General features: G+C 46.6%; 1 protein-coding gene and 1 pseudogene across 1 annotated transcript in view; one reads left to right on the top strand and one right to left on the bottom strand.

Moving 5' to 3' along the window:
- The window catches only part of LOC129542121 (melatonin receptor type 1B), a 25,015-nt gene extending 4,185 nt beyond the window's left edge, over positions 1-20,830 (bottom strand). The window contains exons 1-2 of the mRNA XM_088834567.1: positions 20,608-20,830; positions 3,772-4,657 (exon numbers count right to left, since the gene is read on the bottom strand). Coding sequence (XP_088690693.1) covers positions 3,772-4,657; positions 20,608-20,830 — 1,109 coding nt within the window. The remainder of the gene's footprint in view (positions 1-3,771; positions 4,658-20,607) is intronic.
- Positions 20,831-27,749: 6,919 nt separating this feature from the next.
- On the top strand, positions 27,750-71,415 carry LOC148772974 (elongation factor 1-alpha, oocyte form-like; annotated as a pseudogene).
- The last annotated feature ends 674 nt before the right edge of the window (positions 71,416-72,089 follow it).

Raw genomic sequence — 72,089 nt, 5'->3', positions numbered from 1 at the left:
TATCCCTCCATTCTCTCAGCTCCTGGATCATCACCAAAACCTGTGGGGAAAAAAAAAGGTCCCAGTTAGTGGACTGTCAGAGCTGAAACCTGGCAAGCCAGGTGACATCTGTGGGCCCAGCAAGCTGAAGCGAGCTTTTATTCCTTCAATCATATTTATTGAGCCTGAGCTGTGTCACACACTCAACCCAGAACGAAATGATACAGGATAAGAGGAGAAGGTGGGGAACATCCCATTGCCTTCACATCAGGAGTGACTAGCCAAGCCCTGTAGTTGGTGCCTGGGGGGAGGAGGCAGGGGGAGCAGAAAGCAAGCACATGCCAGGCCCGGTCAGCGCAGGCTCTGCTCAGAGCTGGGGAAAGTGTCTGCAGCCCTGGGAGAGGCCTTAGAGTTCCTGTGTGTCTCTGTCTGATGTCTGGACTGGGAGGCCTTCCCGGGCGGGACTCTCCACACTGGGCAGTTGAATCCCAACCTTTCAGTCACAAAACCTGGAACACCTACATTTTGAGCAGTCTGGTTAAAGGCCACCAGGGTCAGCAACAGATTCCCAGACCATTCCCAAGACCTGCACAGTCAAAATCTGTTTAACAACCTTCCAGGTCAAACCAACCAACCAACCAAAAAAAAACAAAAAACAAACCAAGAGCCCCAGGCTCCACACCTAGCTTTGAACTCAACAAGCTCTGTGAGCTTGGGAAATCACATCACCACTTAAAGTCTCTTCTTTACAAGCATGGATAATATCTTTTTAAGGAGTTTTAAGAATTAAACAAGATAACACATACCCAGCACTTGGAGCCCCCAAGTTTCCAGGTGACCCAGTGACTAGGCTCAGTGTGTTAGTTGCTCAGTCATGTCCGACTCTTTGTGACCCCATGGACTATAGCCCGCCAGACTCCTCTGTTCACGGGATTCTCCAGACAAGAATCCCGGAGTGGGTTTCCATGCCCTCCTCCAGCGGATCCTCCCGACCCAGAGATCAAACCCACATCTCCCGTGTCTCCTGCATTGGCAGCTGGTTCTTTACCACCAGCACCAACTGGGAAGCCCTCTAGCAGCAACAGTGACGACTAAATGTCCCTAAACATTAGAAATGTCAAATGTTTAAATATGCTTACCAAACGTTCAGGAATAAAGTCCCAATGCTGCTAAGTTTTGGGGGACAATCCCTGAGAATACACAGGCTGAGGAAGGCCCTGGGGAAGAGGTGCCCCCACGGCCACACACACCTTCCCATCCTGTTCCCTCCACCCGTCTTCACGGGCCACTGCTTCTCTCCTTCCAGGTTACCCTTCACTCTCCGCAGTTAGAACAATGATGAGGGAATGATGACCGAGTGCCAGTCACGTCCTCACTCTTGGGCTGTGTCATCCCAGAAACCCCTCACACAGCCCTGAGGGGGCAGGCGGTGGCACGGTCTCCGTTTACAGGGGAGCAACTGAGGAAAATGGAGGGTAGGGGTCTGCCAATCACACAAGCAAGTCACACAGCTTGAACAGGGTGGGACCAGGAAAGAAAGCTGGGCAGACTCTACTCCAGACGCCTGAGGGGTGTGTGTTTGTGCGCGTGCGCGCGCAGTATGTCTGTAGTGTGGTGTGAGTGGTGTCTACAGTGTATATAGGGGTGTGTGTGTGTGTAGTATGTCTGTAGTGTGGTCTGAGTGGTGTCTACACTGTATATGGGGTGTGTGTGTGTAGTATGTCTGTAGTGTGGTCTGAGTGGTGTCTACACTGTATATGGGGTGTGTGTGTGTAGTATGTCTGTAGTGTGGTCTGAGTGGTGTCTACACTGTATATGGGGTGTGTGTGTGTAGTATGTCTGTAGTGTGGTCTGAGTGGTGTCTACACTGTATATGGGGTGTGTGTGTGTAGTATGTCTGTAGTGTGGTCTGAGTGGCGTGTGCAGTGTATATAGGGCTGTGTGTATGTGTGTGTGGTATGTCTGCAGGGTGGTGTGAGTGGGGTGTACAGTGTATATAGGGGTGTGTGTATGGAGAAGGAAATGGCAACCCACTCCAGTGTTCTTGCCTGGAGAATCCCAGGGACAGGGGAGCCTGGTGGGCTGCCGTCTATGGGGTCACAGAAAGTCGGACACGACTGAAGTGACTTAGCAGCAGCAGCAGCAGTGTGTGGTATATCTTCAGGGTGGTGTGAGTGGGGTGTACAGTGTGTATAGGGGTGTGTGTGTGTGTGTGTGGTATGTCTGCAGGGTGGTGTGAGTGGGGTGTACAGTGTTTATAGGGGTGTGTGTGTGTGGTATATCTGCAGGGTGGTGTGAGTGGGGTGTACAGTGTTTATAGGGGTGTGTGTGTGTGGTATATCTGCAGGGTGGTGTCAGTGGGGTGTACAGTGTGTATAGAGGTGTGTGTGTGTGTGTGTGGTATGTCTGCAGGGTGGTGTGAGTGGGGTGTACAGTGTATACAGGGCTGTGTGTGTGTGTGTGGTATGTCTGCAGGGTGGTGTGAGTGGGGTGTACAGTGTGTATAGGGGTGTGTGTGTGTGGTATGTCTGTAGTGTGGTGTGAGTGATGTATACAGCGTATATAGGGGTGTGTGTGTGTGTGGTATATCTGCAGGGTGGTGTGAGTGGGGTGTACAGTGTGTATAGAGGTGTGTGTGTGTGTGTGGTATGTCTGCAGGGTGGTGTGAGTGGGGTGTACAGTGTGTATAGGGGTGTGTGTGTGGTATGTCTGCAGGGTGGTGTGAGTGGGGTGTACAGTGTGTATAGGGGTGTGTGTGTGTGGTATATCTGCAGGGTGGTGTGAGTGGGTGTACAGTGTGTATAGGGGTGTGTGTGTGTGGTATATCTGCAGGGTGGTGTGAGTGGGGTGTACAGGGTATATAGGGCTGTATGTGTGTGTGTGTGGTATGTCTGTAGTGTGGTGTGAGTGGTGTGTACAGGGTATATAGGGCTCTGTGTGTGTGTGTGTGGTATGTCTGTAGTGTGGTGTGAGTGGGGTGTACAGTGTATATAGGGCTGTATGTGTGTGGTATGTCTGTAGTGTGGTGTGAGTGGTGTGTACAGTGTATATAGGGGTGTGTGTGTGTGGTATATCTGCAGGGTGGTGTGAGTGGGTGTACAGTGTGTATAGGGGTGTGTGTGTGTAGTATGTCTGTAGTGTGGTGTACAGTGTGTATAGGGGTGTGTGTGTAGTATGTCTGTAGTGTGGTGTACAGTGTGTATAGGGGGGTGTGTGTGTGTGGTATGTCTGTAGTGTGGTGTGAGTGGGGTGTGCAGTGTATATAAGGGTGTGTGTGATGTGGTGTATGTGGGTCTGCGCACACACACACACGTGTGTGTAGGGAAGATCCTGGTGGGGGTGAGGTGCAGGACGCTGTCCTTTGAGCAGCGCCTGCAGAGTGGCCCCCGGTCCAGCCCTGCAGAGCTTCCCCTTCCGGCCTCGCTCACAGAGGAGCCCTGGACCCCTGCAGGCCCTCAGGGGAAGGTGCGAAAGCAGCAGGAAGCCCGAGCAGGAGGGCAGCGGTGGGGAGGAGGCCACCTCTTGCACCCCAGGCCTTTCTGCCTTCAGCTCCTTCCTCGCCCCTCCGGGACCAGGTCCCGGCGCACCCGGCCTGTGGGCGGGCCGGGCCCGATGTGCTCGCCGGGACGCAGCCTCCAGGACCTTCAGGGGTCCCTGACCGCCTGACCCCAGGGTGCTGAGGGGCTTCTCGTCCACAGGGTGAAGGGCCAGCAGCCGCGCGCTGTCCTCTGGCTGGCGGCTGACCTCCCCCGAGGAGCGGATTCTCTCCCATCATTTCCTGAGTGCGTCGACGGCCGGGCATCAGGTGGGAGATTATCTGCCTGCACAGGGGCACGGGCGCTATCAGCGGGGGTAGGCTGGCTGCCCGGGCCCTCAGCCTGGCTGCCCCTGGAAGAGTCCTGCAGGCAGCGCCGCGGGTTCCACAGGGCAGAGAGGATCTTCTTGTATTCCCTGCGGAAGTTCTGGTTCAGGAGCCCGTAGACGATGGCATTCAGGCATCTGTTGAAATAGGCCAGGAAGTAGCTAGAGACGAACAGCCCCTCTGGGACCCGGGGAGCCACTTCTTCGGGGTCAATGGCCACGGCGAGGCCGATGCAGTTCAGCGGCGCCCAGCAGATGGCGAAGATCACAAAGACCACGAACATGCTCAGAAAGCTCCGCATGCGCCCGGACCCCGGGCGCGGCCCGCTCTCCTCCTTGACCTTCCTGCGGGCACGCAGCACCAGCAGCCAGATGTGCAGGTAGCAGAAGCACACGACGGCCACGGGCAGCAGGAAGTGCACGAGCACCACGGCCGCCGTGTACCCGGCGCTGGCCGTCTGCGCGAAAGTGCACGAGTAGACGCGCGGGTCGTACTCCAGGGACCCCACGAAGAAGTTGGGCAGCAGCACCAGCAGGGTGAGCAGCCAGACGAGGCCGACGTAGAGCGCGGCGTGCCGGCGGCGGCAGAGGCGGTGGTAGGTCACGCTGCGGCAGACGTAGCAGTAGCGGTCGACGGCGATGGCGGTGATGTTGAAGACGGAGCCCACCACGCTCAGGCCCATCACGAAGGCGCTGGCCTTGCAGTGCGCCTCCCCCAGGGCCCAGCCATCGTGGAAGATGGCCACGAGGGTCAGCGGATAGGGGTACAAGGCTACGGCCAGGTCAGCGAACGCCAGACTCACCAAGAACAGGTTACCTGGAGCAGGAAACAGGCAGAGTCAGGATGAGACCCCCGATCTCCATCCTCTACAATATTATAGCCACTGACCCTCCCAGGGGGACTCTCTTAGGACACCGATGCACCACCGCCACTAGGCATCTGGGGGGACCCTGCAGAGGCTGAGGTGACCACCTCAGGGGTCCAAAGCACCTGGCCGATGGAAAGGACCCAAAGGCACAGCGATCAGAAATGCCAGGCTGTGGTCTGATCCCAAGGGGTTGGGAAAAGGGGACTCAGAGCCACTCAGCTGGGAGTGCCCCCAAGTCAGACCCTCAGGTAAAGCAGATTCTGTAACTCTAGCCACAGACAGATCCACAAAGTAGAGAAAGTCCTCCCTGTCCAGATACACATTGTCACCCCACCTCAGAGAAGACTCCTGGGGAAGCTGGAAGACTCACAAGCAGGCTTCTTAAAATGCCTATTTTAACCTCAGATGCTTGAGGTCACCTCACTCAGAAACAACTGAAAAGACATTTGTTAGTTTCCTGGGAGTTCTCAGGACCCAACTGTTCCTGAGTCCAGAGCTATGTTAGGATCTGAGAGAAAAGTGTTAGTCACTCAGTTGTGTCCGACTCTTTGCAACCCCACGGACTGTAGCCCTCCAGGCTCCTCTGTCCATGGAATTCTCCAGGCACGGATACTGGAGTGGGTTGCCAAGCCCTGTTCCAGGGGATTTTCCTGACCCAGAAATCAAACACAGGTCTCCTGCATTGCAGGCAGACTCTTTGCCATCTGAGCCACCAGAGAAGGGTCTGAGGGAAACAGGGTATAACTGAATAGAAAGGAGCTCATTTGGACATTTGGAAGTGCTTCCAGGCAGTGAGCTTCCCTGTCTCTTGAGATTTTCAAGTACAGGTTGGATGGTGGAGGAAAACCCTGCCTTAGGGTAAACTGTGAGATTCCTTCCTGTTCTACTATCTCAGGAATCTGTTTAGTTAATGGGAGAAAATCCCCCTCAAATTCTTTCACGCTGGTACTAGAGACAAGAAATGCACATCTCAGGACCTGCTTGGGGTGTGGGGGAATCTCCTGCTTTTTAATTTAATTCTCAGCCTTGTTCTCTGTCTCCACTGGTAGATTTCAGTTTCTGATTCCACTGTGCATATATGCATGCTAAGTCGCCTCAGTCATGTCCGACTCTGTGTGACCCCATGGACTGTAACCCACCAGGCTCCTCTGTCCATGGGATTCTCCAGGCACGAATACTGGAGTGGGTTGCCATGCCCTCAACCAGGGGTTCTTCCTGACTCGGGGATTGAACCAGTGTCTCTTATGTATCCCACACCGGCAGGCAGGTTCTTTACCTCTAGCACCACTTGAGAAGCCCTTCTGATTACTACTTAGACCTTACTTGGTCTCAGAGAGCGAGGGATTACCTCTTTCAAATTTGTTGCCAGATGACTCAGGAATGATTATAGTTGATTTACAATGTTGTATTAGTTTCAGGCATACAACATAGTGATTCAGTATTTTTATAGATTATACTCCATTTAAGGTTATTATGTGAGTTGGACTGTGAAGAAAGCTGAGCACTGAAGAATTGATGCTTTTGAACTGTGGTGTTGGAGAAGACTCTTGAGAGTCCCTTGGACTGCAAGGAGATCCAACCAGTCCATTCTAAAGGAGATCAGTCCTGGGTGTTCATTGGAAGGACTGATGCTAAAGCTGAAACTCCAATACTTTGGCCACCTCATGCGACGAGTTGACTCACTGGAAAAGACTCTGATGCTGGGAGGGATTGGGGGTAGGAGGAGAAGGGGACGACAGAGAATGAGATGGCTGGATGGCATCACTGACTTGATGGATATGAATTTGAGTGAACTCCGGGAGTTGGTGATGGACAGGGAGGCCTGGTATGCTGCAGTACATGGGGTCGCAAAGAGTTGGACACGACTGAGTGACTGAACTGAACTGAACTGATGGACAGTCTGTTGAATCTGAGAAAACATTTGCAAATGGTATGTCCTATAAGGGGTTAATATCCAAAATGCAAATAGCTCATAAAAAATATCAAAGAAAAAATAACGTCATCAAAAAATAAGCAGAAGACCTAAATAGATGTTTTTTCAAGGAAGACACACAGATGGCCAACAGGCTTATGAAAAGATGCTCAGCATCAGTAATCATCAGAGAAATACAAATCAAAACCACAGTGAGATATCACCTGACACTGATCAGAATGGCTATGACCCAAAAGAACACAAATAATAAATGTGGGTGAGGATGTAGCAAAAAGGGAATAGAACCTTAATACACTGTTGGTGGGAATGTAAATTGATGCCGCCATTGTGGAACACAGTATAGAGACTCCTCAAAAAAAAAAAAAAAAAAGAAAGAAATTAACTATTGTTCTGACATTTGGAAGAGGTCACTGGAAGCTGGAGTGACCTGGGGTAATCTCAGTGCTGTGACTTTTTAACTTGACCGAGTCAGTCCCTGAACTTCTTTTCTCTGTGAGTTGCTTTGTCGGATCCATTCTTTATTTTTGGAGCCCTTTTTCCCTCTCCTCAGACATACATGGCATGGCTATTTCTGTGAAGAAAATCCCTTCTTTCCAACGTGGGGATGCTGGCCTCCGCAGGGCCCACGGCCTCCTGACAGGGTGGCAAAGGAGCCTCCGGCTCTTGCAATCACAGGCGGACAAAGGCACGAGCGGCTGGGAGCAGGTGCGGCCCAGCCCACTGTTTCTCAGGAGGCAAGTCCAGCTCTGCGGTGTTAACGTGGCCCAGCCCAGAATAATGCCCCAGAGGCGGCAAACAGCTTGTAAACAGTGCGTAGAACACATTCAGCTCCACGTGGAAAGTGATTCAATTACTCTTCCCCATTACTCCGGCTGTTCCTAAAAGGCTGAAATCAACCAGTTCCTGCTGTAGATCCATCTGCCCAGACATCCTATCGTCTCCAGACTTTCTTGACAATATTCCAAATTAGAGGAATAAAATTCTTGCCATGTTTCCCATCTGTAAGAAGCCAGGTCCTGTCTAGATGAGAGTCAAGGGGAGGCTGAACTCTCCATCCCCATTTTCCGCAGACAGGTGAGAAATCAAGCAGGACACACAGTGCTGCTCATCACCCCAGGCACAGGCCTCTAATGACCATTTACCTCCCAAGCCTTGGCATTACTTATTTCCATCAGCCTCCATCAGACAGGGCATATTAGTGGAGACAGACCTTCACAACAGGGTTTTGTATTAATATGGATGGAACTCCTCCCAGTATTCATACACAAAGCACATCCCTCCACATACACAGCCTCCACAGTCCCCTCCCTCTCAGCCTACTTTCCCTTTTTCAGGAAATCTAGTCCTCAGTGGGGATGTGTTAACCCAGGAGAGAGCCAGCAGATGTTGAGCTATCTGGTCTTTATCAGAATTCTGCCCTGTGCCCACTCTATTTTCTAAGAAGAATCTGTTGGTTTTAAATTTTCTCTGCTGTTTGAGCTAAAAGCAGCAATGCAGAAATAGATAGTCATGGACTCATTTGCTCAACAAATACTGCTGAGTATTTACTGGGTACTGGCTGTGACTGTGGGCTTCCCGGTGGCTCAGCCACATGCTCTGACTATGCTGGGGCTGAGGGTAGTGTGGGAAGCAAGAACGATGCATCTTCTCTTACAAACCTCATGGCCTCATACAGGTGACAAGGAAATGAAAGTGAGATGTGATGGGACTCCCCTGGTGATCTAGTGGTCACCATGCAGAGCGGCCAGGTTTGATCCCGGTCAGGGAACTAGATTGTGCATGCTGTAAATAAAAAAATCCTGCATGCGGCAACTAATGACCCCACACGCCACGACAAAGGCCTGGCGTGCTGCAACTAAGGCCCGGCACAGCCACATAAATGAATGAAATACATTTTCTAGTGAGATGCTGCGAGTATTATGATGGGGAAGTTAACACTATCATCTCTGTAATCCTTTCCAACAAGGTTAAACTTCCCGCGCCTTGCAGTCTTCCTCCATGGTTCACTTACCCAAACGTGTGCTGTGTCCATTGAGCGCCTATCATGCTTGGGTAGGGCACAGTGATGGCTGAAAGACATGCCCCTGCCATTGAGATGCCCACAGTGCTGTTGGGGAAAGAGACACAGAAACTGCCTTTCTGTGTAGGGAGAGCTGGGCAGGAGACCAGCATGAGGGGGTGAGAACACTGGGGAAGAGTTGAGTTATCCTGGGGCTGAGAGCAGTGGGCAGTGGGGTGGGGATAGGGCTGGTCAAGCACGACCAGCCAAGGGATCAGCCAAAAATCACAAAGGCCCTTCTTTCAGGCCTGCCTCCATCCCAGGATGGCTATTTACCTCAAATGGGATTTTACATGGGAAAGGATTTAAGAAATAATAATAATCTTCAAACAAATGTGAGGTATTTTTATTAGTTATATTCAGGGATAGGCATTTGAAATAACTGAATTGGTAATTTATTAAAAATGAGACTTCTTCACAAATACTAAAGAAATGTCCTTTCATATTAACATAAGCTCCTACTTTGGCTTCCCTGGTGGCTCAGTGTTAAAGAACCCGCCTACCAGTGCAGGACACCCAGGTTTGATCCCTGGGCTGGGAAGACTCCCTCAAAGAGGGCATGGCAACCCACTCTAGTATTCTTGCCTGGGAAAATCCGATGGACAAAGGAGCCTGGCAGTCTACAGTCCATGGGGTCAAAAAAAAAAGTCAGACACAACTTAGCGACTGAACAACAAACAGAGCTCCTAATTAATCCCCAAATTCTTTGAGGGTGGACATTGTTTTCTTCCAAAATCACATTATTTATGAAAATGTGGGTAAATCATACAAGGGCTCAGTTGAAATCTAACATAATTTTAACTTACACTTAGCAAGCAAATAGCGTACGCAAAAATAAGATGAGATATTTTAACCACTTAGAATATATTTAAAAGCACAAGAATCAACTTAAATAAGTAACTAAAATGCTTATTGCTTTGCTGTGCTCAGTGGCACAGTCGTGTCTGACTCTGTGTGACCCCACGGACTGTAGCCCACCAGCCTCCTCTGTCCATGGAATTCTCCAGGCAAGAACACTGGAGTGGGTTGCCATTTCCTTCTTAAGGGGATCTTCCTAACCCAGGGATCAGGATCAAACCTGCGTCTTCTGCTTGGGAGGTGGATTCTTTACCACTCAGCCACCTGGGAAGTTCTATAAGATGCTTACCACAAAATCTTATACCATAACCATAAAAGCATTGCTTGGAAACTCTTATGGAAGCATTTTATTACTTTAATTACACTTCGTTCTAACAAGAAGGCTTCCCTGGTGGCTCGGATGGTAAAGAATCTGCCTACGATGTAGGAGACCCGGGTTCAACCCCTGAGTTGGAAAGATCCTCTGGAGAAGGGAATGGCAACCCACTCCAGTACTCTTGCCTGGAGAATCCCACGGACAGAGGAGTCTGGTGGGCTACGGTCCATGGGGTCACAAAGAGTCGGATGTGACAGAGCCACTAACACACAAAACAACAAGAAAACAATTGGCATGCACCTTACTGTTTATAACATGCGTTCACACTACCTGACTCAATTGTGTTTCACAGGAATCCTTTCAGGCTGATTGTGTGATGGATCAGCTGATTCCATTTTACAGATCAAGACATTAGCACCCAGAATATGTGAACAGAGAAAGAGGGGAGGAAAAAACAACAAGAAGAGACACAAGAGGAAATCAGGAGAAAGAAATGCCAAAGGGATTAAGGGTGTAGAGGTTTAGGTCATCACGAGCCTGAGAAAATGCAAAACAGTGCCCTCTCACCTGCCAGCTAGGAGACCAGCAGGGATGTGAGCGAGGGCGAGCCTGCTGAGTGCTGGAGGGAGGCCACCCTCCTGATGTGCTTTCCCTTCAAAAGAAGGAGAGGAATGAACTGGTGCTTGGAAAGGGCTATCCTTTGAGAGACTGCGGAAGATTTTTTTCTTTTTTAAATGAGAGAGGCTTCTATTCTATCTGACACATAATAAGCACACAGTAGTGTTTCTTTTTATTTACAATGATGCGCTGATTTACAGCGTTGTGTTGATTTCTGCTGTACAGCAAAGTGATTGAGTTATACATGTATACACTTACTTTTCTTATATTCCTCTTCATTATGGCTTAATCGTAGGATACTGAACATAGTTCTCTGCGCTATACAGGAAGGCCTTGTTGCTTATCCATTCTATATATAATAGTTTGCATCTGCTAAGCCTACATATAACAATCTTCAGTTCAGTTCAGTTCAGTCGCTCAGTCGTGTCTGACTCTTTGCGACCCCATGAATCACAGCACGCCAGGCCTCCCTGTCCATCACCAACTCCTGGAGTTCACTCAAACTCATGTCCATCGAATCGGTGATGCCATCCAGCCATCTCATTCTCCATTGTCCCCTTCTCCTCCTGCCCCCAATCCCTCCCAGCATCAGAGTCTTTTCCAGTGAGTCAACTCTTCCAATGAGGTGGCCAAAGTATTGGAGTTTCAGCTTTAGCATCAGTCCTTCCAATGAACACCCAGGACTGATCTCCTTTAGGATGGACTGGTTGGATCTCCTTGTAGCCCAAGGGTCTCTCAAGAGTCTTCTCCAACAGCTATTACCTATTATTGGGATTTTTATATTATTATCACCTGCATTATTATTATTTATATTATTATGTCATATTATCATAATATTACAAAGAACAAGAAAGAGGCTCATAATGTTGGACTAGGCTCCCTGGGAGATAAGATGTGAGAAGTCCTGTAGGAGGAGAACAGTGAAGTTAGGACATTGCTTCTAAAGTGTAAACTCCCTCAGAACCGGGATGGAACACCCTAATTTTTCCTCTTTTAGCCAAAAGTATCTTAAATTGTAAGACCTAACGGGGCATCAGGATTTTCTGAGTTTTGCAGCATATCACGCTAAATACAGACTCCGAACTTTGTGGGGAGGAAAAAAAGGCAGTCTAACATGAAAATGTTCACACTCAGGAATACTGAGAACTCAAATGGGGGAATTAACAAGGATTATGAGCTTTCTGGCTATTTGGCTAAAAGACATAATTAAGAGATTTAAAATGCTTCATTTTTGCTCAGTAAAGAGAAAATACTTAGAGCTAAAATGTGAGTTGGAAGGCTCAGGCAACATCAGAGAAGGAGTCTAATGCAGCGCACGTTGGTTTTCAGCTGATAAGAAGCCCTCCAAAGCCTGAAGGCTCAGCAGCTCAGAAGATGCTTGCCACCAAGGGATGTCTCCAGGAGTGCCTGGTGGTGGAAAAAGCCTGGCTGAGGTGGGGCCACTTACCTGGTAATGCCTGGAGGGCGGGGGCTGTGGGCCCATTAAACATTTCCTCTAGGCCCTTCAGAAGCTTTAGCTCAGGGTCAGCCTGTGACGTGTAAATAAATCACCATTTACCTCCTCAGTTCAGGATCTGCTCTAAGCTAACTGGGGATGCCAACAGGGCCAGGCTGAAATCCCCCCCAGGAAGTCTGCAGTGCAGTCCGTGGTTCTGGGTGAGAGATGATGCAGACCCTGCACACTGCTGGATGCCCAAGCGACGGAGTGGATTCCAGACAAGGACCTGGGTGTTCAGCAAATGCTCCGCGTCTTTCTGGGTAATCCCAACGTCAGATATTCCACATCCTTCTTACAAATCACAGGAATGCCCTAGGTATGGCCATACCTCTGCTCACTAACAACACCTGCCCAACAGCCTCTTGATCCACCTGCAGAACAAGAATCCATTGTCAAGCAGTGACTCCTGATCATCACCTGGGAAACTTATGGCCCCAGTGCCGGTGGGCCAAGAACCATGGATGCCATGGTGCCTTCCACTAGCTGACAGAGACTATCTCTGCATTACAGTAAGGACTCGTTTCTCTCAGCTCCTTTCTGTGTGGCTGACAGTCTGGATGGTGGAGGGTAATGACAGGAGGCTCAGTTTTATAGGTGGTTTACAGTGAGTAGCCTCAAGTCAGAAGGGGCAAGAGGCATATACACATTACGATATATAAAACAGAAAACTGGTAAGAACCTGCTGCAGAGCACGGGGGATACTACTCAGTACTCTAATGGCGTAGATAGGAAAGCATCTCAAAAAGAGTGAATGCATATATATGTATAATTGACTCACTTTGCTCTCCCCCTGAAACTAACACAACATTGTAAATTCAGTTGAGTTCAGTTCAGTCACTCAGTTGTGTCCGACTCTTTGCGACCCCATGAATCACAGAACACCAGGCCTCCCTGTCCATCACCAACTCCCGGAGTTCACTCAAACTCATGTCCATCAAGTTGGTGATGCCATCCAGCCATCCCATCCTCTGTCATCCCCTTCTGCTCCTGCCCCCAATCCCTCCCAGCATCAGAGTCTTTTCCAGTGAGTCAACTCTTCCAATGAGGTGGCCAAAGTATTGGAGTTTCAGCTTTAGCATCAGTCCTTCTAATGAACACCCAGGACTGATCTCCTTTAGGATGGACTGGTTGGATCTCCTTGCAGTCCAAGGGACTCTCAAGAGTCTTCTCCAACACCACAGTTTGAAAGCATCAATTCTTCGGCGATCAGCTTTCTTCACAGTCCAACTCTCACATCCATACATGACCACTGGAAAAACCATAGCCTTGACTAGACAGACCTTTGTTGGCAAAGTAATGTCTCTGCTTTTTAATATTCTATCTAGGTTGGTCATAACTTTCCTTCCAAGGAGTAAGCGTCTTTTAATTTCCTGGCTGCAATCAGCATCCACAGTGATTTTGGAGCCCCCCAAAATAAAGTCTGACACTGTTTCCACTGTTTCTCCATCTATTTCCCATGAAGTGATAGGACCAGATGTCATGATCTTAGTTTTCTGAATGTTGAGCTTTAAGCCAACTTTTTCACTCTCCTCTTTCATTTTCATCAAGAAGCTTTTTGGTTCCTCATCACTTTCTGCCATAAGGGTGGTGTCATCTGCATATCTGAGGTTTTTGATACTTCTCCCAGCAATCTTGATTCCAGCTTGTGCTTCTTCCAGCCCAGCGTTCCTCATGATGTACTCTGCATAGAAGTTAAATAAGCAGGGTGACAATAAACAGCCTTGACCCACTCCTTTTCCTATTTGGAACCAGTCGGTTGTTCCATGTCCAGTGCTAACTGTTGCTTCCTGACCTGCATACAGGTTTCTCAAGAGGCAGGTCAGGGGGTCTGGTATTCCCATCTGTTTCAGAATGTTCCACAGTTTATTGTGATCCACACAGTCAAAGACTTCGGCATAGTCAATAAAGCCAAATAGATGTTTTTCTGGAACTCTCTTGCTTTTTCCATGATTCAGCAGATGTTGGCAATTTGATCTCTGGTTCCTCTGCCTTTTCTAAAACCTGTTGAACATCTGGAAGTTCACAGTTCACGTATTGCTGAAGTCTGGCTTGGAGAATGTTGAGCATGACTTTACTAGCGTGTGAGATGAGTGCAATTGTGTGGTTGTTTGAGCATTCTTTGGCATTGGTTTCTTTGGGATTGGGATGAAAACTGCCCTTTTCTAGTCCTGTGGCCACTGCTGAGTTTTCCGAATTTGCTGGCATATTGAGTGCAGCACTTTCACAGCATCATCTTTCAGGATTTGTAATAGCTCAACTGGAATTCCATCAGCTCCACCAGCTTTGTTTGTAGTGATGCTTTCTAAGGCCCACTTGACTTCACATTCCAGGATGTCTGGCTCTAGGTGAGTGATCACACCATCGTGATTATCTTGGTCGTGAAGATCTTTTTTGTATAGTTCTTCTGTGCATTCTTGCCTCCTTTTCTTAATATCTTCTGCTTCTGTTAGGTCCATACAAACTTCTGTATTTTATTGTGTCCATCTTTGCATGAAATGTTCCCTTGGTATCTCTAATTTTCTTGAAGAGATCTCTAGTCTTTCCCTTTCTATTGTTTTCCTCTATTTCTTTGCATTGATCACTGAGGAAGGCTTTCTTATCTCTCCTTGCTATTCTTTGGAACTCTGTATTCAGATGCTTATATCTTTCCTTTTCTCCTTTGCTTTTTGCTTCTCTTCTTTTCACAGCTATTTTTAAGGCTTCCCTAGACAGCCATTTTGCTTTTTTGCATTTCTTTTCCATGGGCATAATCTTGACCCCTGTCTCCTGTACGATGTCATGAACTTCCATCCATAGTTCATCAGGCACTCTATCAGATCTAGTCCCTTAAATATATTTCTCCCTTCCACTGTAAGGAATTTGATTTAGGTCACATCTGAATGGTCTAGTGGTTTTCCTACTTTCTTCAATTTAAGTCTGAATTTGGCAATAAGGAGTTCATGATCTGAGCCACAGTCAGATCCTGGATTTGTTTTTGCTAACTGTATAGAGCTTCTCCATCTTTGGCTGCAAAGAATATAATCAATCTGATTTTGGTGTTGACCATCTGGTGATGTCCATGTGTAAAGTCTTCTCTTGTGTTGTTGGAAGAGGCTGTTTGCTATGACCAGTGCGTTTTCTAGTTAATTGTAAATTGACTATATTCAAATAGTTGGAGAAGACTCTTGAGAGTCCTTTGGACTGAAAGGAGATCAAACCAGTCCATTCCAAAATAAACCAGTCCTGAATATTCATTGGAAGGACTGATGTTGAAGCTGAAACTCCAATACTTCGGCCACCTGATGTGAAGAGCTGACTTTGGAGAAGACCCTGATGCTGGGAAAGATTGAAGGCGGGAGGAGAAGGAGACGACAGAGCATGAGATGTTTGCATGGCATCACCGATGCGATGGACATGGGTTTGAGCAAACTGTGGGAGATAGTGAAGGACAGAGAAGCCTGGAGTGTTGCAGTCCATGGGGGCACAAAGAGCCAGACACACCTTAGTGACTGAACAACAACAACATACACCAATAAAAATTTTAAAAACTCCCTAAGGAGCCACTGGGGTACAATTTTAGGGAGCCTGTTGGCCACACAGGAACAAAAGGGGTCAGTGCACTCTAGAGAAGGTGCCAGTCAGCTTTTGAGGACAAGAATGAGATGTACTCTGGGCTTTTAGTGCTCACGGCAATTCAGTTCCCTGAGATCCGTACTGATGGCGTGAGTGATGCTGAGTATACCTCACCTCATGAAGCAAAATTAATACCTTCTGTCTCACTGCTTTCTTGGTATTTTGTCCATTTCAATTTGTTTCAGCAGACCTAGATTAAGTTTCAGAAATGGAAAAAAAGTCTCTGCTCTCAATGATTTCACAGTCTGGTGGGGAGAGAAAAAACTCAGAGCAGTACTGCAAGGGACATGCTGTGTGGGCTGGGCGGGGTCGTGGGGGGAGACAGTAACCACACCTTTTATGATATTAACTATAAGGCCAACAACCGGCAGGAGGGCTGAGGAAGGGGGTTGAGCTAGTGTCTTGGGAGAAGACAGTCTACCTCTATGTTGGCAACTTTTTTTCCTAGTCAAATTTGATTTTGAGGTCTGCAAAAAGAAAGTGCAAGTGGCTCAGATGTGTCCAACTCTTTGCGACCCCATGGGCTATAGAGTCCATGGAATTCTCCAGGCCAGAATACTGCAGTAGATAGCATTTTCCTTCTCCAGGGGATCTTCCCAACCCAGGGATCAAACCAGGGTCTCCTGCATTGCAGGCAAATTCTTTACCATCTGAGCCACTTGGGAAGCCCAAGAATACTGGAGAGAGTAGCCTATCCCTTCTCTAGCAGATCTTCCTGACCCAGGAATTGAACCTGGGTCTCTTGCATTGCAGGCAGATTCTTTACCAACTGAGCGACCAGGGAAGCCCTTGAGGTCTGCAGCTGGTGTGCAATTCTTACAGCCTGAAGGAGCCTCCATTTTTGGCTGAGCCTTACAGCATATGGGATCTTCCCTGACCAGGGATCGAACCCGAGCTCAGGGTTTTACACCACTTACCACCAGGGTAATAAGGGATTTGAGGGAGATATTCTCTAATCAAAAAGAGGCAGGGGAGCTTCCGGAGATGAAGAAAGAGCATCAGAGAACACAGGCTGGGAAGGAGTGATAGCAGCTCCTGTCTCTGTGAGCCGGAGCAGAGAGCCGGGGCTGTGACCCTGGGGAGTCCTGCCAGCCCTGCAGGCTTGTGCCAGGGGCGCTGGGGCTGGGCCCCATCCTGTAGATGCAGGAAGTGGTCCCTGGACGCAGGGGTGCATCTGGCCTTGGTGACAGGGAGGGTGGAGGGGCGGGGAAGGCTGCCTGGGGACCACGGACATGGCTTGTTTAGGGGATAAGAGTGTGAATTGGGGCATGTAGAGATACTATGAGACCAAAATCAGGAGGACTTGGGGAACGAAGGAACCAGTGATGACTCTCAGGGATCGGGTATCTCGAAGTTGAAGAGAGGAAGGAGGTTCAAGAACTAGCATCAGATGAGCCGAGGGAATGGAAGGTCCCGGGAGGGAGCGGCCCCCAGCGGCACACAGCACAGGACATCTCCCAGGAAGGCAGACCCAGGGGGCTCAGGGAAATGGGGAGCAATAAGTGATTAATGGATATAAACCGTTACAGTCAGCCGTCTGCTGAAAAGGAGAAAGGGGTCATGAAGTTAGGACACACAAGACCAAGGAAAGATTACTTTTTCTTTTAATCAAAGGATCCCCAGTGTGTGGGGGTGGGGAGAGGGGCTAAAGGGAAAGAGACAGAAATTGAAAACACAGCAGAGAGAAGGAACATGATGGAGGAAGGTTCTGTAAAAGCGGTATAGGAAAAGAGAAAATACAGGGGCGGATGTTGGCGAGGCCTGGACAGGGGACGGACGGCAGGGGTGGGCACAGGGAGAAGTCCCCAGACACTCCAGGAGAGCCTGGGGTGCGGAGGGTCCCCAGGGAGCACACGCGGGGCAGCAGAGGCGCCGCCCGCGTCGCGCCATGCGTAAGGCTCCCAGAAACGCGGCAGGGAGCGAAACACACTCCTGGCCTTACGGTCTAAGTGCTAAGCGGCGCAGTGCTCTGCATCTGCTTCCCACCCTCCCTCGCTTCCCGTCTGCCTTGCTCTAGGGCCATCTCTGAGCAAGTTAGCCCAAGGCATGAGCACAGAAGTTGCAGACAATCTAACCATCCACACTGCTATGGAGCATCGCTGTTATTAACGACAAGAATCTGCCAGACAGAGAAATTGAGTTTATCACGGTCAAGTAGAGGATAATGACACTTGCTGAGAACGCGGCTGTGGCTTTAATGTGCGCTCCCTGCCTGAGATATTGGAAATATACATGTTCTCTTTATTACAGCCCTATTTTCTTAATACCGATGAATTAAAGAACTAGACTCAACTACTGAAAGGTCCAAGATAAATGTTTCTTAGAGTAACTCCAAACTCTTCAGTAAGAGGAAAAACTGAGGAATAGTAGTGAAAGTGAAAGTCGCTCAGTTGTGTCAACTCTTTTAAATTGTATATGAAAATTATATATATATATATGTGTGTGTGTGTGTGTGTGTGCATGTTAATTGCTCAGTGATGTCTGACTCTTTGTGATCCCATGGACTCTAACCTGCCAGGCTCCTTTGTCTATGGAATTCTGTAGGCAATAATACTGGAATGGGTGTCCTTTCCCTTCTCCAGGGGATGTTCCCAACTCAGGGATCAAACCCAGGTCTCCCACATTGCAGGTGAATTCTTTACCAGCTGAACTACCAGGGAAGCTGATGAGTAGTAGAAGGGGTGCTAACTATTCAAAGTGCTGTAGGTGTTCGGGCATCTTTTGAAATCTCAGTGTGCCAAATGATTTTTCATGACTATCATCAATAAAGCCAAGGGTCAAATAAAAACTGGTTAAGTGGCATGACTGGGGCAGGAAAATGTCAAAAATGGGAAGACCCCCTGAAAGGAATTGCTACCCACTCCAGTATTCTGGCCTAGAGAATTCCATGGACTGTATAGTCCGTGGGGTTGCAAAGAGTCGGACACGACTGAGTGACTGTCACTTTCACGCACAGATATGGTATTGAATTCTTTTCTATGGTGCTGGGCTGTAGCAGATTCGCCAAGACATAGGAAGGATGAACACAGGGCGTGCCAGTGTTTTAACATGCTCATTACCCACCCCAGCCATGCTCTCAAATCAATAAGGTCTCTGTGAACTTCACTAGGAGAGCGGAAGAGCCCAGCCCGCCTGTGGATGGAGGAGGGGAGAAGAAGCTTGCCTCCTTCAGGCAAAGAAAACAGCACCCCACCCAAGGGAGGAAGCCCACAAAGGCTCCTCTAAACACCTGGTTAATCTGGGAGAGAAGCCCTGCTTCCCTGGGCAGGAAATGAATCCTTGTGGCTGCTACAAAAGACAATATGATCAAAATGATTTTAACCTGCTCTTTCCTAATAGATAAGCCTCTATTCCAAGGACCCAACAATATCTTGAAAAAGTTATTGCAGATAATAAAAGTCACCACTACTGAAATGACAGAGTTAGAAAGCTTAACTTTTCCTTTCCTTCCAGTTTAATTGAGATGTAATTGAGACCCAGCACTGTATATTTAAGGAGCAAAGCAAGGTGATTTGATTTACATATACCATGAAATGATTACCACAATAAGTTTAGTGAACATCCATCATCTCAAATAGATGCAAAAAGAAAGAGAAAAAAATTTCCTTGTGATGAGAACTCTTAGGATATACTCTCAACAATTTTCATATGACATACAGCAGTGTTATATTTATCATGCTGTACACTGCATCCCGAGTACTTATTTATCTTAGAAGTGGTCATCTGTGCCTTTGGACTGCCTTCATTCAGTTTCCTCTGCCCTCAACTCTTGCCTCTGGGTCTACAAATCTGACCTCTTTTCCTGAGTTTGTTTTTGAAGTATAACTAACCTATAACAATGTTAGTTGCTAGTGTACAACACAGGGATTCAATACTTCTCTACATTTCAAAATGATCCCTATAAATCTAGTTACCATCTGTCACCATACAATTACTTCAAATGTGGTTTCCAATATTACAGATAGAAGCTCACGTTTTTATTTTGTTTGTTCTTTAGATAAAAAATCTTGGGAGTTACAGGGTCACATAAAGTGTTTATAACAATGTACTAGAAATAGCCTTTCTGAATGGTCTGCCTCCTTAGAAAAGCATGATTAAGTTATCTAATTGGCTTTCTGCTATCTTTTTATTTTAATTCACTCTAACATTTGAGTTGCCCCTAAGGCCCAAATAGGGAAACGACAAATGGACAAACGGGTCACTGATCTTCTCTGAAAGCTAGAATGGTCAGCTTGCTCTGATGACCCTCGGGGTCAGAGTTCAGAGACTCACTCCCTCTGGTTTTGTTCCCCGACACACCTACATATGAGAAAGTTGAAATAAGAGTGTATTGAAAGGCGGAAATAGTCCCAGGATAGCAACACTATTTTACCAAATTATTATTTTAATCTTCGTTTAGTCCTACGAATTTCCTGTCTTCATTAAAGACGGGGGTTCTTTGAAAACAATGCAGTTCCGACAAGTAGAGGCTGTCAACGGCTGCCTTTGCACTCTTTTGTTTGTAACCAAGATGAGGAGCTAAGTATCGGGCCAAAACTCTCTAAAGCATTTCCACTAATTTACTCACTGTCTCAGTAATTATTCCCTAAGCACGTGCTGCGTGAACCATAGTGCTTGGCCGGGGAGGGAGGTGTTGAAGATGAGATTCCTGTGGCCAGGTAGGGGCACCATCCAGACCCGCAAAAATTGGAGCGCCTTGGAGAGCTTTGACTTCCAGACGCTCGCATTTTCACAGCTCCCTGCTCGGCCAAAAAGTGCGCGAGAAAAACTTTACCCGATTCACGCCGGCACTAATGCGCCAAGTGCTTCCCAGTGCGTTTGCAAGAGCCACACGTCGGGGAAAGGCAGCAAACTCGACCAAATTTTGAATTCAAGACCAAACCCGGGGACTTGTTGAGAGGAGGGAAGGCGGCGCGGGGAGCGGAGGACAGACGCGGCGGCCGACTGCGCGGTCAGGGTCAGACCAGAGACCCGGCGGCGGGCGGCGGCGGGCGCGGCGCTCACCTGCGTTCCGGAGCTTGCGGTTGCCAAGCACCGAGAGGATGACCAGGAGGTTGCCCACGATGTCCACGGCGGTGGTGACGACGAGCACCGCGGCCAGCGCGGGCGCCACCCAGGGAGGCCGGGGCGCCCCGGAGGGCCGCGCGCCGCCCGCGCCAGTCCAGCGGGGGCTCTCGGCCCGGCCGCCCGCCTCGCAGCAGTCGGCGGAGGAGCGGTTCTCCGGCATCCCTGACGCTCGGGCGCCGCGCCCTTCGCCGAGCACCCCGTCTCTCCGCAGGCGGGGCGCCCCTTCCCCTGCCCGGCCCCGCGCACCGGGGAGGCGGTCAGTGCGGAGAGACCTGGACGAGATGATTAATTAAGCGTGGGAAGGGAGCTGAGAAAAACGTAGGACTGAGAGGAGCATTTGGGGTGCAGGCGCTGCTGAAAGAAGCGTGCCTCCGCTTGGCTCGCTCGGGAGCAGGTGCGACAGCGCGCCGCCCGGAGCCCAGCACGTGCCCGGCCTGGTTCCAGCCTCAGCGCCTGAGCGCACCGCCCAAGAAGCTGGGTGTCCAGGGACAACCAGATTTTCAGACTGGAAAAGGCGCTGTTCGTCAGGACTCGCTGATTGGCTGTCAGAAGAGCACTGCCCCTCCAAAGAAATACATAACTCCAGGCGCTGCGGAGAGATCAGGCAGGCAGCTGAAGGAGAAAGAAGCCTCTGTGCCGTTTATTAGCCGTTTACCTGAGAAGTATTGGCGATGCCTCTGCCCTGTCCTCTTTATAAAACCGCGACAATACTTATGAACATCTTTTTAAACATAATAATACTTAAAGAGATGTATGGTCAATAGTGGAGGTTATTATAAGGTGTTTGTGGAAGAGATTAGAACAAAAAGAGGAGAGCAGTATGATTATAGGAAAGAAGAAACGCAGATGCCCTTTATGTAAACTGAGCACTTAATCTTATAATAACAATTGCTCGTCCCTCTCCAAGGTAATTTTATGCCAGGCACGGTCTTACCCACTTTTTACATCACTAGAATCAAAACGACTGATAATCTATTTGGCAAAGAAGTAAAGTACCTGCTTTGATGAGAATGAAACATGGTATAGTCACTTGAAAGTGCTGTTTGGTAGTTTTTTATACAATTAGACATATTCCATTTTTTGACCAGCAATGAAATGAAGATGAAACATATGTCCACAAAAAGATCTGTGCAAGAATTGTCCAGAGCACGGTTCTTCATAGTAGCCCAGACCTGGAAACAGCCCAAAGTTCCCTCAAGAGAAGAATGGGTAAAACAATTGTGTTAATTGTCAGTGCGACTCGTCAGTAAAAGTTACTGATACACGACAACATGGGTTAATCTAAACGGTATTATATCGAGCAAAAGAAGCAAGATATAAAAGCATACATTCTTTATGATTCCAATTGTATGAGGTCCCAAAATAGGGAAATTCATCTACGGTGATAACTATCAGAACAATGGCTGCCCAGTGCGGGGTGAAGATTGACTGGAACAGATCATGGAATAAACTTCTGGGATGTTATTGGTATGTGTGTTACTAATGTACATTTTGCTCTCCCACTCTGCACACAAAAAAACAGAAACACAAGAAGAACGGAGGGAGGGACTCTAACGGTGTGATGATGCAGGAGAAGATGATAGTTAAAGCAATAAATGCCTTGAGAGGTGAGCGCATCTGAGCCCAAGGAAGGCAGATTATTGTTGGGAGAGAGGGGCTTTCCCTGCTACAGGGGAAATGAAGCATAAGCCAGTGCAAATTTGGATGCGTTTCTAGATCAGCATGAGATGCGGGAGTTCCTCTCTGGCTGCCATGTTCTCAGGGAGCTCCAGGCTACCTCATTAGCTGGGATTCAGGGTGAAAGAGTGTGGGAGACGATGGCAGGAGGCCTGACATGTCACTGCAGAAAACAGGAACTTTAAGAAAACACAGCGGGTGTGTCGGGAGACAGAAACCTCCGGGTGCAGCTTAAGAGGACGGCTCGAAATGAAGCTCGTCAGCCTTGTCGGAGGTTCTGTAGCAGCAACTGGGAGCTGCTCGGGGTGGACAAAGAGAAGGCAGAGTGAAGCTCACCCAGAATGTCAATTTGCCAGTGAGGAGCAGCGCACAGAAGGAAGTTTGGGGGCATGATGGACCCCAGGAAGACCTTAAATGGGAGAGGATGAAAAACAAAGGGGGCTGGTGGTCATCAGAAAGGGGCGGGAGTCAGGGATGGGAGGAGGTGGATCTAAAGGGTTTCGGTGGGTGAATTTGAAAAACATAGTTTGTGATATTGGGAAAGTGACTTGCTTGACACTGAGGTTTCTGAGAATTGTGGATTCTATCGATGTGAGGGTTCTGAGAGTGACGATGGGGGTGGGTTGCTGGAGGAAGCTTGTTGAAACTGAGAAGGTCAAGGACTCGAGATGTCACAGGCTGAATATGATGGCGATGAGAGAAAAGGAAGCCCATGATTTTGTTGTGAATCCCCAATAAATGAGGAGTAGTGAGTGACAGGGGTGAGGGGAAGACACAGCTGGATGGCAGGAGTCTCCAGGGGCATGAAATAAACTAAGTTCTCTCTCTTTATTTTTTAATTGCTTATTTGCATGTTCCAGGTCTTAGTTTCAACACACGGGATCTTTGATCTTCATTGCGGTATGCGAACTCTTTAAGTTGCAGCATGCAGTATCTGTTTCCTGACCAAGGGAACTCTCTGCATTGGTAGTTGCAGTCTTAGCCACTGGACCACCAGGAAGTCCCCAGGGGCATTTTCATAGAAGGGACAGCCATGCTTTCCCTGTTCTTACAAGTGCACATGTAACAAACAAAAAGTAACATTTCTCTGACTGTCAGTGGCCCCCAGAGCAATTAGTTAAGTATAACATGTGTCACTCCAGCTCAGAAACACTGCTGCTGCTAAGTCACTTCAGTCGTGTCCAACTCTGTGCGACCCCATGGACTGCAGCCTACCAGGCTCCTCCGTCAGTGGGATTTTCCAGGCAAGAGTACTGGAGTGGGTTGCCATTGTCTTCTCCTCAGAAACACTAATAACACACAATTGGTTGATTGTGTTTGAAACACAAGGTATTTGCCCAGGGTTGCCCTGTAGTGGGATCATGTACATATCCACAACAGATATCTCAAGACCTTTGGACATTAAGAATTGGGGTGCATGCATGCATGCAAAATCGCTTCAGTCATGTCCTACTCTTTGCAACCTTCTGGACAGTAGCCCACCAGGCTCCTCTGTCCATGGGATTCTCCAGGCGAGAATACTAGAGTGGGCTGCCATGCTCTCCTCTAGGGATCTTCTCAGTGGGGGAACTTGAAGCCTAAGATGGTCATGCTGTCTCCTGGCAAAACTGCCCAGGCCATGCCTTAAAAGGTCAGAAAAATTCTATAGCCACTTTGAAAGACAGTTTGCCTATTTCTTACAAAACTACAAAACATTCTTACCACATGATCCATCAGTTGCACTCCTTAGTTTTTCTCCAAAGTTGAAAACTTATCTCCACACAAAAACTTGAACATGGATGTTTATAGAAACTTTACTTATAATTTTCAAAAGTTGGAAACTACTTTCAATAGGTAAATGGGTGAAGTGTGGTACACTCATACAACGAAATATCGTTTAGCACTAAAAAGAAGTGAGATACAAAGTCATGAAAAGACAAGGAAGCATATTACTAGATGAAAGAAGCCAATCTGATAAAGCTATATATGCTTCTAAGTATATTCTAGAAAAGGCAAAACTATGGAAACAGTAAACAGAGCAGTGGTTGCCAGGGGTTAGGGGAGAAAGAGATGACGAGGCAGAGTACAGAGGACATCTAGGGCAGCGAGTCTACTCTGTGTGAGATAATGGTGGGCACACATCATTACATTTGTTCAAACCCATGGGACGCATGATACCGAGAGCAAGCTCGAATGCAAACGATGGACTTTGGGTGATTCATACATCTTCAAGCGAAACAGAATCCACCCAACTATCAACAAGGCAAACTAAACAAACCTAGGGGGAAAGTTATGATGATGGGGAGGCTGGAGTTATGACATCCAAGGTGATGGGGATTTCAGAGAGTATCACAAAGAATTGAGAAGACATTCTAGAAGAAGTAAGCTCAGACTGAGATACTGGACAAGAGAAGTGGCAGGAATTGGACTTTACAGTCATCTCAACTCTGGGCTTGATGCCACGTGTAGTGGAATCTGCTGAGGGGTTTGCAGACATCTGCATCCCGCCCCGCTTTTGCAGACTTCCCTTCCATTGCAGAGAGGATGTCTGCCTGGAGAGCAGTTCCCACGTTGATGACCAAGTGTGGAACGGCGGGGATTGCTGCTGGTGCCCCAGGCCAAGCCCTTTTAAAAGAAGAGGGTTCTTTCCCAAGAGGTGAGACTGATAGTGGCTGCCCACAGTGAGGAAAATTCAAACCCCGGAGACAGGAAGGGAGAGACACAGAGGAGAGAGTTCACCGTTCTTGGCTGGTTTCTTTAAAAAGTAAATTGACATTGGGAATGCCTGTGGAGGATCCTAGAGTTCCAAAAATGAGTGGAACTGGCCTTCTTCACACCAGCCCCCAAGTCCAAATGCAGATAGAAACATGCTCACAGAGGTCATCTTCCCACACCCCAACAATAATACCTCACACTCTGGATAATACTTGAAACCTTCCCAAATCGCTTTTACTCAGGCCATCTCGTACTTCCTTTCATCAGCTCTGTGAGGCCTGGGAGGCAGGCGTGATTGGTCCAGCTGGAAAAGAAAGGAACAGGCTCTCAAGACAAATAACACGCCAAGGTTTGTGGCTGATTAATGGCAAAGATGAGTCTGTAACCCAGCTGTCTGACAAAATTCAATTCTTTTATTGAATGCATAATGGCTTTTACTTTCCTAGTATGAAATATGTAAAGCATGTAATCAAAATTTCATCAGCTAAACAGTCTGCAACATGGTTGAAAGAACCACTTGCCCGTTTACTGATAGTGCAAGAAATAATCGTAGCAGCCACAACTAGTATTGAGTCCTTTCTATGTGCTAGGAAACATTTTAATCCTCATATCTCTGTGAGATGGATACGGTTACTGTGTCCTTTGAAGAAACTGAGATTCGTCTAGTGGATCTCGGAGCTAGGAAGATTCCAAACTCTGGCAGTTCGGCTCTTGCGTCAGGGAATGTTGAAACCTCTGGTTCTTGTCTGGTGGTCCAGTGGTAAAGAATTTGTCTGCCAGTGCCGGGGACATGGGTTGGATCCCTGGTCCAGGAAGATTCTATATGCCTAGAAGCAAGTAAGTCCATGCGCCGCAACTACCACAGAGCCAGCACTGTAGACCCCGCGCGCCCTAGAGCCTTGCTCTGCAGCAAGAGAACCCACTGCAATGAGAAACCCATGCACTGCATCTGGAGAGTAGCCCCTGCACTCTCAACTAGAGAAAGCCTGCATGCAGCAAGGAAGACCCAGCAGAGCGCAAATAAACAAATGTTTGCTGTTGTTTAGTTGCTAAGTTGTGTCCGACTCTTTTGGGACCCCATGGATTGTAGCCTGCCAGGCAAGATTTCCCAGGCAAAAACACTGGAGTGGGTTGCCATCCTTCTCCAGTGTGTGAAAGTGAAGTCGCTCAGTCGTGTCCGATTCGTAGTGACCCCATGGACTGCAGCCCACCAGGCTCCTCTGTTCATGGGATTTTCCAGGTAAGAGTACTGGAGTGGGTTGCCATTGCCTTATCCCAGCCACCAGGGAAGCCCAATAAATAAATTTTTTAATCTTTAAAAATAAAATAAAACCTCTGGACACTTACCACCTCAAGAAAACGCAAGATTGACAATGTTGGGCATGTTGAAACCTGGAAGAAAAAGGTTGTGTATGTTTTGTAAAAGGGGGTTTTTATAAAGATTGCTTAGAGGGTATACCACAGCTTGGCATTGTGAAGCTGCCCTAATCTTTTCCTGAAGTGAAGAATAGTCTGGAAAGAGGGGTATTTTACAACAGAAGAGCAAAAACAAGACAAAACAACAACGACAACAGAAAACTCACATCTGGGCAGTCTTCCTCCTGTTACCCAGCACTGGCCCCGGGGCGGAGAGCAGCACAGTGACCCGGGGACCCAGCTGGGCCAGGGTTACCAGAAGGTGAATCCTCTCCGCTGCTGGTTGCATGATCTTTACCTTCTCTGACTTTTTCTTTCCCTCAGGGAAAACATCCGCTTGAGACTTAGTGTCATGGTGATTTCAGATTTGAATCAAATTAACAGTTCAAGCAGAAGGGGCTGACCCTTGCCTCGGAATCCAGCGAACTCCAGGTCAGTGTTTCTCTATGATTCTGCCCTGTCTGGAATGTGTTATTTAGTGTGTGGAATGAGTTATTTAGTGGGTTATTTGGGCTTCCCTGGTGCCTCAGATGGTAAAGAATTTGCCTGCAATGCGGGAGACCTAGGTTCAATCCCTGGGTTGGGAAGATCCCCTGGAGGAGGGAAAGGCTACCCATTCCAGTATTCTTGTCTGGGAAATCCCATGGACAGAGGAGTCTGGCAGGTTACAGTCCATGAGATCACAAAGAGTCAGACATGACTGAGCAACTAACATGCACACACACACACATGCACAAACACACACACACACACATAATTTATATATACAATTTAAATTGTTTAATTTTTTATTTATTGGAAAAAAATTTTATAGTTTACAGTTTACCAGAACAGTATATTTTCCTAGTAAAAATAAATTGAAGCAGAAAATCATAAGCAGAAAGATTCAAGTGAAAGTGTTACACTATGGCTGGGATACTTTTTATTTCTATGGAAGGAAATTTATTTTGGAATCTTAATGCTTTCTATTAAAACCTGGTGAAAGACTTCCCTGGTGATCCAGTGGTTAAGACATCAAGCTTCCAATGTAAGGGACACAGGTTCAATCCCTGGTGGGGAAGTTCCTCATGCCATGGGATGCAGTCAAAAAAATTCCCAAAAGTTATGAAAACTGGGGACAAGGGGACTCATTCACAGGGAAATCAGTCAAGGGACAAGCTATTAGGGAATTGAGGTCCCCAAGCTGTGAGGGAAGTATGGTCCAGGAGCCAATGTGGATTCCATCTCTGGGGACAGAGGGCTGGAGCCCCAGCTTGGGCAGGTATGTGGCCAGTGTCCTGTCTCTTGGGGGTATGGCTATTTTAGGAGAATACCCAGTGTCTCTGCAGAGGTGCTGTCGGCAGACCAGGCGTCTTCCCCAGAGGCTGGCTGTTAGCCCCGAGGGTCTCAGTGCTGTGCCTTTGCCTCCAAGGCCAGTGAGTGGGACACTCAGCCTGGGGCAGAATTGTATTGTTATTGCTCTTTAAATTGCATAAGTTTTTATTCAAATATATCCTTCTAGGTACATAGAAGTACAGGTCTCAGAAGAAAGTTTCCACCCCCTCCCAGTCCCTTTAAACATATTCAGAATACACATGCCAGCTGTCTCATGGATGCCTCCCCAAGCTTTCTCAGGCATCTGTATGCTACTTTGGACATTTCTGCTGCTTACTGTCTCTCCATTAATACTCACCAATTAATTCTGTTGGTTCCATGGGGACAGAATTTGAAACACCAGTGACTCATTCTAGGTTCTCTCTCTGACTGCTTAATGACAGCTATTTTTTTGTCCAACCAAGTTAACTTGCCAAGGCCTGGCCTGTCCCCAAACTAACATCCACAGCCAGCTGAAGCCTTCTTGAATTTATAGAGATTTGAGTCTGCTCTTGTGCTTGCAGAAGCAGCTCATAATGCATGGGAGCGACTATATCTTTGGTGCAAAAATCACCTATATCAGACAAGCCTGGTGGGTCATTAAAGAAGACATGGATGACGCGTGGAAAATTGGTTTGTTTGGAACTAATAGTGCTGTCATCACCCGCACTATTAGTCAGAGGGCAGACAACTGCCAGCCACCACTTGCTAACTTGATTCCCTGTGATCTGTTGTTGAGGACAGGGATGGTTTGATCCAGAAAGTGGCCTGTTGTAAGAGGAGATTGGATTCTTGATCCAGTGCCCAGGAGTATCGTGGGACTAAATGGGCACTTGACGGAAGTTCCTAAGAATTCACTGTCCACTGTTCACCCAGCACATGCCTATGTTGGTCCCCAACTCCACTCTTACACGCAGAATCCTCTGGCATGCAGGATGTACTTTCATCACTGTTGCTGTTCAGTTGCTAAGTTGTGTCTGACTCGTTTAATCTGTGGATTTCAGCATACCAGACTTCCCTGTTCTTCACTATCTCCCACAGTTTGCTCAATTCCTGTTCATTGAGTGGGAGATACCATCCGACCATCTCATCTGCTGTCGTCCCCTTCTCCTCCCACCTTCAATCTCTCCTAGCATGAGGATTTTTTCCAATGAGTTGGCTCTTTGCATGAGGTAGCCAAAGTATTGGAGCTTCAGCTTCAGCATCAGTCCTTCCAATGAATATTCAGGACTGATTTCCTTTAGCATGGACTGGGTGGATCTCCTCGCTGTCCGAGGGACTCTCAAGAGTCTTCTCCAGCATTGCACATTTGAAAACATCAGTTCTTCAGTGCTTAGCAAAATCAGGTTGACTTCTTGTGGGGTCAGTATCTACAGACTTCTCACTGTCACTGTTTATTCTTACACTTCTTCTTTTTCTTCTGAACCCACATCCCCTAGCTAGGGCTGCATCTAATGTTAATAGTCACTTACAGTAGCTGACTTTATTTTGGGGGGCTCCAAAATCACTGCGGATGCTGATTGCAGCCATAAAATTAAAAGACACTTGCTCCTTGCAAGAAAAGCCATGACAAACCTAGACAGCATATTAAAAAGTAGGGACATTACTTTGCCAACAAAGGTCCGTCTAGTCAAGGCTATGGTTTTTCCCGTGGTCATGTATGGATGTGAGAGTTGGACTGTAAAAAAAGCTGAGCACTGAAGAATTGATGCTTTTGAACTGTGGTGTTAGAGAAGACTCTTGAGAGTCCCTTGGACTGCAAGGAGATCCAACCAGTCCATCCTAAGGGAGATCAATCCTAGGTGTTCATTGGAGGGACTGATGTTGAAGCTGAAACTCCAAAACTTTGGCCACCTGATATGAAGAGCTGACTCATTGGAAAAGACCCTTATGCTGGGAAAGATTGAGGGCAGGAGGAGAAGGGGACAACAGAGGATGAGATGGTTGGATGGCATCACAGACTCAATGGACATGAGTTTGGGTGGACTCTGGGGGTTGGTGATGGACAGGGAGGCCTGGCGTGTGGTGGTTTGTGGAGTCGCAAAGAGTTGGACAGGACTGAGCGACTGAACCGAACTGAACTGAACTGAGCTTATTTAGATACTGTGTTAACACTTCCTAGGCACTGAAAGTGAAAGTGTTAGTTGCTTGGTTGTGTCCGACTCTTGGCAACCCTATTCCTCAGTTCAGTTCAGTTCAGTCGCTCAGTTGTGTCTGACTCTGCGACCCCATGAATCACAGCACACCAGGTCTCCCTGTCCATCACCAACTCCTGGAGTTCACTCAAACTCATATCTAGGCATTGCCAAACAACAGCTCTCTGAAGTGGATAAGTTTGCTGTTCATATTTTACAGATGAGGAAACTGAAGCACAGACATTAACTCATTTTTCCCAGGCCTTAGAGCTAAGAACTGACAGGTCCAGGTGTGTCTGCTTCCAAAGCCTCTTGATCGTGACTGTCTTCCTGGTCAGAAAATACCTCTGAGATGCATGATGTGATAGCTAACCCTGGAGCCAGACCACTAGCTGTGTGACCCTGGACAAACTGTTTAACCTCTCTGTGCCTCAGTTTCCTTGAGTATAAAATATAAAAATCTAAAGTAGATAGAACGTAAAGTCTTAACACGCAGACCCAGAAATGTCATCACTTGACCCTGAGGTCCCGGAGGTCAGTTGGTCTGCCCAGGACTTAGTGGCCCGGCGGGGAGCCAGGCCAGCAGCAACTTCCAGACCTCTCCCCTCTCACCCTGTAAGCGTGCTGAGGCAGGTGGCCCACTCTGGTTGTGAAAGTGTCTTTGAGGGTCCCAGGTGGCTCAGCTGGTAAAGAATCTGACTGCAACGCAGGACACTGCCTGCAGGAGACCTGGGTTCAATTTCTGGGTCTGGAAGAACCCCTCTGGAGAAGGAAACGGCAATCCCCTCCGGTATTCTTTCCTGGAGAATCCCGTGGACGGAGGAGCCTGGTGGGCTATAGTCCATGGGGCCGTAGAAAATCGGACACGACTGAGGATCTGCACCCACGTCCTCAGAATCCAACCTGGTAAGTGTCTTGCGTGTCAGGCACACACAGATGACTGACTCAATGGAACTAGCTGGCTGGCTCTGGCTCTGAATGTCCAGACCCGGATTCTATAGGCAGGAAGAAGCAGAACCAGTGAAGTTAGAAATGCCCACTGCACACATGTAAATGTTTCTAAATTCCAAAGCCTGGAGTGATTATATCTGACCATCTGGTCTCTAAGGAAGTGATAGTGAGCATCTTACCTACAGTTCTTTGACACCCAGAGGGTGAGGGAGCAAGCTTGGAGACTTGACTGAAATAAAACTAACCCACTGTTTTTGATGGCTCAGTCACTCAGTCGTGTCTGACTCTTTGTGACCCCATGAACCACAGCACGCCAGGCCTCCCTGTCCATCACCAACTCCCAGAGTTTACCCAAATCCATGTCCATTGAGTCAGTGATGCCATCCAACCATCTCATCCTCTGTTGTCTCCTTCTCCTCCTGCCCTCAGTCTTTCCCTGCATCAGGGTCTTTTCCAGTGAGTCAGCTCTTTGCATCAGGTGGCCAAAGTATTAAAGTTTCAGCTTCACCATCAGTCCTTCCAGTGAACACCCAGGACTGATTTCCTTTAGGATGGACAGGTTGGATCTCCTTGCAGGCCCATGGCAAACATAAAATGGACACATAACCTCTGTATGAAGCCTCTGCTCACCCCTGCCATCCTCATGAGGCACCAGGCACTGTTTACCTCCTTTGCCCTCTGCCCTCATGTCTCCTCTTCTCAGTGGGCCTTCTTATTTGCTACACTAGCCAGTCCTAGAACCTAGATTCTTAATGACATTCCTCCATGGTCAGATATCTCTTTCTGTTTTCAGATCTTGGGTTCTTCCCGTTCTTGGTTGAAAATGCAGGCAGCATGCCTCCGTCCCCTTTAGACGTTACTATTCTTTGTGGCACAGTCTGAGGTCACCCGGACTGGCTGTCTCCTCCTCTGAAAGAAAACACAAATATGGCTATGAACACAGTGAAAAGCACCATAGACTCGTTAAATCTTTTTTAAAGTGATTCATGTCTTTGATTTCTGGCTGCACTGGGTCTTCGCTGCTGCGTGCGGGCTCGCTCTCGATGAGGCGAGCCGGGGCTGCTCTCCAGGTGGGCTGCATGGCTTTTTGCCACAGTGGCTTCTCTCGCGGAGCATGGGCTCGAGATGTGGACTCAGGAGTTGTGGCACATGGGCTCAGTTGCCCCTTGGCACCTGGAATCTTCCCAGAGCAGGGATCAAACTCGTGTCCCCCCGCCACTGGCAGGCAGAGTCTTAACCACTGGCTGCCAGGGAAGTCCCATAGATTACTCTTTAATTGTCTTGGGCATGCAGGGGATTATATCCACACCATGCAGCAAAATATGTTAAGGCCCCTTTAAGCTGTGCCCTCTCTTTTCCTGAAGTTGTTTTCCTTCATCGACTGACTCTCTCTGTGGCTGCTTTCTGCCTTGGCCCAGCTTCTCTTCTCCTCTCCAGATCCTCTGGCCATAAGCTCATTCTTAAGCAGAGAAATGAAACCCTCTACTGACCTTACCTGTTGCCCTTATTAACAAAACAGCCTCTCCATGTCTGTCTTCCTGCCCGCTTTCATTCTCCAACTGGAGGAAGGGAGTTCATCCTCCTTCGGAAGGAGAAGGAAAGACATGGAAAAATGTCATCATAATGAGAAAGAGAAGAAGAAGTTGAACATACATCGCATAGCTGTTATGTCTCAGAGACTGTCATTTCTTCAGGGAATGAAACTAGTTTGGCTTGGCCACAGAATTATGGCTCTGAAGGTACTTTGTAAATATTTTAATTAGATGTCAATTGTTGGAAATAATAAGATCTCACACAAAAATACTGACATCTGGCTTCTCTTGACTGGAGACTTGTACTGCCTGGCCTGACTGTAGGCAGAACTTAACTGGGGCTGCCACCCTCACCTGCCCTAAAAGGGGCCTGCTTTCTACAGGGTCCCCTTCTTGGATCACAGCCTTGTTGTGGCGAAGAGGCTTTTGTAACTCGATGAAGCTGTGAGCCTTGCTGTGCCTGGCCACCCAGGACAGATGGGTCAGAGTGAAGGGTTCCGACTGGACGTGGTCCACTGGAGGAGGAGATGATCCCCAGCCCCGTGTTTTTGAAGCAAGAACCCCATGAACAGTATGAAAAGGCAAGAAGGCAGGACACCTGACGATGAGCCCTCCAGGTCAGAAAGTGTCCAAATATGCGGCTGGGAAGAGCAGAGGGTATGACTAATAGCTCCAGAAAGACATGAATTTGGGCAAACTCTGGGAGATAGCAGATGACAGGGGAGAGTTGGGTGCTGCACCCCATGGGGTTGCAAAGAGTCAGACATGACTTAGTGAGTGACAGCAACAACTTCTGTATATTCTGCACATCAAAGTCGAATCAGCTGCCATCCTTCATCTTGCTTGTACTTCTCCCTTATGGTCAGAGAATTAAATTCAGACACAGGTAGATAGAAGACCTTGTGTGCTGTGTGCTCCTGCCCTTACACACTGTTCACGAATCTCCCTGCCTAGTTCCCATAGGCACTTCAGTGTGCTGTGGTTTAGTTGTTAAGTGTCGTCCAGCTCTTTCGCAACCCCATGGACCATAACCCACCAAGCTCCTCTGTTTATGGGATTCTTCAGGCAAGAATACTGGAGTGGGTAGCCATTTCCTTCTCTAGGGAATCTTCCTGACCCAGGGTTTGAACCCAGGTTTCTTGCATTACAGGCAGATTCTTCACTGTCTGAGTCACCAGGGAAGTCAATGTGTGGCAGGCATTCCACAATTCCCAGTGAACTGAATGGCTAAATTAAAGCCGGCAGGAAGCCTTGCCTAATGTCTGGTCTCCTCCTTTACTGCTGCCGCTCAGGAGAGGTAGGCCCTCCTCAGTCCTTCAACAAAATGTTGAGTGCCCTCTTGAGCCAGTTAGTCCAAAATCTTCTGAAACATTCATAGCTATGCAAGCAGGAGAATATCTCAAAAATATCTTAGCAGCAGTGTATCAGTAGACCATGATAGAGAGTTTCCAGTTGCTAAGTTGTTATAAGCCAAGTCTAAGTTAGCTATAACTAGCTCACGGTTTTGTGGGCCAGCCAATTTAGTCCAGAAGCCATTTAATAATCGTTTAAACCACTCAGCTAAAAGCCCCTTTTCTCAAGGAGAATTGGCTGGCAGGGTGGGGGCAGGGAGAAGCAAAGAAGGCACTGAGAAAAACAACAAATAATATTATAGGATATTTGCCTGGATTTTTCAGTACACCCAATTGTACACTTTCAATAATGATAATTTATTATTGAATGAAATGGTTGGGTAGCATCCCTGACTCAATGGAGATGAGTTTGGGCAAACTCCAAGAGGTAGTAAAGGACAGGGAAGCCTGGTTTACTGCAGTCCATGGGGTCACAAAGAGTCAGACACGACTTAGCAACTAAACAACAACAACATTAATTGAATAGTCAAATGTGATCTAATACTTATGCCTTTATAAATTTTCATTGAAATAATTTTAAGCATTAGGGAGAAAATTCATTGTCACACCATCAGTCTAAATTTCCTATATAGTTAAAGATATATGATTTCTTTCCCAATAAAATTGATAGTTCTTGGGAAAAGCCAAAGAATCCTGAGGCTAAGGTGATGGGGTGATGTTAGGACGGGGGAAGTAAGGTATGTATTCCTCAAGTATCCTTGGGAAAATGTTGATTTTATTTCTTACTTGTGCTACCGCTCTCTCTAGTCTACTTCACCGTTATTTTATACGCCATTTGGCTCCCTCCTGGCTTCTAATGAACGCTCACCCTCTCCCTCATTAGATGAGAGCTGTTTGAGGAGCGAGTGTGCCTTCTGTTTCCTTCTTTAGCCTCCTTAGTTCCTCACATGGTACCCAACATGCAATAAGCTGAAAAGTGCTTCTTGAACAAATGAAAATACCTTTTTTGCTGTTGTTCAATTGTAATCATCTCCGACTCTTTACCACCCCATGGACTGCAGCACTCCAGGCTTCCCTGTCCTTCACCATCTACCAGAGCTTGCTCAAATTCATATCCATTGAGTCAGTGATGCCATCCAATCATCTCATCCTCTGTCGTCCCCTTCTCCTCATGCCTTCAATATTTCCCAGCATCAGGGTCTTTCCCAATGAGTTGGCCCTTCGCATCAGGTGGCCAAAGTGTTGGAGTTTCAGCTTCAGCATCAGTCCCTCCAATGAGTATTCAAGACTGATTTCCTTTAGAATGGACTGGTTGGATCTCCTTGCAGTCCAAGGGACTCTCAAGAGTCTTCTCCAACACCACATTTCAAAAGCATCAATTCTTCGGTGCTCAGCTTTCCTTATAGTCCAACTCTCACATCTATACATGACTACTGGAAAAACCATAGCTTTGAGTATATGGACCTTTGTAGGCAAAATAATGTCTCTGCTTTTTAATACATTGTCTAGGTTTGTTATAACTTTTCTTCCAAAGAACAAGTGTCTTAATTTCAGGGCTACGGTTATCATTTGCAGTGATTTTTTGGAGCCCAAGAAAATAAAGTCTCTCACTGTTTCCATTGTTTCCCCATCTATTTGCCATGAAGTGATGGGACCAGATGCCATAATCTTAGTTTTTTGAATGTTGACCTTTAAGCCAGTTTTTCCACTCTCTTCTTTCACTTTCATAATACTTAGCATAAAAACTGAGAAACTCTCCTACTTTCATCACTGTCCCCTCTCACAGCTATGCCTCACTGCTCCCTCCTCAACATGGAGAGAGACTCTGAGTAGGCTGCAGACATTGGGAGTAAGAAGCCAGAACCAAAATCACCTCTAGTTTTTCCCACTTTTGAAGAAAGTGAGACATGGATGAGCATGATTCCATCATGACTGTGATGCTGGTGTGAACTGGGAGTATGGGTTCCCAGGAAGGGGTGGCCAGCTGGACACCAGGGCCCTCACTGCCGTGTGTCCACTGGTTAGGAGCAGCCCAGCTATTTTAACGTATATACACATGCATGCTCAGTCACTCAGTCATGTCTGACTCTGCAACCTCATGGACTGTAACCCGCCAATCTCCTCTGTCCATGGAATTTTTCTGGCAAGAATACTAGTGTGGATTGACATTTTCTCTTCCAAGGGATCACCCCAACCCAGGGATCGAACCCACGTCTCCTTCATCTCCTGCACTGCAGGCAAATTCTTTACTTCTGAGCCACCTGGGAAGACTAGCTATTTTAATGGATGCCATCAAATATCCCCATGCCTTCCTCAAACCAGTCCACTGGCACTTTATTCTTAATGCTTTAAAATGAAGTTACCACTGCCATCCCCAAACCTGCTGGTTCTCTTTCATCTCCTTGTAAGAAGACCTCCTATATGTATCCAATTATTTTCATTCACTGCCACCATCCTATAAGGTATTACTGAATTGAGAGATAAGTGCTGGGTAAAAGGAAAGATAGCTTTATTGAGGAAGCTGGCAATCTTGGGCTCAGATGGTAAAGAATCCGCCTGCAATGTGGGAGACCTGGTTGCGATTCCTGGGTTGGGCAGATCCTCTGGAGAAGGGAAATGCTATCCACTCTAGTATTGTGGCCTGGAGAATTCCATGGACTGTATAGTCCATGGGGTCGCAAAGACTCAGACATGACTGAGCGACTCTTGGGGAAAAGGTAGACTCATGTCCCAAAGAACCTCACTTGAGTTGGCATGACCTGAAAGGCAGACAGTGTCTCTCTGTCTTAATAAAAGAGATTTTATCTCTAAAACAGGTCTCTGAAAAAGTTGTAAGAATTTTTTTACATGTCCCAAAGTGTCCTCACTTTCAAGTTTTGCTCAGAGATAATGTAGGGAAAGGGGAAAAGGACCACTTACTGAGGAGAGGGTTGAGGGGTATGTGATTGGCTCATGGACATTCTTCTGATAGATTGGTGGTGAGGTAACTGGGAGTCAACATTATCAACTCTCTGGTTCTAACTGGTCTGGGGTCTGCTGGCTTGTGGTCAGCATACAGTAAACGTTTTTCACTTGGTGAGAGTTTCCATATCTGCAAAACAGCTCAAAGGACATGACTCAGAATATTATCTTAAGTAACCAAAGGTCCTTGACTTTACTGAATGGTTAAACTATTATGATTTTCTCTTGCTTGACTATTTTCCTTTGTTTTTGCATTTTCTCCCTTCTCTGACTAAATTTATTCTTTGTCACTCGAGAAAGGCCTAGGAGGCTAAAGTCTTTCTGCAAGCAAGAGGGAAATAGAGGACATGGAGGCAGTCTGTGCAGGGGAAGCCCCATTGGGTCCTGCTTGGTGACACAAGGGTAGGATGACAACTGCAAGAGCCCTGATGAGTCAGCCTCTCTGCTCCTACCTTGCCTGCCTCCAACACTTTTCCCATACAGCAGACAAGGCTAGTTTTTAAAATGTAAATCAATTTCCCAGCTCAGAGCCCTCCAATGATTTTCTTTCACACTTGGAATAAACACTCCAGGCTCCTTCCTACGGTTGCAAGATTGGACCTCATTTGCTACCAGTGTCCCCTTCAGCCTCCTGGCCTCATGGTCTCTGCTCTGTCTGCAGCCTCTCTCTGTGAAACAATCCACTTTCACTCTGCCTTTGGTGGCTCCTTCCTGAGAAAGGAAGCACCACCACCACCCCAAGCCCATCACACCACCCTGCTTCATTTTCCTCCTGGCACTTAGGATTAACTGCAGTGATCTACTCCACTTACTTCTCTACTTGTTTATTATCTGCTTCCTCCATGTGGCAAAATATAAACAGCATGTGTGTGTGCTTAGTCGTTCAGTCATGTCCAACTCTTTGCGACCCCATGGACTATATTCCTGCCCAACTCCTCTGTCCATGGGGATTCTCCAGGCAGGAATACTGCAATCCTCCATGGGATCTTCCCAACCCAGGGACTGAACCCAGGTCTCCCGCATTGAGCCACCAGTATACAGATTCTCAAATACAATTCTTTTCTCTCCTTTGGTGAGAAGATCCCTAAAACTGTAGTTATATCCATAAGTTCTTTAATGATGAAATCAGCAACCTCAGAATAGTTCATTTTAGTAAGCAAAAAGATTAAAGAATTATTGCTCACTTTTAAAATGAATCACAATGGTATTGTGGTCATATATCTAAAAGGTCTTGATCTTTTAGAGATACATAAGAGATGCAGGTTTGATCCCTGGGTTGGAAAGATCCCTTGGAGAAGGGAAGGGCACCTCATTCCAGTATTCTTACCTGGAAAATTCCATGGACAGAGGAGCCTGGTGGGCTACCGTCCAAGGAGCCTCAAAGAGTCAGACACAGTTCAGCACACAAGTGATGAATTTGGGATAAGTTGATAATTATGAGTAATGCATGCATGGGTATTCATTATACTAGTTTTTCTATTTTTGTGTATGTTTAGAATTTTTCATAATAAAAAGTAGCAAAAGAAAAAAATTCTTACAACATTTTCAGAGACCTGTTTTAGAGATAAAATCTCTTTTATTAAGACAGAGAGACACTGTCTGCCTTTCAGGTCATGCCAGCTCAAGCTCGCCCTTGGATTGGGCTATGCCTATCTCATTTTAGCAGCTGGCAGAAATCCACAGTGCCTTTCCAGGATGTAAGCCTCTGCAAGAGAACTTATGTGGTGCTCCTGAAAGTACTCCGAGCCTCCAGACCCATGCCTGGGGAAAAACATGTACTCATTAAACACAATTAAACACAGAAAGTACCATTTTCAGACCATGTCATCCTTATCTTCCCAGTCACTCAGACTGCAACTTCCAGGTCGCCAGTGCCCTCCTGCTCTGCACCCCATCTCTCACAGGGGGCCCTCTACTCCAGGCCCAATGCAGTGTCCTTTGTTACTGCTCATGCCCACCGTTGGAACAACACAAACTGGGTTCTTTATTCTAGCCCTTCTCTTCCCTGGAGCACACTTTATTGATTCTTTTTAAATTAATTAATTTATTTTAATTGGAGGCTTATTACTTGACAATATTGTAGTGGTTTTTGCAATACATTGACATGAATCAGCCATGGGTGCACATGTGTTCCACGCCCTGAACCCCCCTCCCTCCCCATCCCATCCCTCTGGGTCATCCCAGTGCACCAGCCCTGAGCACCCTATCTCATGCATCGAACCTGGACTGGTGATCTGTTTCACATATGATAATGTACATGTTTCAATGTATTCTCTCAAATCATCCCACCCTCACTTTCTCCCACAGAGTCCAAAAGACTGTTCCTTACATCTGTGTCTCTTTTTCTGTCTCACATATAGGGTCAACGTTACCATCTTTCTAAATTCCATATATATACGTCAGTATACTGTACTGGTGTTTTTCTTTCTGGCTTACTTCACTCTGTATAATGGGCTCCAGTTTCATCCACCTCATTAGAACTGATTCAAATGCATTCTTTTTAATGGCTGAGTAATACTCCATTGTGTATATGTACCAAAGCTTTCTTATCCATTCACCTACAGATGGGCATCTAGGTTGCTTCCATGTCTTAGTTATTGTAAACAGTGCTGCAATGAATATTGGGGTACATGTGACTCTTTCAATTCTGGTTTCCTTAGTGTGTATGTCCAGCAGTGGAATTGCTGGGTTGTATGGAAGTTCTGACACTGTTTCCACTGTTTTTCCATCTATTTCCCATGAAGTGATGGGACCAGATGCCATGATCTTTGCTTTCTGAATGTTGAGCTTCAAGCCAACCTTTTCACTCTCCTCTTTCACTTTCATCAAGAGGCTTTTGAGTTCCTCTTCACTTTCTGCCATAAGGGTAGTGTCATCTGCATATCTGAGGTTATTGATATTTCTCCCAGCAGTCTTGATTCCAGCTTGTGCTTCTTCCAGCCCAGCATTCCTCATGATGTACTCTGCATATAAGTTAAATAAGCAAGGTGAACAATATACAGCCTTGACGTACTCCTTTTCCTATTTGGAACCAGTCTGCCATCCAGCCATCTCATTCTCTGTCATCCCCTTCTCCTCCCGCCCCCAACCTTTCCCAGCATCAGAGTCTTTTCCAGTGAGTCAACTCGTCACATGAGGTGGCCAAAGTATTGCAGTTTCAGCTTTAGCATCAGTCCTTCCAATGAACACCCAGGATTGATCTCCTTTAGAATGGACTGGTTGGATCTCCTTGCAGTACAAGGGACTCTCAAGAGTTCTCCAACACCACAGTTCAAAAGCATCAATTCTTCGGCGATCAGCTTTCTTCACAGTCCAACTCTCACATCCATACATGACCACAGGAAAAACCATAGCCTTGACTAGCCTCCTAGATGCTTACTAGGAGTAAGCGTCTTTTAATTTCATGGAGTGGAAACAGTGTCAGACTTTATTTTTGGGGGCTCCAAAATCACTGCAGATGCTGATTGCAGCCATGAAATTAAAAGACGCTTACTTCTTGGAAGGAAAGTGATGACCAACCTTGATAGTATATTAAAAAGCAGAGACATTACTTTGCCAACAAAGGTCCGTCTAGTCAGGCTATGGTTTTGTAGTATAGTCTGAAGTCAGGTAGGTTGATTCCTCTAGTTCCATTCTTCTTTCTCAAGATGGCTTTGGCTATTCCAGGTTTTTTGCATTTCCATACAAATTGTGAAATTATTATTTCTCTGAAAAATACCATTGGTAGCTTGATAGGGATTGCATTGAATCTACAGATTGCTTTGGGTAGTATACTCATTTTCACTGTATTAATTCTTCCAATCCATGAACACAGTTTATTTCTCCATCTATTTGTGTCCTCTTTGATTTCTTTCAACAGTGTTTTATAGTTTTCTATATATAGGTCTTTTGTTTCTTTAGGTAGACATATTCCTAAGTATTTTATTCTTTTTGTTGTAATGGTGAACGAAATTGTTTCCTTAATTTCTCTTTCTGTTTTCTCATTGCTAGTGTATAGGAATGCAAGGGATTTCTGTGTGCTAATTTTATATCCTGCAACTTTACTGTATTCAATGATTAGCTCTAGTAATTTTCTGGTGGTTTCTTTAGGATTTTCTATGTAGAGGATCATGTCATCTGCAAACAGTGAGAGTTTTGCTTCTTCTTTTCCAATCTGGATTCCTTTTATTTCTTTTTCTTCTCTGATTGCTGTGGCTAAAACTTCCAAAACTATGTTGAATAGTAGTGGTGAGAGTGGGCACCCTTGTCTTGTTCCTGACTTTGGGGGAAATGCTTTCAATATTTCCCCATTGCGGATAATGTTTGCTGTGGGTTTATCATATATGGCTTTTATTATGTTGAGGCATATTCCTTCTATTCCTGCTTTCTGGAGGGTTTTTATTATAAATGGGTGTTTAATTTTGTCAAAGGCTTTCTCTGCATCTATTGAGATAATCATATGGTTTTTATCTTTCAATTTGTTAATGTGGTGTATTACATTGATTGATTTGCTAATATTGAAGAATCCTTGCACCCCTGGGATAAAGCCCACTTGGTCATGATGTATGATCTTTAAAATATGTTGTTGGATTATGTTTGCTAAAATTTTTGTTAAGGATTTTTGTATCTACGTTCACCAGTGATATTGGCCTGTAGTTTTCTTTTTTTGTGGCATCTTTGTCTGGCTTTGGTATTAGGGTGATGGTGGCCTCATAGAATGAATTTGGAAGCTTACCTTCCTCTGCAATTTTGTGGAAGAGTTTGAGTAGGATAAGTGTTAGCTCTTCTCTAAATTTTGGTAGAATTCAGCTGTGAAGCCATCTGGTCCTCAGCTTTTGTTTGCTGGAAGATTTCTGATTACAGTTTCGATTTCCGTGCTTGTGATGGGTCTGTTAAGATTTTTTATTTCTTCTTGGTTCAGTTTTGGAAAGTTATATAGGAATTTGTCCATTTCTTCCAAGTTGTCCATTTTATTGGCATATAGTTGCTGATAGCAGTCTCTTATACAAAGAATGCTCAAACTACCACACAATTGCACTCATCTCACATGCTAGTAAAGTCATGCTCAACATTCTCCAAGCCAGGCTTCAGCAATATATGAACCGTGAACTCCCAGATGTTCAAGCAGGCTTTAGAAAAGGCAGAGGAACCAGAGATCAAATTGCCAACATCCGCTGGATCATGGAAAAAGCAAGAGAGTTCCAGAAGAGCATCTATTTCTGCTTCATTGACTATGCCAAAGCCTTTGACTGTGCGGATCACAATAAACTGTGGAAAATTCTGAAAGAGACGGGAATACCAGACCACCTGACCTGCCTCTTGAGAAACCTGTATGCAGGTCAGGAAGCAACAGTCAGAACTGTACATGGAACAACCGACTGGTTCCAAATAGGAAAAGGAGTGCGTCAAGGCTGTATATTGTCACCTTGCTTATTAAACTTATATGCAGAGTACATCATGAGGAACGCTGGGCTGGAAGAAGCACAAGCTGGAATCAAGATTGCTGGGAGAAATATCAGTAACCTCAGATATGCAGATGACACCACCCTTATGGCTGAAAGTGAAGAGGAACTCAAAAGCCTCTTGATGAAAGTGAAAGAGGAGAGTGAAAAGGTTGGCTTGAAGCTCAACATTCAGAAAACAAAGATCATGGCATCAGGTCCCATCAGTTCATGGGAAATAGATGGAGAAACAGTGGAAACAGTGTCAGACTTTATTTTTTTGGGCTCCAAAATCACTGCAGATGCTGATTGCAGCCATGAAATTAAAAGACGCTTACTCCTTGGAAGGAAAGTTATGACCAACCTTGATAGTATATTAAAAAGCAGAGACATTACTTTGCCAACCGAGGTCCATCTAGTCAAGGCTATGGTTTTTCCCGTGGTCATGTATGGATGTGAGAGTTGGACTGTGAAGAAAGCTGATCGCCGAAGAATTGATGCTTTTGAACTGTGGTGTTGGAGAAGACTCTTGAGAGTCCCTTGTACCGCAAGGAGATCCAACCAGTCCATTCTAAGGGAGATTGATCCTGGGTGTTCATTGGAGGGACTGATGCTGAAGCTGAAACTGCAATACTTTGCCCACCTCATGCAACAAGTTGACTCACTGGAAAAGACTCTGATGCTGGGAAAGGTTGGGGGCAGGAGGAGAAGGGGACTACCGAGAATGAGATGGCTGGATGGCATCACCGACTCTGTGGACATGAGTTTGAGTGAACTCCGGGAGTTGGTGATAGACAGGGAGGCCTGGCGTGCTGTGATTCATGGGGTCGCGGAGAGTCAGACATGACTGAGCGACTGAACTGAACTGAACTGAACTGAGCAGTCTCTTATGATCCTTTGTATTTCTGTTGTCTGTTGTGATTTCTCCATTTTCATTTCTAATTTTGTTGATTTGGTTCTTCTCCCTTTTTTTCTTGATGAGTCTGGCTAATGGTTTGTCTATTTTATTTATCTTCTCAAAGAACCAGCTTTTAGTTTTGTTGATTTTTGCTATGGTCTCCTTTGTTTCTTCTGCATTTATTTCTGCCCTAATTTTTATGATCTCTTTCCTTCTATTAACCTGGGGTTTTTCATTTTTTCCTTTTCTAGTTGCTTTAGGTGTAGAGTTAAGTTATTTATTTGATTTTTCTCCTGTTTCTTGAGGTAAGCTTGTATTGCTATGAACCATCCCCTTAGCACTTGCTTTTACCAAGTCCTATAAGTTTGGGGTTGTTGTGTTTTCATTTTCATTAGTTTCTATGCATACTTTGATTTCTTCTGTGATTTGTTGGTTATTCAGAAGTGTGTTGTTTAGCCTCCATATGCTTGTATTTTTAATAATTATTTTTTCTCTAGTTGCCATCTAATTTTACCGCATTTTCATCAGAAAAGATGCTTGGAATGATTCAATTTTTTTGAATTTACCAAGGCTAGATTTATGGCCCAGCATGTGATCTATCCTAAAGAATATCCGTGTGCACTTGAGAAAAAGGTGAAATTCATTGTTTTGGGGTGAAATGTCCTATAGATATCAATTAGGTCTAACTGGTCCATTGTATCATTTAAAGTTTGTGCTTCCTTGCTAATTTTCTGTTTAGTTGATCTATCCATAGGTGTGAGTGGGGTATTAAAGTCTCCCACTATTATTGTGTTACTCTTTCATACTTGTTAGCATTTGCCTTACATATTGTGGTGGAGCACACTTTAAATATCAGAAAGTTCTTTCAGAAGCAAGTTGAAAAATCTACTTGGAAAGAGTCAGTGGTTCCCCATTCTGGCCCCTTATTAGTAAAAGCATATCTATATTTTCATAATGTGAAACAAGCATCGACAGGAGAATGTTGGATCCCACCAAAAAACGATACCCCACATGCAAGGGCAAAGGAGAAGCCCCAGCAAGACAGCAGGAGGGGTGAAACTGCATTTAGAATCAAACCCCTCACCCACCAGAGGCGCTGGTGAAATTGCCTTTAGAATCAAACCCCACACCCACCAGAGGGGCTGGTGAAATTGCCTTTAGAATCAAACCCCATACCCAGCGGTGGCGCTAGGAGGGCACAAACAAACCCTGTCTGCACCAGGACCCAGAGACTCCACACAGGCTGAGCCAGAGCTGTGTCTGCGTGTCTCCTGAGGATGTGCGGGTCAGCAGTGGACTGCCACAGGGGCTCTGTGTGCAGCAGACCTGGGTCATACAGCCTGTGGCATAAGCCTTCTTGGAGGAGGTCGCCATTAACCCACCATAGAGCCACCAGAACTTACACAGGACTGGAAACAGACTCTCGGAGGGCACAAACAAAAGCTTGTGTGCACCAGGATCCAGGAGAAAGGAGAAGTGACCCCACAAGAGACTGAGCCAGATTTGCCCGGGAGTGTTCAGAAATCTCCCATGGAGGTGTGGGTTGGCGGTGGCCGGCTGTAGGGTTGGGGGCACTCTGTGCAGCAATGCCTGCTTGGGACCTTTTGAAGGAGGTGGCCATTATCTTCATTACCTCCACCATAGTTTGGCCTCAGATCAAACAACAGGGAGGGAACACAGCCCCACCCATCAACAGAAAATTGAACTAAAGATTTACTGAGCATGACCCTACCCCTTGGAACAAGGCCCAGTTGCCCCCTCAGTCAGTCTCTCCCATCAGGAAGGTTCCATAAGCTGCTTATCCTTCTCCATCAGAGGGCGGACAGACTGAAAACCACAATCACAGAAAACTGACCAATCTGATCACATGGGCCACAGCCTTGTCTAACTCAATGAAACTATCAGCCATGCTGCGTAGGGCCACTCAAGATGGATGGGTCATGGTGGAGAGTTTTGACAAAACGTGGACCACTGGAGAAGGGAATGGTAAACCACTTCAGTATTCTTGTCTTGAGAACCCCATGAACAGTATGAAAAGGCAAAAAGATACAACACCAAAAGAGGAACTCTCCAGGTCAGTAGGTGTCCAATATGCTACTGAAGATAAGTGGAGAAATAACTCCAGAAAGAATGAAGAGATGGAGCCAAAGCAAAAACAACATTGACATTTAAGGAATCAGTGAACTAAAATGGATTGGAATGGGTGAATTTAACTCAGATGACCATTATATCTACTACTATGGGCAAGAATCCCTTAGAAGAAGTTGAGTAGCTATCATAGTCAACAAAAGAGTCCAAAATCCAGTACGTGGATGGAATCTTAAAAACAACAGAATGATCTCTGTTTGTTTCCAAGGCAAACCATTCAATATCATGGTAATCCAAGTCTATGCCCCGACCAGTAATGCTGAAGAAGCTGAAGTTGAATGGTTCTATGAAGACCTACAAGACGTTCTAGAACTAACAGCCAAAAAAGATATCCTTTTCATTATAGGGAACTGGAATATGAAAGTAAGAAGCCAAGAGATACCTGGAGTAACAGGCAAACTTGGTCTTGGAGTACAAGATGAAGCAGGTCAAAGGCTAACAGAATTTTGCCAAGAGAGTGTACTGGTCATAGTAAACACCCTCTTCCAACAACACAAGAGAAGACTCTACACATGGACATCACCAGATGGTCAAATCCTAAATCAGATTGATTACATTCATTGCAGCCAAAGATGGAGAAGCCCTATACAGTCAGCAAAAACAAGACTGAGGCCTGACTGTGGCTCAGATCATGAACTCCTTATTACTAGATTCAGACTGAAATTGAAGAAAGGAGGGAAAACCACTAGACCATTCAGATATGACTTAAATCAAATCCCTTACGATTATACAGTGGAAGTGACAAATAGATTCAAGGGATTAGATTGGATAGACGGAGTGCCAGAAGAACTATGGATGTAGGTTCATGACATTGTACAGGAGGCAGTGATCAAGACCATCCCCAAGAAAAAGAAATGCAAAAAGGCAAAATGGTTGTCTGAGGAGGCCTTACAAATAGTTGAGAAGAGAAGTGAAAGACAAAGGAGTAAAGGAAATATATACCCATTTGAGTGCAGAGTTCCAAAGAATAGCAAGGTGAAGTAAGAAAGACTACCTCAATGATCAATGCAAAGAAATAGAGGAAACAATAGAATGGGAAAGGATCTCTTCAAGAAAATTCCAGATACCAAGGGAACATTTCATGCAAAGATGGGCTCGATAAAGGGCAGAAATGGTATGGCCCTAACAGAAGCAGAAGATATTAAGAAGAGGTGGCAAGAATACACAGAAGAACTACACAAAAAAGATCTTCATGACCCAGATAATTATGATGGTGTGATCACTAGCCTAGAGCAAGACATTCTGGAATGTCAAGTCAAGTGGGCCTTAGGAAGCATCACTACGAACAAAGCTAGTGGAGGTGATGAAATTCCAGTGGAGCTATTTCAAATCCTAAAAGACGATGCTGTGAAAGTGCTGCACTCAATACCCAGCACATTTGGAAAACTCAATAGAGGCTACAGGACTGGAAAAGGTCAGTTTTTATTCCAATCCCAAAGAAAGGCAATGCCAAAGAATGCCCAAACTACCACATAATTGCACTTATTTTACATGCTAGCAAAGTAATGCTCAAAATTCTCCAAGCTAGGCTTCAACAGTACATGAACTGTGAACTTCCAGATGTTCAAGCTGGATTTAGAAGAGGTAGAGGAACCAGAGATTAAATTGCCAACATCTGTTGGATCATCAAAAAAGCAATATTCCAGAAAAATATCTACTTATGCTTTATTGACTACTCTAAACCTAGTATGCAGGTCAGGAAGCAATAGTTAGAACTGGACATGGAACAACAGACTGGTTCCAAATAGGAAAAGGAGTACGTCAAGGTTGTATATTGTCACCCTGCTTATTTAACTTATATGCAGAGTACATCATGAGGAATGCTGGGCTGGAAGAAGCACAAGCTGGAATCAAGATTGCTGGGAGAAATATCAATAACCTCAGATATGCAGATGACACCACCCTTATGGCAGAAAGTGAAGAGGAACTCAAAGGCCTATTGATGAAAGTGAAAGAGAAGAGTGAAAAGGTTGGCTTGAAGCTTAACATTCAGAAAACGAAGATCATGGCATCTGGTCCCATCACTTCTTGGGAAATAGATGGGGAAACAGTCGAAACAGTGTCAGACTTTATTTTTTTGGGCTCCAAAATCACTGTGGATGCTGATTGCAGCCATGAAATTAAAAGACGCTTACTCCTTGGAAGGAAAGTTATGACCAGCCTAGATAGCATATTAAAAAGCAGAGACATTACTTTGCCAACCAAGGTCCATCTAGTCAAGGCTATGGTTTTTCCCGTGGTCATGTATGGATGTGAGAGTTGGACTGTGAAGAAAGCTGATTGCCGAAGAATTGATGCTTTTGAACTGTGGTGCTGGAGAAGACTCTTGAGAGTCCCTTGGACTGCAAGGAGATCCAACCAGTCCATTCTAGAGGAGATCAACCCTGGGTGTTGATTGGAAGGACTTATGCTAAAGCTGAAACTCCAATACTTTGGCCACATCATGCGACGAGTTGACTCACTAGAAAAGACTCTGATGCTGGGAGCGATTGGGGGTAGGAGGAGATGGGGACGACAGAGAATGAGGTGGCTGGATGGCATCACCAACTCGATGGACATGAGTTTGAGTGAACTCCGGGAGTTGGTGATGGACAGGGAGGCCTGGCATGCTGTGGTTCATGGGGTCGTTAAGAGTCGGACACAACTGAGCGACTGAACTGAACTGAAAACCTTTGACTGTGTAGATCACATCAAACTGTGAAAAATATTTCAAGAGATGGGAATACCAGACCACCTGACCTGCCTCCTGAGAAACCTGTATGCAGATAGAAGGAACAGTTAGAACTGGACACGGAACAGTCTGGTTCCAAATAGGGAAAGGAGTATGTCAAGGTTGTATATGGTCACCCTGCTTATTTAACTTATATGCAGAGTACATCATGTGAAATGCCAGGCTGGATGAAGCACAAGCTGGAATCAACATTGCTGGGAGAAATATCAATAACCTCAGATATGCAGATGACACCACCGTTATGGCAGAAAGGGAAGAACTAAAGAACCTTTTGATGAAAGTGAAAGCGGAGAGTGAAAAAGTTGGCTTAAAGCTCAACTTTCAGAAAACTAAGATCTTGGTATACGGTCCCATTACTTCATGGCAAATAGATGGGGAAACAATGGAAACAGTGAGAGAGTTTATTTTGGGGGCCTCCAAAATGGTGACTGCAGCCACGAAATTAAAAGACTCTTGCTCCTTGGAAGAAAGGCTATCACCAACATAGACAGCATATTAAAAAGCAGAGACATTACCAACAAAGGTCTGTCTAGTCAAAGCTATGGTTTTTCCGGTAGTCATGTATGGAAGTGAGAGTTGGACTACAAAGAAAAAGCTGAGCTCCAAAGAATTGATGCTTTTGAACTGTGGTGGAGAAGACTCTTGAGAGTCCCTTGGACAGCAAGGAGATCCAACCAGTCCATCCTAAAGGAAATCAGTCCTGAATATTCATTGAAAGGACAGATGCTGAAGCTGAAACTCCAATACTTTGGCTACCTCATGCAAAGAGCTGACTCATTGGAAAAGACCCTGATGCTGGGAAAGATTGAAGGCAGGAGAAGAAGGGGACGACAGAGGATGAGATGGCTGGATGGCATCACTGATGCGATGGACATGAGTTTGAGTAAACTCCGGGAGTTGGTGATGGACAGGTAGGCCTGGCGTGCTGCAGTCCATGGGGTAGCAGAGAGTCAGATGTAATTGAGCGACTGAACTGAACCAACTTACTTTCTTAGAAAGAGATGGAGCATTATTGTGGGCTCTTGTGCCCCCCGGTGGTAGAGAAGGAAAAATACAAGAAGTGGCGTCTAGGAGACTGGAAGGCACGCCCTGTCACTGTGTCCTGGAGCCTACACTGACCCTGCGAGAAACGGTGTCCACAAAGGGTGAGAGCAGCAGACACACAGTGATGCAACAGCCTGCCTGTCGCAGGAGGCGCGAGAGACAGGCTCGATCCCTGGGTGGGCAAGATCCCCCAGAGAAGGAAATAGCCCCCAGCTCCAGTGTCCTTGCCTGGAACGTTTCCTGGACAGACAGCCTGGCCAGCTATGGTCCAGGTGTGCAGAGTCGGACACAGCTGAGCGGCTGAGTACACACGCACTCATGTTAAACAGCTTTGTTCACTTCTAAGCGGTCAGCACTTCTGTTAGTGCAAGCATAGCCAGAAGATAAAAAAATACTCCTATTGTATCTGCATCTTTGTCACCAGTATTTTGTAATAAAATGCTGGAGGATCATCTCAAACTTCCCAGTTACTCTACTGGCCAGGAGGACTAGTCTATATCTCTGGGGTGTCTTGCAGGGACGGCAGGGGGAGAGTGGTCCTAAGCTGCAGTAGCCAAAACAAAATTTTTTGAATTTCATAATCTATTATAAAAACACATGTGACTGCTACATTCTAATGCACTAATATATCACTATGTTTAACATAAAAATGATATTTACCTCAAATCTCTGGATAAAATGAATTCTGTAGAAGGATTCACCATCTTTATGCAAAGCATCTTATCCCCCATGATCTTTGGGCCCAAGGGTCCGCAGTGTCAAGGGCAAAGAGGTCATGGTGACCTCATGGGCCCAGACCCTTCTGGTTCCAACCCCGACCCTCCTGTTTTCCCTCCATCTCACACTGGCAGATTAACTTACAGGTCTGAAACCCAGTTTTCTTATCTGTAAAAGCAACATGAATCTCTGAGCTCTGGAGAGAGAGCCAGACCTGTTGAGAATGGTGAAGCATTGTCTACATGGTATTTTACAACTTCCCAAGCATTCCCATGAGTTACCTTATGGGGGAACTCCGGCCACTTGATGTGGAAGAGAGCTAGAAACCTCAGTTTGTGCCTGGAGGGGCTCTGTGCTTATAGTCAAGCGACCTAACCCCTGAGAGCATCCAAGAGCTCCTGACGGGTAAGTTAGGAGGGAAAGACCCGGGATAATGACATTGCAGGTGACTGGGATAACTAAGCGCAACTTATCCCTTCCCCTTCATGAGGGCGTCCCAGGTGGTACTAGTGGTAAAGAACACACTAGCAGAAGAGAATGTGGGTTCCATCCCTGGATTGAGAAGATCCCCTGGAGGAGGGCATGGCAACCCACTCCAGTGTCCTCGCCTGGAGAATCCCATGGACAGAGGAGCCTGGCTACAGTCCCTGGGGTCGTAAAGAGCCGGACATGACTTAGAGACTAAACAACAACAGCACACGCAATAGTGGCTGACTCATGGGACATTAAGGGTTCCAGTAGGTATTTGTGATTGACAGGCCGCAGGGAACAGAGGCTCAGATAGGGTCTCCTCCATCAGCATGCCTTCCTTTCCCGAAGTGGGATATCCAGGATTTAAATCTGGATTATGATTGCAGATCCAGCTGTATTTTCACTGTTCTCCAATAAGGTCTCCTGGGATTGGGGCTGTGCATTTTATATAAATTCCTCAAGTCCCTGGGGTGGGCCCACAGGGATCAGTGCTCACACAGTATTCCCAAATATAATCAGCAAAGCTTCTCAGGCTAATTACTTCTGGTTCAAGAAATAATGCACTATTGTTTCCTGGAGAGGGAGGTGGACAGAGAGAAGCCCCTGTCTAGTGGAACTTCTCCCTGGGGCTAGGCAGTCCTCTCAGCTGTCTTAAGCTATGATAGGGAGCCAGCACCACTGTTCTGACATCTAATACCTGCCCAGGCTCAACAGAGTTACAAAAAGTAAAAGCAGAAAAAGATGGTAGATCATTTTCTCCAAATACAAAAGAAAACTGGGGCCCACAGAATTTGGAGCCCTGACCCACACTCCTATGCCTATTGTGATCTATCTACATCATAACTGGAGCTGTCCTCATCAGGGCTCCACCATGCACACGCCTGCCCCACCGTTACTGCTGTCAGTAGCCCCGCTCAGCCGTTATGTGTACAGATGTTAAGTGTGTGCCCCAACCCCACCTAGTCCCTAAGCTGAGGCAAAGAGAAGTTTCAAAAATGCAGATCTCATCAGATCACACCCCTGCTTAAAATCCTTAATGACGTCCTATGGCTCCTAGCTAAATCCATAGGAAACAAAACCTTCACAAAACAAAATTCCAGTCACACCCTGGAGTATCTCGCCCTTTTCTGCATCTCCCGTCTTTCCCCACATGCTCTCCATCTTTCTCTGCATTCCAGACATGTTAACTTTTTCCATTCTTCCCACCTCAGGGCCTTTGCACATGATGTGTCTTTTGCCTGGAAGATTCTCTGTCGCCCTCCACTTTCTATATCCTCTAGGTCTCAGCTTGTGTAGCTTTCCCAGGAAAACCTCCCACAAACCTATAGACCCTAGGTGATGTCGGACCACTCTCTCCACCTCCTCACAACATCTTGGATTTTTCTTTCATGGCATCATCACAATTGGAGGGAATCATTTAAGTAGCTGTTTAACATTTGCTGACATGCTATGAGTGTGGATGATGCCGCCAGAGTGAGCACCCCTAGGCCTGGGGTGGGTGACACTGTACTATGCAGTTGGAACAGGTGAACTAGAGCTTCTGCACAGGGTGCAGAAGTGATCCGGGGAGGGGCGAGAAGGTGTCAGATCATGGGGGCAGGGTCAAGCTCAGCAGTCACTGCATATTTGGGCACAGAACTCTGAGAATTTCAAGAATTCTAAATTCAAACCAGGATTTCTGGGTTAACTAGAAAGCAAATAAACCATTGTATGTAATGATTTGTTTCTTGATTTATAATCATTAAATGGACATAAGCCATTGGAAAAGACCCTGATGCTGGGAAAGGTTGAAGGTAAAAGGAGAAGAGGGCGGCAGAGGATGAGATGGTTAGATGGCATCACTGACTCAATGGACAAGAATTTGAGCAAACTCTGGGGGACAGTGGAGGACGGGGAGGACTGGCACGCTGCAGTCCCTGGGGTCGCAGGCATTGGACTGAGCACTGAGCAGGAACAACAGTGTGGATTTCAATGTGTATTCTAGCCCAAAGGCTGATGACAGGATTTGTTAAATGAATAGATTTTATCCCTGGATCTCAGCATTTACCACATGGAGTGACTGGATGAAAAAAAATGTATGTATGGTTCATGCAAATCAATTCCCTCAATAGCAAATGCATTTTATTTATTTATTTAATATTTAAATAAAAGGAAGATCCAACTGCCAAATGTAATCTGTCTACAGAGGGTGAGCTATTTTTCTCGGGGCAGCTCTGACTTGAATGTGTCCTTTCCATGATTCAATAAAAAGTACAATTAATCACAAGAGCTAATGTTTATTGGGCCCTTATGTTCAAGCACTGTTTTAGTCCCTTTATTTGGATTGATTCATTTAATAGTCACAATCCTATGAAATAAGTGTATTGTTATAATCCTCACCTCACAGATGAAAAAAAAATTGAGATTCAGGGAAGTTAAGTGACTTGCCTAAGGTCACACAGCTAGAAAACAGCAAAGCTAGAATTAAGTTCCCAGCATTCTGGGTTGCATATTTTGTAATGTAATTTGTGCAGAAGTCCAAGTCCTTCTGTGCTCCCCCGCCCCTCGCCCCCGCAATAGCCATCTCTGGGAGCTCTTGGAGTCTTAAGTCTGAACACCATGCTCCCTAATGCTGAGTTGCCTTTGCAATCGGTGAGAAATAATAGGGGATTACATTTGGAGTTTAGTTAGCCAGATGACTAATACCACTAATATCCCCATCCCTGGGAAGAATTCCACCTAATTTTTACATTCAGTCTCCTCCTGCAGCCTTACGGGAAGGCAGAGACAAAATAAAGAACATCTCATTTATTTTCAATAATGAAGGTTATTGGATTTTCACTTAATAATAAATGACATCAGGGGACCCAGATTGGGGGTTGGGGATCAAAGTTCCCTAAAGGTGAATTTTTTACATGCTGTAAACTTTAATTAGCAAATATATTGACTGCCTGAAAATGCTCTAGTCTGTCTGAGTAGAGATTTATTGTTAGAATGGAAAAACCCAAGTCCCAGAGTGAAAGCAAAGTCCTTTCCTGTTCTCGGGCAGTAGGCTCCAGGGACCCCCAGGGGGCAGTCTAACCGTCAGGGATGCAGAGGCAGAAGTAGGATGGGGGACAGCAGGGAGGAAAGCCTGGAGGTGGACGCAGAGTGTGGAGCCTCCAGAGTATTAACTCCCCAGCTACATGTTTTCAAAAGATGCTCACGTTCTTTGTTGCGTGTGGGCGGGGTGAAAGGGAGACTGTTACTATGGTCATGCTCGGTATCAAATTGCTATATGCCCTATCCCGGGAGACATTCAGCAGCCCCTGCTGTAGGAAGCGTTCAGGTAGTGTCAATATTAATCAGCAATTAATAAATATTTTTGCATGACAAGAATATTTTTATTTTAATGTTATTCTCTGTAGCATTATTCATAACAGCAAAAAATGAAAACACCTTTTGAACTCTGTAACTGGTGCTCAGTGAATCTCAATTCTCTTTTCCTCTTCCATTCTCATCTTGATCTTCACTTCCAAACTGACAAACCTGTATTTCACGGGGCCCTTATGAGAATAAAATGAAACAAACACTTCTCTGCTCAACACAACTGCCATTCACTAGTAACCGCGATTTATTGAAATGAAGTAATTGGAAGGACTGATGCTAAAGCTGAAACTGCAATACTTTGGCCACCTCATGCGACGAGTTGACTCACTGGAAAAGACTCTGACGCTGGGAAAGGTTGGGGGCAGGAGGAGAAGGGGACGACAGAGAATGAGATGGCTGGATGGCATCACCAACTCTGTGGACATGAGTTTGAGTGAACTCCAGGAGTTGGTGATGGACAGGGAGGCCTGGCGTGCTGTGATTCATGGGGTTGCGGAGAGTCGGACACGACTGAGCGACTGAATTGAACTGAACAGTTGCCAACACACAGTATAAGTTTAACACGTTTGCTAAGCAAAACAAAAATGATCAGAACATGGCTAAACTAAAAGGACGATGCTCCCCCTTTCCAAGCTTCTATGGATGTGTTCCAAATCAGAGTGATGGAAATAAACCAGACTGCACACTTGGGATAGTCCCAGTGATTTCAAAGCAGGTAGCAAAATCCAGGCTTTGGCATCAGTATTCCTGACGTCAAGTCCACACAGTTCTCAGAGGAGAGTTACTTCTGGACCAGAAATTGGCTGCCTTCTCAAATGGTCATTCGGAAGGCATCTTGTTCTGCACCACAAGCCCTGGTTGTCCCGTGACTGAATCTTACCTGCTCCTTGAGACAGTCACCTCGTGTTTCCTCTCTGCTTGCTCTCCCACCCTACCACACAGATGCCACTTCTTTTGATCTCACATAGGAGCCTAGTCGGAGAAGACAATGGCAAGCCACTCCAGTACTCTTGCCTAGAAAATCCCATGGATGGAGGAGCCTGGTGGGCTGCAGTCCGTGGGGTCGCTAAGGGTCGGACACGACTGAGCGACTTCACTTTCCCTTTTCACTTTCACACATTGGAGAAGGAAATGGCAACCCACTCCAGTGTTCTTGCCTGGAGAATCCCAGGGACGGGGGAGCCTGGTGGGCTTCTGTCTGTGGGGTCACACAGAGTCAGACACGACTGAAGTGACTTAGCGGCAGCAGCAGCAGCAGGAGCCTGGTAGGCTGCAGTCCATGAGGTCACTAAGAGTCGGACACGACTGAGCAACTTCACTTTCACTTTTCACTTTCATGCATTGGAGAAGGAAATGGCAACCCATTCCAGTGTTCTTGCCTGGAGAATCCCAGGGACGGGGGAGCCTGGTAGGCGGCCGTCTCTGGGGTCACACAGAGTCGGACACGACTGAAGTGACTCAGCAGCAGCAGCAGCAGCAGCCTTCTTTGGTGGGTAGGTCACATGGGCATGGACTTGGGAAGCCTGAAAGAGCTTCTGGCCTTGTCCTGATCCTGCTTATGCAACTGGCCCTCAGCAAGCCAGCGGCCTCTCTGTGCTGTCTCTATCTGCAAATCAGTAATGATCTGGGGCTTTCCTGGCCGTCCAGTGGTTAAGACTCCACTAGGCATGGGTTTGATCCCTGGTCAGAGAAGTCAGATTCCGCATGCTACATGCCACATGCCATGCACAGTGCTGCCAAAAAAAACACACACAGTAATAGTCTGGTCATTGTGTGATTGTTATGTTTGAGAATCTCTTTCCTGAAATGTTCACTGAACCCTCCTGTTTCCTCGCCTCCAGTTAGAATTACCCTAGTTGCGTGTTATCGCTCTGTTAAAGCACTATTGATGCCTTGGTTTCATCTTTCCTTCCCGCATCCCTGGATCTCAGTCTCCTTATTGCCTGCGATGCTCAAGAATGTTTGATGAGTGAATGAATGAACGGGAAAACAGTAGAAAGTACAATGCTCGAAAGCAGTCAGACTCATCTATAAGAGTCCAGGTAGTTAACAGTTCAAGATTTGTGGGCCTGTTGCAACCACAAGAACGAAACAGCCTTTTGATGAAAGTGAAAGAGGAGAGTGAAAAAGTTGGCTTTAAACTCAACATTCCGAAAACTAAGATCATGGCATCCGGTCCCATCACTTCATGGCAAATAGATGGGGAAACAATGGAAACAGTGAGAGACTTTATTTTGGGGGGCTCCAAAATCACTGCAGATGGTGACTGGAGCCATGAAATTAAAAGACGCTTGCTCCTTGGAAGGGACGTTATGACCAACTTAGGTATTATATTAAAAAGCAGAGACATTACTTTGCCAACCAAGGTCCGTCTAGTCAAGGCTATGGTTTTTCCCGTGGTCATGTATGGATGTGAGAGTTGGACTGTGAAGAAAGCTGAGCACCGAAGAATTGATGCTTTTGAACTGTGGTGTTGGAGAAGACTCTTGAGAGTCCCTTGGACTGCAAGGAGATCCAACCAGTCCATTCTAAAGGAGATCAGTCCCGAATATTCATTGGAAGGACCAATGCTGAAGCTGAAACTCCAAAACTTTGGCCTCTGATGCAAAGAACTGACTCAATGGAAAAGAACCTGACGTTGGGCAAGATTGAAGGCAGGAAGAGAAGGGGACGACAGAGGATGAGATGGTTGGATGGCATCACCGACTCAATGGACGTGAGTTTGAGTAAACTCTGGGAGTTGGTAATGGACAGGGAAGCCTGGCATGCTGCAGTCCATGGGGTCTCAGAGTCGGACATGACTGGGCAACTGAACCGAACTGGCTGAACTGCAACCACTCACTCAGCTGGTATGTCCCAAAACAGCCACTGACACAGGTAAATGAATGGATGTGGCTGTGTTCCAATTAAATTTTATCTATGGACACTGAAGTTGAATGTCATCTGATTTTTACATACCATGAATTATCATTTTTTCTTTCATTTTAAAATGTAAAAGTCATTCTTTGCACATGCACACACAGAAAGTCGATGCAGGCCAGATTTGGCTCACAGGCCCTAGTTTGCCAGACTCTGCTCTAAAGAAATAGTGGGTGTGTGCTCAGTTGCTAAGTCGTTTCCCATTCTTTGTGACCCTGTGGACTATAGCCTGCCAGGCTCCTCTGTCCAAGGGATTTCCCAGGCAATAATACTGGAGTGGGTTGCCATTCCTTCTCCAGGTGATCTTCCTGACCCAGAGATTGAAACTGGGCCTCCTGCATTGCAGGAAGCTGTAACCCTGGGCCACCAAGAAGACCAAAGCAATAGCAGATATGTTTTTCCAGGTGATGCTGGGACTGCCCACGGGTGCCTCTCCTTTCACATGAATAAATCCTGAGATCCACCAAATATGTGACACCAGGCTGTGTCTCCCCACCATCAGCAGGGAGGCTCCTCCTGTCACCTGCTGCCCTATCAACCTGAAGGTCTGACCAGCTGCCTTCCCTACACTCTGTCCCCTCAAATGATCTATGATTCTCCTACTCCTGGGGTGCCCAGACTGGTTTTCAGTACACAGCTCATCTTCCCAGCAGTGAGCTCTGTCCACATCTGCAGAGCAAGGGTTATCCTTTGGACATGCAATTTGGTTAAGAATTGGGGTGAATTTGCCTCTATCCTTTCTCATTCATTGTGCAATTACACTGATTTAAATTATAACACATTTTGTTCATTGAACATGTTGTTGTTGTTGAGTCACTAAATCATGTGGGACCCCATGGAATGAAGCACACTACTATGTCCTCAATCAGCACTGTGTTCTGGGACTTTTCAAGTCTACCTCATTTATAAAATGATTTCAAAGTAGCATTGACGTCTGCATCACCAATATGGGCTTCTTTCTCTTTCAAGACCTGTTTAACAGAGGGAGGTTGGTAGGAACCAGCATTAGAAGTATAAAAGATTTGTTGAGAAGGGAGGCATAATAAAACCATCAGTTATTGAGAGTTTAATACGTACCAGGTGCCAGTCTACAGATTCTCCCATGAAAGGATCAAAGCAAACATAAGAGGGCAGATAATATCATTATTTCAAACTGAGGCTTAAGAAAGTTTAACTGGTTGAAAGTCATTTATCTAGGAAGTAGGAGAGTGAGGTTTTGCCCAAGTGATCTGACTCCAGAGCCTCTTCCTTTTAACAATTTTGTCCCAGAATTGTTAAAGTCATAAGTGTATTTCATCATTTTCCACCGTCAGTATAAAGTTTTGGCTAAGTCTCCTCTTCTTCCTTTAGTTTATTTTTATATTGTTACATCACTCCATATTCTTTTATGAATTCCTTTTTCTTCCACCATCACCATCATTTCCCTCTCTTTTTTTTAAATTTTTTTTTTTCCCAGAATGAACGTGGGATCCTAGGCTTCCCAGGTGGCTCAGAGACTCAGGAGATGCAAGTTTGATGCCTCGGTTGGAAAGATCCCTTGGAGTGGGAAATAGCAACCCACTCCAATATTCTTGCCTGGGAAATTCCATGGACAGAGGAGCCTGGTGAGCTACAGTCACGGAACCACCTTGAAGGGATCGTTTCAGTGTCCCAGTTATAGTCATTCTATATTATATCCTATGTACACAGTTTAGTAATAAGCATGTGTCCTATATGTACATATGGTATATGGAGTGTTCAGAAGTCTGAGGATTTAAGGTTTGGCGTCATCTCTTGTGATTGCTAAGTGCCAAAGATAAACAAGAATGTGATTTGTTTCTTTATAAGAAATATGACCTCCATGGGAACTGCTCTTTTGCCCTATTTTTCTATGCTCTAAACCACTGTTTTCCAAACTATATTCCTCAGTACATTAGTTCCATGAGTGGTTAATAGTATATCTCTTAAAAAGGTTCCCCAATCAAATACCTGCAGTGAACTCTACCACGAGTTTTTGCCCTCATAGGAAACAGGGTTCCCATAGAATCTAAGGCATGGACTGCTCTGTTCTTACCTCTAAAGAGGCTGCTGCCTCATCCTATGCTAATGAGGACACCATTCTCCTGAGATTACAATGTTATCGGCTTCTCAGGTACTTAAAACGTACAGATTATTGTTCAGCTGGGGCTACTTCTCCAGGACATTAACTTCACCAATTACGAGTGCATTTTCTCATCGTTTCTTCTTGCTCAGTTTCATTTTCTGAGGGTTAGAAAGCTAGCTTTCCTCCACATTGAGACAATAGCCTCCACTCACCTGCCTAAACCTTACCGCCCCTTCAGTTTTCACTCCTGTTCTGCCCAGTCTCTTGACCACTTCAGTGCTTCCCCGGAGGTGGAAACCTTGACCTTTTAATGACCATCCCCCTCCTCACTCTCATCCTCTGCATGAAGGCTACAGATGCTTATGGCCTTGTGAAAATAATTCCTCATTCATTCTTTCAGCTGTTAAAAATTAAGGACCTACTATGGGCTGGGCGTTGTTGTAGGATCTGGTTGAAAGGCTCAGTAAATGAATGGGTTTCCTCCGCTGGGATTTGGGAAGCTCTGTTAAGTAATGCATGGCTAGGTAAGTATATTTATCTTTTAGGAAGAAAAGTGCTCTATAAATCAGGGAACTATTATAATATTTACATATTGGTACCATGAAAAATGATTTAAGCAGTTTTCACTGTATTAAGACTCCTGATAATTTGCATTTATATAAGCACATTATTGGCACAAATTTGTCCCTCTGAGTAGCTCCACATAAAGTGGTTTTGCTTTAATTATCTCTCACAAAGCAACTATAAAGTGATTGTAAAACAATTTGCAAGTATGTGTGTTATCCATAAATGCTAAATAACAGTTAAATTATAAACACTATGCAGTGAAATCTGACATTTCTCAGGATAATATTTCAGTTGCTCACCTGACGTACTGTCAACTCTGGAGCAATAACATCTGGATTAGGATAGATGTGTAGCTGGAGAGGTAAGGAAGAGTGTGCACTTACCTTAGGAGCATCCCAAAGGAAGGAGAACCTTCTTTTACCCTCTAATTTTTTTTCTGTACCTTCCTAACCCTCAGTGGACCACATGAAATGATTTCCAAAGCAAACCAAAGTAGTCATATAACATGTATGTATTCAAGGGCTAACACCATGAGTTCAGATATATAAGGTGTTTTAAATATTAACTGATGAATGGATACAATAGACATCTGAACACTTCCTTTGATCCTTCATTAGTGGACTCAATACAAGTCACTGTAAATGACATTTTGGAGACAGCAATGAATAAGTTCGTCAAGATCCCTGAGCACCCATCCAAAAAAAAAAAAAAAAACAAAACCCAGAAGCTCCTGATGATATTTACATAGTCACTTTTCTCCTCCAGGGCTTTGAAGGTAACACTTTTGCCAGCAGTGCAGAAGTAAGTTTAGAGTTCTCAGTCTCTAATCACTCTGAGCAAACTCTGTGGGTCCTTTCTGGAGCTTACAGTTTCATTTCCAACCCAGTATCTGATTCTCCGAAGGACCAGTGGAGGGAAAGGACAGGATGGTCATCAGTCCTATTCCACAGGTGAAGAAACTGTGATTCAGTGTGGTTTATGCAATGGTTTATGCAAATTCACACAGGGATAAACGAGAGACAGAACCTGAACTTAGATTCTAAAATCAAGGGAGGGAAGAGTGCTACAAATACGGGACATCCACAAAACAGTTTCCCCTGTATCATATGCTTTATGGGCTTCCCTGGTGGCTCAGCGGTGAGGAACCTGCCTGCAACTCCAGAGACACGGTTTGATCTCTGGGTTGCGAAGATCCCCTGGAGAAGAAAATGCCAGCCCACTCCAGTATTCTTGCCTGGGAAATCCATGGACGGAGGAACCTGGCGGGCTAAAGGTCCATGAGGCTGCAAAAGAGCCAGACATGATTTAGGGACTAAATAACAACAACACACACTTCACAGTGAAAAAGTGACAACTGGAAATATGTAATTCCCCATTGCTACATGAATGCATGAATGAATCAGCAGTTCTATGCTGGATTCCTGTGCTGACTTCTCAGACTTGCTGTCTTCAAATAGAAACCCTTTGGGACGTTTAATTTTGTGCCCTTTGCATCCTTCTTCCAACCACCACCCCAGCACCACCTATTTCACATCAGCCTATTTCCTTCTCTGTCCCTGATGAAATACAGATGAAAAAAGCCCCTCCTGTGCCCCAGTTCGGAGAAGGCAAGCCACTCCAGTACTATTGCCTAGAAAATCCCATGGATGGAGGAGCCTGGTAGGCTGCAGTCCGTGGGGTCGCTAAGGGTCGGACACGACTGAGCGACTTCACTTTCCCTTTTCACTTTCACACATTGGAGAAGGAAATGGCAACCCACTCCAGTGTTCTTGCCTGGAGAATCCCAGGGACGGGGGAGCCTGGTGGGCTTCCGTCTATGGGGTCACACAGAGTCGGACATGACTGAAGTGACTTAGCAGCAGTGCCCCAGTTATTTCCCTGGGACACTGCTCTGAGACAGATATGGGACTGGAGAAGGAGCAGCCTTGACAGTTTCAATCTCCATCCTATGCTCTTTTTTTTTTAATTGTTATATATTTATTTATAATTTTAATTGGAGGCTAATTACTTTACAATATTGTATTGGTTTTGCCATACATTGACATGAGTCAGCCATGGGTGTACATGTGATCCCCATCCTGACCCTCCCTCCCACCTCCCTCCTGATACCATCCCTCTGGGTCATCCCAGTGCACTGGCCCTGAGCGCCCTGTTTCATGCATCGAACCTGAACTGGTGATCTTTTTCACATATGATAATATACACGTTTCAATGCTATTCTCTCAAACCATCCCACCCTCACCTTCTCCCACAGAGTCCAAAAGACTGTTCTTTACATCTGTGTCTCTTTTGCTGTCTCACATATAGGGTCATCATTATCATCTTTCTAAATTCCATATATATGCATTAGTATACTGTATTGGTATTTTTCTTTCTGGCTTACTTCGCTTTATATAATAGGCTCCAGTTTCATTCATCTCATTAGAACTGATTCAAATGCATTATTTTTAATAGCTGAGTAATATTCCATTGTGTATATGTACCACAGCTTTCTTATCCATCCATCTGCCAACGGACATCTAGGTTGCTTCCATGTCCTGGCCATTGTAAACAGTGCTGCGATGAACATTGGGGTACACATGTCTCTTTCAATTCTGGTTGCCTTGGTATGTATGTTCAGCAGTGGGATTGCTGGGTCGTATGGCAGCTCTACTTCCAATATTTTAAGGAATCTCCACACTGTTCTCCATCTTGTGCTCTTTAAATTCTTACAGAGATGGGGATACCAGCCCACCTTACCTGCCTCCTAAAAAACCTGCACGTAGGCCAAGAGCAAGAGTTAGAACCAAACATGGAGCAATAGACTGGTTCAAAATTGGGAAAGGAGTATGTCAAGGCTGTACATTGTCACCCTGCTTATTTAACTTATATGCAGAGTACATCATGAGAAATGCCAGGCTGGATGAAGCACAAGCTGGAATCAAGAGTGCCGGGAGAAATATCAATAACCTTAGATATGCAGATGACACCACCCTTATGGCAGAAAGTGAAGAACTAAAGAGCCTCTTGATGAAAGTGAAAGAGGAGAGTGAAAAATTTGCCTTAAAACTCAACATTCAGAAAACTAAGACCAAGGAATCCAGTCCCATGACTTTATGGCAAATAGATGGGGAAACAGTGACAGACTTTATTTTCTTGGGCTCCAAAATCACTGCAGACAGTGTCTGCAGCCATGAAGTTAAAAGACACTTGCTACTTGGAAGAAAAGTTATGACAAACCTAGACAGCATATTAAAAAGCAGAGATGTTACTTCATTGATAAAGGTCCATCTAGAAGGAAATGGCAACCCACTCCAGTGTTCTTGCCTGGAGAATCCCAGGGACGGGGGAGCCTGGTGGGCTTCTGTCTGTGGGGTCACACAGAGTCGGACATGACTGAAGTGACTTAGCAACAGCAGCAGCAGCAGTCAAAGCTACGGTTTTTCCAATAGTGATGTTTGGATGTGAGATTTGGACAATAAAGAAAACTGGACATTGAAGAATTGATGCTTTTGAACTGTGGTGTTCAAAAGAGAAGACTCTTGAGAGTCCCTTGGATTGCGAAGAGATCAAACCAGTCTATCCTAAACGAAATCAATCCTGAATATTCATTGGAAGGACTGATGCTGAAGCTGAAGCTCCAATACTTTGGCCACCTGTTGTGAAGAGCTGACTCATTTGAAAAGACCCTGATGCTGGGAAAGATTGAAGGTAGGAGGAGAAAGGGGCGTCAGAGGATGAGATGGTTGGATGGTATCACCGACTCGGTGGACAAGAGTTTGAGCAAGTTCTGGGAGTTGGTGATGGACTGGGAAGCCTGGTGTGCTGCAGTCCATGGGGTCACAAAGAGTCGGACACGACTGAGCTACTGAGCAACAGCGACAGTCCTGTGCCCTGCCTGCCTCTGGGCTGAAGTTTAGAGCTCACATGTGTTGGATTTACACTGCTATCTGGCTTATGGTACAAAGTGAGGGGAGATTGGTAGCCTTCAAATTAACGGCAGTCTCGGCAGAGAGATGTCACCCCTAGAGCCCTGCGAAAGAAAAGCAATTACATGAATAAGTATTACCAGGGTCTTCCTTTGTCGGACAAATGTTCAGTAGCGGCACTTGTGATCAAGTCAATCAGCAAGGTCTACTGAAGGCTTGTGCTTCCACTACTTGTGCACAGATCTCCACACGGTGAGACCTTAACTGTGTGGTTGTGAGTGTGTCGTTCTTGCCACCCAAGACTGGAATGTGTCAAATCAGCTGGCCTGGGAATTCCTAGAGGTGCAGGTCCTTCTTGAATCATGTCTGACACTAAATGTTTGTGGATTCAAATCAGACTGAAAAGGACTTGCCTGAGACTCAGTTTCCACATCTAAGATGAGGAACGGCACCAGAATGATGCCCAGGGGACTTCCAGGAGGTAACATGTCTTGGCTATCACACGTATGTTGTTTTTAGAAAGGAACTCATTTGGGGGGCTTCCCTGGTGCTCCAGTACTTAAGAATCTGTCTGCCAGTGTAGGGGACACAGGTTTGATCCCTGGTTTGGAAAGATCATGCCACAGGGCACAAGGCAACTAATCGCATGTGACACAACTTCCGAGCCCGTGTGCTGCAACTACTAAAGCTGGTTCAGCTGGAACGAGTGCTCTGAATGAGGGGAGCCGCCAAGAGGAGAAGCCCGCTTGTTGCAACTGGAGAAAGTCCGCGGCAGCGAAGACCCAGTGCGGTGAACACTAAATGAATAAAAAGAAAGAAGTCCTAGAAAAAGAGAAAGGAACATGTCTGGATTAAAATTCCACCCCTGCCCCTGCCTACACGTTGGTTGTGTGGTTTGGACAATTCATTTTACCTCTCAGCCATCTGTGAAATGGGAGTTAGGCAAAAGCAGCTTTGAGGCGGAGATGTAGAAAGACGACGTGCTCCAGAAATATCTGTTGAATGAACGATGCTCAGAGTTCAGAGGGAAAGCTTTCCGTGTTAATAGGGCATGACTGTCCCTTTCCGCTAAAGCTGTCAAGCTCTGGAACATAAAGAAAAGGACCTTCTCCCCTTGTCTCCATTCTCCATCTAAGCAAGAATTATTTGAGTGGAAAATCACTAACTTAGAGTCTCTCCAACATTCGGTGCTTTGTCTCCTCCAGGGCAGGACCCCAGCTCCTGGGTTGTGGGGTGGGTGAGTCTGGTGTTGCCTCCCCCTCGTGCTGTTGAGGCAGGGACAGCAGACATCCCAGGCGGCCACATGCTTCAAGACCACCGCAGAAAAGGTGCTCTATGAGCATCTGGGCAAAGAAGTAACTCCGTCCTACTTAGGATTTGATTTCCTATGTTTGCAGGTCTGCAAACTGGATATCTCCTTGTTCAGGTGACCAGACCCTGGGAAACTCAGGTTTCCCTGCTTCTCATGGACACGCTTGAAATGGGACTAAACTAAGTCAAAACAATTCTTTTTTCAATTTTTAAACATTTTAATCAAAGTAGAGTTTGACTTTCAATGTTGTGTGCATTGCTGCTGTACAGCAGAGTGATTCAGTTATACACGTGTGTATATTCTCTTTTATCTTCCTTTTCACTATGGTTTATCACAGGCTATTGTATACAGCTCCTTGCGCTATAGAGGAGGACCATGTAGCTCAACCATTCTATATATGCTAGTTTGCATCTCCTAACCCCAAACTCCCCCTTCATCCCCCCCACTTCTCCAGCTCGGCAACCTCAAGTGTGTTCTCTGCATCTGTGTGTCTGCTTTTGTTTTGTAGATAAGTGCATCTGTGTCATATTTCAGACTCCACATTTCAGTGATGTCACACATGTCTTTCTCTGTGTGACTAAATTTAAGGTGTTGAAACTTTACATTCAAAGTTCCCCATCACTAACTCTAGTTTGTTTCATTTTGTGGCTTTCTTCTAAAGTATACTGATAATAACACAGAACAGATAAACAAAAGGTCCTACTGTATAGCACAGGGGATTATATTCAATATCCTGTGATAAACTATAAGGGAAAAGAACATGAAAAAGAATGTGTATACAGGCATTTCTGAATCACTTTGCTGTACAGTAGAAATTAACACAACACTGTAAATCAACTTTGCTGCTGTTCAGTCGCTAAGTCTTGTCTGACTCTTTGCAATCCCATGGACTGTAACATGCCAGGCTCCTCTGTTCTCCACTATTTCCCAGAATTTGCTCAAATTCATGTCCATTGAGTTGGTGATGCTATCTAAACTTCTCATCCTCCGCCAACCCCTTCTCCTTTTGCCTTCAATCTTTCCCAGCATCAGGGTCTTCCCATTGAGTTGGCTCTTTGCATCAGGTGGCTAAAGTACTAAATTTCAATAAAACAAAACAAAAATATATATATATATACTGATACTGTTGTGCAGACTCAGTTTATGCCTGCAATGGAGTCTGTCTCTAGAAACTTGAATAAAATGGGGTGATCTCATAGCTACACCTCTGCTCACTAACTATAAAGACCAAGGGGTTTTGGTTAATAGGTAAACTAATTAATAGACATACTTAGTTCATATACCAACATTGGCCACATAGTCTAGCTTTCTTTAGGAATCAGTCCTCCCTGGAGTAACTTTTCACTACAAAGTCACCCCTTCTTGTATTTATGCAGTTGCCCAACAAGCATATCTTGACCATATAACTTCATTTGTCTCATTGCATTGAGCTTGTCATTCTAAATGATTTTATTTCATCCTAACTCATCTGAAGCCTGCATTACAGTCACTATAGATTCATTCTAATTCTTAACCGTCTCATTCCAGAAACCCTGATGACTTTATGTTTATACATTGTAAATACTATTTCTAATAAAATGATAATGAATTTCCAGGGCCCTTCAAATTTGTAAATAATGGGAATATTTTTCCAGCAACAGCCAATTACACTAGCTGGGAAAGTCATTCTATCAGGAACACTTACCCTTCAGCTGATTTCAATGTCAGAAAACCTCTTCATTCTGATTATTCCTGCAGTTCGGAGTCAGCCAAGACTACAGAGACACTATGTAAATGGCTTAAATGGAAGAAGTATAACAATAATAATTCTTAATGAGGAGACAGTCTGGCTCAGCAGAAGGCTGGAAACCTGGAGATGGAGGAGTAGCCTCCTGTTTCTTCACTAATGTGTCTGTGACCTTGGGCAAATCGTTTGGTCTGTATGTAAGCACTTGGCTCTCAGCGAGCAGAGTCTGGCAACACAAGGCAGGGAGAGGAAGACAGGACCAGAGGAGACACTGGTTATGGATCACTTGCCACATGCCGGGCACTGCGCGGGATGACTGAGTTCACTGCTCAGGAAAGCAGGAGGAAAGAATTACCTCCATGTTACAGATGGGATGGAAGCTCAGAGCCAGTCAATTCCCACAGCCAGGAAGCAGAGGAGGCAGAATGTAGACTCAGGTCTACCTGGTTCTGTGGCGAAATTCCTTTACACACCTGACTTGCCTTTGTGCTATTTCAAAGAGGCTCAAACAAGACAGGTTATCTCATCTAACTAGCAAGACTCATAGCAAGACTCATAGTAAGACTAGGGAACTTCAGATCCAGATCAGGGAGTGAGCAGCTCAATTGCTCTGGATGGAAGGACTGGAGACTCAGGAAGGGGTCTAGACTCCAACCCTTGCAGTGGTCCCCAACATTTTTGGCACCAGGGACTGGCCTGGTGGAAGGCAGTTTTTCTACAGATGGAACTGGGAGTGTCGTGGGGGATGGATCGGGCGGCATAGCAAGGGGCAGGGAGCGACGGGCCCTGGGGAGCAGTGGGTGAAGCATGACCCGTGGGCCACCTGCTGCTCGCCTCCTGCTGTGCAGCCTGATTACTATCAGACTGAGGACTGATGCTGGTCCATGGCCCAGGGGCTGGGGACCCCTGCATTAGAGTTAACTGTAGGGTCCTCTGGTGCTGTATCAAAGGCTTGAGCTTGACTTTGGGATGAGAGAGAAGATGCTGACAAAGGCATGTGTTCCCCATCTTGATGGCAAGTGCCTCTGTTGGCACTTTTGGTCCCCCCTCCACTTCTGAATCCCCCTCTATTTATGTGGAACACGCGTCAGCTGCACCCCCTGGCTGAAACGTATCCCCTTCTTCCAGGACTCCTGCGGTGGCCTCCTAAGGGTCTTTCTGATTCCAGCCTCAGCCTCTTGAAGCCTCTCCTCACTGAAGGAACAGTAATTTCCCCCCTGAGGACAATAAAGAGTAATCAAGAGATTCAAGCCAGGGGATTACATAATTAGACTTACAGTTTAGGAAAATTAAACTCTGAGCAATTAATGCATAATGATCTTCCCCTTTTACCTCTTTAGCCACTGTTTCCTTCCACCCATTCCCTCCAGGCAAACTGAGTCCAGAACTGTCCTTAATGGATTATTCTGCCTGACAAGCCCCTCTGCCTGTGCCCATGCCCGTGGTCTTGCTGAAACATCTCTATGAAGCAGTCCTCCTCACCCCACCCACTTGGGAAGCCCCCCAAAGACCTTCACTCACAGCCCTCACAACTCACTCATTACTTTGAAACGGCTTCTTTGTCTCCCTTCCAGGGTGTGAGCCCCTCAGAGACCAGGGCTGCACCACTCCCACCTCAGTCACAGCTCCCAGGGCTCCACTAGATGTTAGTAGCCACAGTCCAGCCTTGAAGCAGGCGCCACTCCCCCCACCCCCCAGCAGTCCTGGACTGCTGACTGGAAGGAGCCGCAGAAGGACCCCTGACTCTCAGGGAGCCTGAGAGCTCTCCCCAACAAAGTCTCGCCATGACCGCTTCCTGATTCCGAGTCCTCAGCCCCTGGCGGTATCCAGCACTATACTTCCCAGTGCACTGCACGAATGAATGAAAGGCCACAGCCTTTACAGCACCTTAGTCTTGGGAAGTCACATGCAACGTCTGATGCCAGGCAGATTCATTCTTATCTTTCTTCTTATTTTTTTCTTAGTTCCCAAATCTTCCCTTCCCCAACTCCACCCACACACTCACTTACCCATGCTTTCTTCATCCCAATATCAAATCAGTCAGAGAAGAAGTCTGAAAAATTGGCTTTGGGGGTAGGGAGTGGCATTCCCTACCCAGCTCTGCTGTCAGATTTGGGTGGAACCAGAGGCAGGCCCAGGGCTGGGCTTCTAAAAGCAGGAGGTAAGACAGCCACTCACTACTGTCACATATTCACTGCTGCAGCTCCTGCTGGGTGGCCTGTTCCCGCTTCTCTGAAGGTGGGCGCTGGCAAGGGGCAGAGGACCACCTTCAGGCTGTGGGATGGCAGGGCTTCTAATATATGGGGTGGACTGGTGCCGGGGTGGGGAGGCGGGTCTTGGGTGGGGAATTGGAAGGATGGAGAAATGTGGGGCAGTGGCTGAGCCCCCACATGTTCTAGGGAAGGCCCGCATAGCAGAAAGGAGGGAGGGGCCATGACCGCTTGGAAATCCCAGCTATAACCCTGGGACCGTGACCCTTGCCAGCCTGGCAAGTCCTTTACTTTCCAGATGGTGCCACCGTGTCCCAAGCTCTGAGCTAGGCCACGGCGTGGGGAGCGGGTGCTGGGGCGGAGCAGGGGGAGAGGAGTAGTGAGAGGTGGGCTGCCTGCCAGGACATCAGGGCCTCACCCTCTCCCCACCCTCCCCTCCCGTGCTCCAGTCTAGTTGACTGAAGGAAGCAACCACCGCAGTGGGCAAGGAGAAGACGCACATCAGTATCGTGGTCATCGGCCACGTGGACTCTGGCAAGTCCACCGCCACCGGGCACCTCACCTACAAGTGTGGGGGGATTGACAAGAGGACCATTGAGAAGTTTGAGAAGGAGGCAGCTGAGGTGAGCCACCCGCCCGCGGGGTTGGCTCTAGAAGTGGCGGGGGCTGGGGATGGCGGTCCGCTTCTGGCTGGGTCTGCTGGCAGAGCGTGGAAGCAGGGCACGCTGTGAGGTCTTGGAGCGGCGGCTGAATCTCCCATCAATGCGCTCCTCACTCCTTACCCGTCCCCAGATGGGTAAGGGCTCCTTCAAGTACGCCTGGGTGCTGGACAAACTGAAGGCAGAGAGAGCGCGTGGCGTCACCATCGACATCTCCCTGTGGAAGTTTGAGACCAGCAAGCACTACATCACCATCATCGATGACCCGGGCCACAGGGACTTCATCAAGAACATGATCACCGGCACCTCCCAGGTAAAGCAGCCCTTGTGCCCAGGTCCTTCCCTTTCTAACTAGGGCGGATGGTAGGGGAGGTGGCTAGCAGAGGGAGGGGAGGAAACTCAGGCTTTATTTCCTCGGGGAGGAAGGGCATCATAAGCCTTAGAAGGTATCCGCGCGGACTTTCAGTTCTGACCAATCAGAAGACAGACTCTAATGCGGTCCAGACACCATCCTCCTTTCGGGCTGGGTCAGGGACTGGGTTTTCTGACACCCAGACAAGTAGATCACCATGTGGGGCTCCTGAGGAAGGAACTGAAAGCTTATGTATGGGGCTGAGTAACAGTTTCAGTGGGAGGCAGGACCTCTGTGCACAGCAGCAGCCGGGGGATGAAGGCATTGTCGGTTTCTGGGGAGCGTCCCGCCCGCAAGGGGCCGGGGATTGCCCGAGGCTCTAGCCAGCCTCCCAGCACATCCGGCGCCCCCTCTCCTAACCAACCTCTTGCCCCCACGATGTCTGCCTCCCGCAGGCCGACTGCACCCTGTTCATTGTGGGTGGCGGTGTGGGCAAGTTCGAGGCGAGCATCTCTAAGAACGGGCAGACCCTCCAGTACACCCTGCTCGCCTACACCTTGGGTGTGAAGCAGCTGATCGTGGCGGTCAACAAGATGGACTCGACCGAGCTGGCCTACAGCACCGGACGCTTCCAGGAGATCACCAAGGAAGTGAGCGCCTACATCAAAAAGATCAGCTACAACCTGGCCACCGTGGCCTTTGTGCCCTTCTCGGGCTGGCACGGAGAGAACATGCTGGAGCCCAGAACCAACGTGAGTGCAGGCTGGGTCCATGGGCCGCCGGGCGGGGGAGCAGAACGGGTCTTGGTCCTGGGGTGGGCATGCAGGGAGCCACTCCCTGGCCTTGCCTCCTCATTTACCGCATCCCTGTTCCCGCAGATGCCTTGGTTCAAAGGCTGGAAGGTTGAGCGGAAGGAGGGAAATGCCACCGGGGTGACCCTATTGGAAGCTCTGTACTCCATCCTCTCCCCCACTCACCCATCAACAAGCCCCTGAGGCTTCCGCTACAAGACATGTATAAGATCGGAGGTGAGGGGCCAAGGCTGGGCCGGCTGAGGGGAGACACCAGTGCAGGAGGAGGTCCGCTGTCTGACTTGCTGGGCTTCAGATCCTGACCTGTGAGCAGTGCCAAACCCCCAGCGTTTCCAGTTTATCTGATATGCAGAGGAAACAGCCAGTCCTTGAGTTTGGCACTTCCTGCCAGCTCTGTAGGTGACCTTGGCCCTTGATCCCCAGGAAGCCAGCTCTTACCGGGCAGGGCTGGAGTGGTTCTAACCACCTGCCCTTCTTCTGCGCAGGCATCGGCACGGTGCCCCTGGGCCGAGTGGAGATCAGCTTCCTGAAGGCTGGCATGGTGGTCACCTTTGCCCCCAGTGGCCTCACCACTGAGGTCAAGTCTGTGGAAATGCACCACGAGGCCCAGTCGGAGGCCCTGCCCAGGGACAACGTGGCCTTCAACATGAAGGACATGTCTGTGAAGGACATCCGTCGAGGCAACATGGTTGGAAACAGCAAAAACGACCCCCGGATGGAGACAGGCAGCTTTGTGGCCAAGGAGAGCCACCCAGGAGGCCAAAGCCCTTGGTGCATGGTGGTGGTGGAGACTGCCTCTTAGAAATCAGCCCCGGTTTTGGTGGAGGCCCCAAGCGGCTCGAGGTTTGGCCCTGGATCTTGGGTCCCAGCAGTGATCCTCTTCCTCTCCCCCCGCCCAGGTGATCGTCCTGAATCATCCAGGACAGATCCACGCTGGCTATTCTCCAGTGCTGGACTGTCACACAGCCCACATCTCTTGTAGGTTTGCTGAACTGAGGGAAAATATTGACCGCCACTCGGGCAAGAAGCTAGAAGACAACCCCAAGGCCCTGAAGTTGGGCGATGAAGCCATCATGCAGATGGTCCCCGGAAAGGCCATGTGTGTGGAGACCATCTCCAAGTACCCGCCCCTAGGTGAGCTGGGGTGGATGGCTTCTGAATCCTGGGAGGGAAAGCACCTCTGACTGAGACCAAGGAGCCGTGCCTTCTGTGTCTGTTTTCAGAAATCTCACTCTTTTCCTTCCTCCTGTCCTCCAGGACGTTTTACCGTGCAGGACATGAGGCAAACCGTGGCCGTTGGTGTCATCAAGGCCGTGGAGAAGAAGAGGCTGCGGCCAAGGTCACTGTAAGGTCGGACCTCAGTGGCCATTTGGCTTCTCTTCCCCGGTGGACATCTTGGCTTCTTCTTTTCCTCTTCATTTCCCGCTGGCGGGAAAGAGTCCCGCCAGACCGTTGAAGAGCCTCTGACGAAACAGCTTTGAACAGAAATCAACCCTCCCTCCTAGACCTCCGGAGCAACCAACCTGGTCTCCTCACCTCGACTAACTGACCTATGAGAGACCACCACTCCAAATCTTGCCTAAAGTTATGTAAGTTGCTCTCTGCCTTTGTTCCGCGCAAACTTCCCCGACCTCGCTCTGTTAGGTCCGGGGATCCAGCCCGGAGGTGCCTAACCAGTAAAGCCTGTTACATTATTTGGCGTCTGGGTTCTTTTATTTAACGTCATGGGCTGTTTCGACCTTACAGTCACCAAGTCAGCGGTGAAGGCCAGCAAGAAATGAAGTGCATCCTTCTCCCATGCCATTTTCTCGGCAGCCTCCACTGTATGAGATACTTCTATGACTGAATAAAATTAGTAGTAAAACTTCTAGCTGATTTGGTTTCCTCCAAGAAGGAAAGGGTGAGGTCAGTGAGGAAATTCTGGGTAAAGAACCAATTTAAGGGCCATAGGCTTGGAAGTGTTTTATGCCGTGGGTAGTTAACACACCATTCAGGTCTTAACAGCCTTCTTCTGTTTCCCACA

This window comes from Moschus berezovskii, unplaced genomic scaffold (genome assembly GCF_049115385.1).
Source record: "Moschus berezovskii isolate FMDL1 unplaced genomic scaffold, NW_MosBer_1.0 29, whole genome shotgun sequence".
Lineage (NCBI taxonomy): Eukaryota > Metazoa > Chordata > Mammalia > Artiodactyla > Moschidae > Moschus > Moschus berezovskii.
The sequence above is the reverse complement of the archived record's forward strand: the minus strand, read 5'-3'. Positions and strand labels throughout refer to the sequence as shown.